We start from the raw sequence: 72,089 nt of genomic DNA on the forward strand, positions 1-72,089 counted from the left end.
CGAAAAACGAGCGAGTCCTCGATAGTATAGTGGTTAGTATCCCCGCCTGTCACGCGGGAGACCGGGTTTCAACTCCCCGTCCGGGAGAGCAGCACTTTTAAAAAAGAAATTGGCCACTGGCTCTCATTGTTATTACAATTTAAAATCACTTGCTGTTCCCTTTTATAACGTTAATTTCACCAAACGTTAAATCACCTGCTGCACTCAAAAGCCTTAATTTTTAAAGATGAATCCTTCAACATTTCAAGCTATTATTTATTGAGTATTAGAGATTATTTCTAGTTATAATTTCTGTCAATCACAAATCTTCCCACTCTGACCGAGTCCTCGATAGTAAAGCCGTTAGGTTCCCCAAATGTAACGCGGGAGACCAGGGTTCAATTCCCCGTCGCGGAGAAAAACTCTTTTTAAAAAAATGGCCACTGGCTCTTATTGTTATTACAATTTAAAAGGACTTGCTCTTGACTTCAATCACGTGATTTTCACCAATTGTGAAGTAACCGGCTGCTCTAACCAGCTTGAACTTTTGAAGATAAACCCCTCTTCATTTCAATCGGTAATATGCCGAGTATATGGGTTAATTTCTACTTTTTATAATATCAGTCAATCTAGAATCAGTCGAAAAACGAGCGAGTCCTCGATAGTATAGTGGTTAGTATCCCCGCCTGTGACGCGGGAGACCGGGTTTCAACTCCCCGTCCGGGAGAGCAGCACTTTTAAAAAAGAAATTGGCCACTGGCTCTCATTGTTATTACAATTTAAAATCACTTGCTGTTCCCTTTTATAACGTTAATTTCACCAAACGTTAAATCACCTGCTGCACTCAAAAGCCTTAACTTTTAAAGATGAATCCTTCAACATTTCAAGCTATTATTTATTGAGTATTAGAGATTATTTCTAGTTATAATTTCTGTCAATCACAAATCTTCCCACTCTGACCGAGTCCTCGATAGTAAAGCCGTTAGGTTCCCCAAATGTAACGCGGGAGACCAGGGTTCAATTCCCCGTCGCGGAGAAAAACTCTTTTTAAAAAAAATGGCCACTGGCTCTCATTGTTATTACAATTTAAAAGGACTTGCTCTTGACTTTAATCACATGATTTTCCCTAATCGTTAGGTAACCTGCTGCTCTAACCAGCTTGAACTTTTAAAGATAAACCCCTCTTCATTTCAATCAGTAATATGCCGAGAATATGGGTTCATTTCTACTTGTTATAATATCAATCAATCTAGAATCAGTTGCATTCTGAGCGAGTCCTTGATAGTATAGTGGTTAGTATCCCCGCCTGTCACGCGCGAGACCGGGGTTCAATTCCCCGTCGGGGAGAGCTACACTTTTAAAAATGTTTTGGCCACTGGCTCTCATTGTTATTACAATTTAAAATCACTTGCTGTTCCCTTTTATAACGTAATTTCACCAAACGTTAAATCACCTGCTGCACTCAAAAGCCTTACCTTTTAAAGATGAATCCTTCAACATTTCAAGCTATTATTTATTGAGTATTAGAGATGATTTCTAGTTATAATTTCTGTCAATCACAAATCTGCCCCACTCAGACCGAGTCCTCGATAGTAAAGTCGTTAGGTTCCCCACATGTAACGCGGGAGACCAGGGTTCAATTCCCTGTCGGGAGAGCAACTCTTTTTAAAAAAATGGCCACTGGCTCTCATTGTTATTACAATTTAAAAGGACTTGCCCTTGACTTTAATCACGTGATTTTCACCAATTATGAAGTAACCTGCTGCTCTAACCAGCTTGAACTTTTAAAGATAAACCCCTCTTCATTTCAATCGGTAATATGCCGAGTATATGGGTTCATTTCTACTTCTTATAATTTCAGTCAATCTACAATCTGCCTCATTCTGAGCGAGTCCTCGATAATATAGTGGTTAGTATCCCCGCCTGTCACGCGGCAGACCGGGGTTCAATTCCACGTCTGGGAAAGCAACTCTTTTTAAAAAGAAAATGGCCACTGGCTCTCATTGTTATTACAATTCAAAATTACTTGCTGTTCCCTTTTATCACGTTAATTTCACCAAACGTTGAGTCACCTGCTGCACTCAAAAGCCTGAACTTTTAAAGATGAATCCTTCTTCATTTCAAGCTATTATTTACTGAGAATATGAGTTTTTTTTTATAATTGCTGTCAATCACGAATTAGCCCCACTCTGACCGAGTCCTCGATGATAAAGTCGTTAGTTTCCCCACATGGAACGCGGGAGACCAGGGTTCAATTCCCCATCGGGGAGAGCTACACTTTTTAAAATGTTTTGGCCACAGGCTCTCATTGTTATTACAATTTCAAATCACTTGCTGTTCCCTTTTATAACGTTAATTTCACCAAACGTTGAATCACCTGCGGCACTCAAAAGCCTTAACTTTTAAAGATGAATCCTTCAACATTTCAAGCTATTATTTATTGAGTATTAGAGATTATTTCTAGTTATAATTTCTGTCAATCACAAATCTGCCCCACTCTGACCGAGTCCTCGATAGTAAAGCCGTTAGATTCCCCACATGTGAAGTATTTGAATGACGGCAGGAAACTCCTTGACGGGTAACACACTTTTTATTAAATCTTGACTTGTCACTATACAACGAGTGGTCTCTATTCCTCGGACGACACACACTTCACTCGACACGTGTAGTTACTATTCCTCCGGCTACACACACTTCACTTGACTCGTGTAGCTTCTATTCCTCCGGCTACACACACTTCACTTGACTCGTGTAGCTTCTATTCCTCCGGCTACACACACTTCACTTGACTCGTGTAGCTTCTATTCCTCCGGCTACACACACTTCACTTGACTCGTGTAGCTTCTATTCCTCCGGCTACACACACTTCACTTGACCCCGTAACGTCCGTGGAGCCTACAGGCCCACCCCAGCTTGGGCGTGGGCCACAACCTCTGAGTCCCACGAGCCGGCCCTCTCACGGACGTTCGGCCCCGGGTCCCAGGGTTCCGCCTCCTCATCCGTCTTCAGTTTTCGCTGGTACTCCCTCCCCGTGCGCCTGTGCGCATCCCCTTATATAGTCCCCGCTCACGGGAGACGGAGTGTATGTGGACCTCGACGTGAGCATCGCTCCTTAGTTGACCAATCACGACGCGCTGTTCCTACGATCTGTTTTCCCCAGCGCGTGTTACCACTACACAACCAATCACGCCGCGCTGCCACACGATCACTCCCTCTCAAGCGCGTCACCGGCACACAGCCAATCACTACCACATAACCCATGACCCCGCGCTGACCCCTGATCCTTCACCGTCAGCGCGCGTCACCAACACACACAGCCAATCACTACGCGCTGACACACGATCCCTACCCCAGCGCGTATCACCACTACATCACCCCCTCCCACATAGCTCGCAGCCAGCCCGGCTGCTAAACAACAACACAACACAACGTCAACACAAGAAAAACCCCACCCCCCAGTGTGCCCTGTAACGCAACAACAACAACACAACAACAACAACAACCTATGTACAAATCGACAACCAACACAATAAAAGTCAACAACAACACACACAACACCTAGATAAGAAGCTATGTACAGCCCGACGAACAACACAATAAAAGCGAATTCCAGAAAATGAACGCGTCCAGTGTCTCTGCGACTACATGCAGTGACGAGGCGCTCCGGCCGCCTCGACTCCTCAATCGGTAGATCATAACAAGTAGCGCGACCTAGCGCGAGTCCGCCTGGCCGATCCGTCGTATGGGACGGGACGCTGACGACCGTCCGGTGGCTCCGGCTGCTCTGGACGGCGCGGATCGGGCCTGGAAGGACCGGCCGCGCCGCGAAGATCCGGCCGCCGGTGGTCGGCAGCTGTCAGTTCCGAGACACCTGGGAGCGAATCAGGCGGAGACATGTGAGGATCAGGCAGAGACATTTCCCCCCTTGGGTCGTCGGTCACGTCACATGCTCGGCCCTCACGACACAAAGGGAGGCCATATGGAGGCGAGAACGGTTTCAGTCGGGAGGGGTGGACGTACCAACGGCGCTTTCCCCATTTTATTTGAACGCACTGGGGGCGTGCAACCCGCACGACCTCCATGGGTCCCCGCCATGGCTTCAACAATTTAGGCGACGTAGCCAAAGGTGCCTGAGGGCAATGCAGCCAGGCCCTATCACCTGGTTTCCAGTCGTGCACGGACACCTTCCGTGCACGCAACCGCTCGTTTGCAATTTGGCGAGCCCGCGAATTAAGCCGTGCGGCCTCCCTTGCCTCTGTCAGCTTATGGATATTAAATTTAATATGTTCTGCCAATTTCGAATTTGTTCGTGGTGCGGACAGGCCCAGCTGCGTTTCCATGGGCGGGTCGGCTTCCCGACCGTACATCAGATAGAATGGGGAAAATCCCGTTGCTGAATGGGGGGCCATTCTATACGCGGCGAGGACCCCCGGGACCTGCAGGTCCCAATCAACATGTGCCTCACACACCTGCTGGCACAGCATAGAAGTCAAAGTCCTGTGGAGTCTCTCCACCATCCCGTCCGTCTGTGGGTGGTACGGGGAGGTACGCACCTTCTTAGTACCCAATAGGTCGCACACCTCTTGCAGCAATTTACTTGAAAAATGTTTCCCTTGGTCGGTCAGCAAGCGTTCGGGAGCCCCCTTGTCCAGGACGTAGACCTGGACAAAGGCGTCCGTCACAGCCGCCGCCGACTGGTTGGCGAGTGGCCACGCCATAGGCCACCGGGTAAAATATTCGACACCCACCAACAGGTACTTATTACCCCTAGGCGTGACTGGAAAAGGCCCCAAAATATCGAGCGCAACGAGCTCGTTAGTGCACGAGACCTGAATAGATTGCAGCGGTGGATTAGATGCCACGGGCGGTGGTTTCTGTCTGGCGCAATCAACACATCCCTTTAGAATATTCACCACGTCACTCTCCATCCCCGGCCAATAATAGTCACGCTGAAGCAGAGCAAGCATTTTGTTTCCTCCCAAATGCAAGAGGCGTTCATGTGCGGCCAGGACAACTTTCCCCCTCACAGCGGAAGGCACCACAAGTGAGTGCCGCCGGGACAAACTATCCCATCTCATTAATAGGCCTTGCTTAAGTACCCAGGAGCCAGTTCGCTCCCGGCCCTCCTCGGGACCCCCCACCCTGCGGCGCAATGCTAGCAGGGAGCTGTCTTCCATTTGGAGACGGCCCCACTCAATCAGCGACAGTGAGAGTAGCGAGTCCTCTCCCTCAGGGGTAGCGGGAACATCCCCGATTGGTGCACCCGCGGTCGCAGCCAACGCCCCCATACCTTCCCCAACTGTCAGTTTACAGCACGCCGATCCCGATAAGCAGGCACATTTGTGACAAGGCGACAATCGCGACAGGGCATCGGCGTTTGTGTGGCGCAACCCCTTACGGTATGTAGTCGTGAACTGATAGTCCTGGAGGACTTCCAACCACCGTGACAATTGGCCCGAGGGTTGGGCGACCCTCAATGAATACTGAAGCGCCGCGTGGTCCGTCCGGACCGTAAAGTGACGGCCATAGAGATACGGTCTAAATTGTTGTACAAAAAAAACAATAGCAAGCAGCTCGCGACGGGTGACGCAGTAGCGCTGCTCCGCCGGTGACAATACCCTGCTACCATAGGCGACCACCCTTTCGACTCCCCCAACGACTTGCGAGAGCACCCCCCCAATGCCCGTGTTGCTAGCATCCGTGTCTAGCAAGAAGGGACTCGCAAAGTCAGGATAACGCAAGGGTGGGGCACCCACCAAGGCATCCCGGAGGGAGCAGAACGCGGCCTCCTCCTCCGGTCCCCATCGGAACTTGACTCCTTTTGCCGTTAGAGCGTGCAAGGGTTTTGCAATGGTGGCGAAATGCTCAACGAATCGGCGGTAATAAGAAGCAAAACCGATGAAACTGCGCACGTCCGAAACTGACGTGGGCGTCGGCCATGAACTGACACAGTCCGTCTTCGCGGGATCGGTAGAGATCCCCGAAGAGTCGACAATGTGGCCCAAGTATCTAACGGACTTACGAAGAAGGTGGCATTTGGCCGGTTTAAACTTTAAATTAGCCGATCGCATTCTCAAGAACACCCTTCTCAATCGCTGGAGGTGTTCCTCAAACGTCTTACTGAAAACAATGACATCGTCAAGGTAAATCAAGCACGTATCCCATTGCAAGCCCGACAAAACCAACTCCATAAGGCGCTGAAACGTCGCGGGAGCGGAGTGAAGTCCCATGGGTAACCGGTTAAACTGGAACAGGCCCCCTGGAGTCCGAAATGCTGTCTTAGGTTTAGACTCGTCGTCGAGTGGCAACTGCCAGAATCCCGATAATAAATCAAGAGTCGAAAAATATCGCGCACCAGACAATGCATCGAGGAACTCGTCCATTCTGGTGAGCGGTTACGCGTCAGCCACAGAGATTTTATTCAGGCAACGGAAATCTACGCAAAATCGCAAGGACCCGTCCTGCTTTTTAACCAGCACAATAGGTGCTCCCCAAGGACTGGAAGAAGGCGAAATAATGTCGGCTTCCAGCATATCGTTGACGGCCGACTGAACGTGTTCCTTCTCAGCAGGACTCAGTCGGAAGGGATTTTGCCTGACCGGTGCCGCATCGCCCGTTTCAATATGGTGGCGTAACAGGTTCGTGCACCCAATGTCATACTTATGCTTACTGAACACATCAGAAAACTCTATCAGCAACGCACGCAGCGCACCCAACTGTACCGTTGACAAATCGTTCGAGTCCGCGCACAGCGAATCGACCCATCCAAGGTCCTCCCTCACTGTAATGTTCCGCGTGGGGCTCAGATCAACCTGCGCAACCAGCCGCTCTTCCGCAGGGTAGTATCCCCGCCTGTCACGCGCGAGACCGGGGTTCAATTCCCCGTCGGGGAGAGCTACACTTTTAAAAATGCTTTGGCCACTGGCTCTCATTGTTATTACAATTTAAAATCACTTGCTGTTCCCTTTTATAACGTAATTTCACCAAACGTTAAATCACCTGCTGCACTCAAAAGCCTTACCTTTTAAAGATGAATCCTTCAACATTTCAAGCTATTATTTATTGAGTATTAGAGATGATTTCTAGTTATAATTTCTGTCAATCACAAATCTGCCCCACTCAGACCGAGTCCTCGATAGTAAAGTCGTTAGGTTCCCCACATGTAACGCGGGAGACCAGGGTTCAATTCCCTGTCGGGGAGAGCAACTCTTTTTTAAAAAAATGGCCACTGGCTCTCATTGTTATTACAATTTAAAAGGACTTGCTCTTGACTTTAATCACGTGATTTTCACCAATTGTGAAGTAACCTGCTGCTCTAACCAGCTTGAACTTTTAAAGATAAACCCCTCTTCATTTCAATCGGTAACATGCCGAGTATATGGGTTCATTTCTACTTTTTATAATATCAGTCAATCTAGAATCAGCCTCATTCTGAGCGAGTCCTCGATAGTATAGTGGTTAGTATCCCCGCCTGTCACGCGGCAGACCGGGGTTCAATTCCACGTCAGGGAAAGCAACTCTTTTTAAAAAGAAAATGGCCACTGGCTCTCATTGTTATTACAATTCAAAATTACTTGCTGTTCCCTTTTATCACGTTAATTTCACCAAACGTTGAGTCACCTGCTGCACTCAAAAGCCTGAACTTTTAAAGATGAATCCTTCTTCATTTCAAGCTGTTATTTACTGAGAATATGAGTTTTTTTTTATAATTGCTGTCAATCACGAATTAGCCCCACTCTGACCGAGTCCTCGATGATAAAGTCGTTAGTTTCCCCACATGGAACGCGGGAGACCAGGGTTCAATTCCCCATCGGGGAGAGCTACACTTTTTAAAATGTTTTGGCCACAGGCTCTCATTGTTATTACAATTTAAAATCACTTGCTGTTCCCTTTTATAACGTTAATTTCACCAAACGTTGAATCACCTGCGGCACTCAAAAGCCTTAACTTTTAAAGATGAATCCTTCAACATTTCAAGCTATTATTTATTGAGTATTAGAGATTATTTCTAGTTATAATTTCTGTCAATCACAAATCTGCCCCACTCTGACCGAGTCCTCGATAGTAAAGCCGTTAGATTCCCCACATGTGAAGTATTTTAATGACGGCAGGAAACTCCTTGACGGGTAACACACTTTTTATTAAATCTTGACTTGTCACTATACAACGAGTGGTCTCTATTCCTCGGACGACACACACTTCACTCGACACGTGTAGTTACTATTCCTCCGGCTACACACACTTCACTTGACTCGTGTAGCTTCTATTCCTCCGGCTACACACACTTCACTTGACTCGTGTAGCTTCTATTCCTCCGGCTACACACACTTCACTTGACTCGTGTAGCTTCTATTCCTCCGGCTACACACACTTCACTTGACTCGTGTAGCTTCTATTCCTCCGGCTACACACACTTCACTTGACCCGTAACGTCCGTGGAGCCTACAGGCCCACCCCAGCTTGGGCGTGGGCCACAACCTCTGAGTCCCACGAGCCGGCCCTCTCACGGACGTTCGGCCCCGGGTCCCAGGGTTCCGCCTCCTCATCCGTCTTCAGTTTTCGCTGGTACTCCCTCCCCGTGCGCCTGTGCGCATCCCCTTATATAGTCCCCGCTCACGGGAGACGGAGTGTATGTGGACCTCGACGTGAGCATCGCTCCTTAGTTGACCAATCACGACGTGCTGTTCCTACGATCTGTTTTCCCCAGCGCGTGTTACCACTACACAACCAATCACGCCGCGCTGCCACACGATCACTCCCTCTCAAGCGCGTCACCGGCACACAGCCAATCACTACCACATAACCCATGACCCCGCGCTGACCCCTGATCCTTCACCGTCAGCGCGCGTCACCAACACACACAGCCAATCACTACGCGCTGACACACGATCCCTACCCCAGCGCGTATCACCACTACATCACCCCCTCCCACATAGCTCGCAGCCAGCCCGGCTGCTAAACAACAACACAACACAACGTCAACACAAGAAAAACCCCACCCCCCAGTGTGCCCTGTAATGCAACAACAACAACACAACAACAACAACAACCTATGTACAAATCGACAACCAACACAATAAAAGTCAACAACAACACACACAACACCTAGATAAGAAGCTATGTACAGCCCGACGAACAACACAATAAAAGCGAATTCCAGAAAATGAACGCGTCCAGTGTCTCTGCGACTACATGCAGTGACGAGGCGCTCCGGCCGCCTCGACTCCTCAATCGGTAGATCATAACAAGTAGCGCGACCTAGCGCGAGTCCGCCTGGCCGGTCCGTCGTATGGGATGGGACGCTGACGACCGTCCGGTGGCTCCGGCTGCTCTGGACGGCGCGGATCGGGCCTGGAAGGACCGGCCGCGCCGCGAAGATCCGGCCGCCGGTGGTCGGCAGCTGTCAGTTCCGAGACACCTGGGAGCGAATCAGGCGGAGACATGTGAGGATCAGGCAGAGACATTTCCCCCCTTGGGTCGTCGGTCACGTCACATGCTCGGCCCTCACGACACAAAGGGAGGCCATATGGAGGCGAGAACGGTTTCAGTCGGGAGGGGTGGACGTACCAACGGCGCTTTCCCCATTTTATTTGAACGCACTGGGGGCGTGCAACCCGCACGACCTCCATGGGTCCCCGCCATGGCTTCAACAATTTAGGCGACGTAGCCAAAGGTGCCTGAGGGCAATGCAGCCAGGCCCTATCACCTGGTTTCCAGTCGTGCACGGACACCTTCCGTGCACGCAACCGCTCGTTTGCAATTTGGCGAGCCCGCGAATTAAGCCGTGCGGCCTCCCTTGCCTCTGTCAGCTTATGGATATTAAATTTAATATGTTCTGCCAATTTCGAATTTGTTCGTGGTGCGGACAGGCCCAGCTGCGTTTCCATGGGCGGGTCGGCTTCCCGACCGTACATCAGATAGAATGGGGAAAATCCCGTTGCTGAATGGGGGGCCATTCTATACGCGGCGAGGACCCCCGGGACCTGCAGGTCCCAATCAACATGTGCCTCACACACCTGCTGGCACAGCATAGAAGTCAAAGTCCTGTGGAGTCTCTCCACCATCCCGTCCGTCTGTGGGTGGTACGGGGAGGTACGCACCTTCTTAGTACCCAATAGGTCGCACACCTCTTGCAGCAATTTACTTGAAAAATGTTTCCCTTGGTCGGTCAGCAAGCGTTCGGGAGCCCCCTTGTCCAGGACGTAGACCTGGACAAAGGCGTCCGTCACAGCCGCCGCTGACTGGTTGGCGAGTGGCCACGCCATAGGCCACCGGGTAAAATATTCGACACCCACCAACAGGTACTTATTACCCCTAGGCGTGACTGGAAAAGGCCCCAAAATATCGAGCGCAACGAGCTCGTTAGTGCACGAGACCTGAATAGATTGCAGCGGTGGATTAGATGCCACGGGCGGTGGTTTCTGTCTGGCGCAATCAACACATCCCTTTAGAATATTCACCACGTCACTCTCCATCCCCGGCCAATAATAGTCACGCTGAAGCAGAGCAAGCGTTTTGTTTCCTCCCAAACGCAAGAGGCGTTCATGTGCGGCCAGGACAACTTTCCCCCTCACAGCGGAAGGCACCACAAGTGAGTGCCGCCGGCACAAACTATCCCATCTCATTAATAGGCCTTGCTTAGGTACCCAGGAGCCAGTTCGCTCCCGGCCCTCCTCGGGACCCCCCACCGTGCGGCGCAATGCTAGCAGGGAGCTGTCTTCCATTTGAAGACGGCCCCACTCAATCAGCGACAGTGAGAGTAGCGAGTCCTCTCCCTCAGGGGTAGCGGGAACATCCCCGATTGGTGCACCCGCGGTCGCAGCCAACGCCCCCATACCTTCCCCAACTGTCAGTTTACAGCACGCCGATCCCGATAAGCAGGCACATTTGTGACAAGGCGACAATCGCGACAGGGCATCGGCGTTTGTGTGGCGCAACCCCTTACGGTATGTAGTCGTGAACTGATAGTCCTGGAGGACTTCCAACCACCGTGACAATTGGCCCGAGGGTTGGGCGACCCTCAATGAATACTGAAGCGCCGCGTGGTCCGTCCGGACCGTAAAGTGACGGCCATAGAGATACGGTCTAAATTGTTGTACAAAAAAAACAATAGCAAGCAGCTCGCGACGGGTGACGCAGTAGCGCTGCTCCGCCGGTGACAATACCCTGCTACCATAGGCGACCACCCTTTCGACTCCCCCAACGACTTGCGAGAGCACCCCCCCAATGCCCGTGTTGCTAGCATCCGTGTCTAGCAAGAAGGGACTCGCAAAGTCAGGATAACGCAAGGGTGGGGCACCCACCAAGGCATCCCGGAGGGAGCAGAACGCGGCCTCCTCCTCCGGTCCCCATCGGAACTTGACTCCTTTTGCCGTTAGAGCGTGCAAGGGTTTTGCAATGGTGGCGAAATGCTCAACAAATCGGCGGTAATAAGAAGCAAAACCGATGAAACTGCGCACGTCCGAAACTGACGTGGGCGTCGGCCATGAACTGACACAGTCCGTCTTCGCGGGATCGGTAGAGATCCCCGAAGAGTCGACAATGTGGCCCAAGTATCTAACGGACTTACGAAGAAGGTGGCATTTGGCCGGTTTAAACTTTAAATTAGCCGATCACATTCTCAAGAACACCCTTCTCAATCGCTGGAGGTGTTCCTCAAACGTCTTACTGAAAACAATGACATCGTCCAGGTAAATCAAGCACGTATCCCATTGCAAGCCCGACAAAACCAACTCCATAAGGCGCTGAAACATCGCGGGAGCGGAGTGAAGTCCCATGGGTAACCGGTTAAACTGGAACAGGCCCCCTGGAGTCCGAAATGCTGTCTTAGGTTTAGACTCGTCGTCGAGTGGCAACTGCCAGAATCCCGATAATAAATCAAGAGTCGAAAAATATCGCGCACCAGACAATGCATCGAGGAACTCGTCCATTCTGGGGAGCGGATACGCGTCAGCCACAGAGATTTTATTCAGGCAACGGAAATCTACGCAAAATCGCAAGGACCCGTCCTGCTTTTTAACCAGCACAATAGGTGCTCCCCAAGGACTGGAAGAAGGCGAAATAATGTCGGCTTCCAGCATATCGTTGACGGCCGACTGAACGTGTTCCTTCTCAGCAGGACTCAGTCGGAAGGGATTTTGCCTGACCGGTGCCGCATCGCCCGTTTCAATATGGTGGCGTAACAGGTTCGTGCACCCAATGTCATACTTATGCTTACTGAACACATCAGAAAACTCTATCAGCAACGCACGCAGCGCACCCAACTGTACCGTTGACAAATCGTTCGAGTCCGCGCACAGCGAATCGACCCATCCAAGGTCCTCCCTCACTGTAATGTTCCGCGTGGGGCTCGGATCAACCTGCGCAACCAGCCGCTCGTCCGCAGGGACCCGTGCCGCGTGAGCTAGCACGGTGCCCTGCTGAATAACGGCCGGCCGCGACCCAGCATTTAAAACCATGACAAACGGGTCCTTGTCAGCCCGAACCAAAGTGTGAGCCACCGACAAATCGAGACCTCCGACAGCCCTATTTGAAGGACCCAAAAGCATGCTTTGTTCCGAGGTCTCCCCCACCCACGGTTTCCGCAACCGGAGGGGAATTAACATCTGTGAACCCGGGGGCACGTGCACGGTCTGTGTCGCCAACGCTTGTATCGTAGCGCACGCCATCCGAATTTCAGTAGGGTTCGTTAAAAATGAAATACGGCGACCCGATGGTAGTTCAATGCAACGCTGATCGATGAGAATTTTAATGGGCATTTTAGCCAAAAAATCTGTGCCCAATAGACAAGGAACCGCCAAGGAAGAAGAAACGAAAACGGGTCCCGACAATTTTATATCTCCAATGCAAATGGACGCCCTAATCTGACCGATAATGCCCAACGATCCCCCATTAGCGGCGTAAAATGGCACGTCCACTGGGAGCAGCGGTCGACATTGGACGGGGAGAATGTTGTAAATGAGGTCCGATATAATAGTCGCCGACGCCCCCGTGTCCACTAACACCCTGACCTCGACCCCATCAATGAATCCCGTAATGACGGATGATCCCGCCGAGGCAGCCACTATTCTGTGCCCCAACTCCGACCATTTAATGTCCCCCCGGTCCCGGCAGAACCCCCCTCGCCGAACCGAATCCCCGAACCCTAACCGGCTCTCCTCTGCCGCAACGCGATGGCCCATGTGTGTCGTGAATGTAGGCCGAGCATGTGAGGTGCCGCGACTTGCCGGGGTTAGTAGGGACGACATGGAGCTTGGTCGTCGTCCAGCCGAGGTCCCATGGCGCGCTGACGTGGAGCGCGGCAACCGGACGCCACGTGGCCCCGGAGGCCGCAGTTATAACACATGATGAGGGTCGTCGGAGATCTCGGTTGCTCCAGCTTGCGGGCCGATCGCAGAGGCGAATGACCCCCGACCTCCAGTCCCCTGGTCGTCCCGTGGTGAACGCCTCCTCTCGTGGGCTGACAACTTGGGGTTCGGTGACCACCGGGCCCGGAGCTGAGGCCACGGCAGCGTTGCAGACGACCGCCTGTTTACGTTGAAGGACCTCGTGCGCCTGTATACTTGTTGTGACCCGCAAGGAAGAAATATCGATCTCGTCGGCCGTGTTGATGGGGACCCCCAGGTCCTGGGCCAACTTGAGCAGTTGCTCCAAGACCAACGCGTCCTGGCCCTCCTCGTCCATACGAGGGAACGCGGCGTCGGCGAGAGCCAGCAACGCCGTCCGGTAGGCGAGCACGGTCTCCATGTCCGCCTTCCGCCTTGCGTAAAAATGATGGCGACACGCCGAGGGAGGTCCGTAGACCTTGGCCATGAGACCCAACGCGGCCTTAAGCGTGGAGCGGTCCGACCTCCGTGCTGACGTGAAGGCCGCGAGCGCGTTGTCGTCCAACATGGCAGGCAGTGCACGCAGCGCCGTAGCGTCGGACCAGGCGGACATTTCCTGATGCGCCAGAAATCTGCGCTGGAATTGGCCCCAGTCCCCGCCATCCGCCTTGAAGGCTGACAATGTTGGAAGGCGCTGTTGAAAGATGAAGTCGTCCTATGCCTCGTGGTTCCTCTCCGCCGCTCCGTCGGTGTGAGAGATGGCGGCCCCAATGGCGGGTGTCTGATGGCGGTCCGCAGCGCGCGTTGATGACGTAAGCGGGCGCGCTTGGAGAACCGCCGCCACGTGGTGCTCGCCGTTCCCGCCAAAAGATGGCCGCGCAGTAGAATAGGCGGGAAGCCCCCAGTCATTTTGGCGGGAATCCGCGGGGTGACCCTGTTGAATGTCCGCCGACGTCCCCACTCCTCCCGACGTGCTGATCTCCGCCAGGATGGACGCGGCGGCGAGCAGCAGCTCCGCCAGACGGGAGTGCGCCTCGCGGAGCACGGCTTCGGTCCCCAATCGCTCGTCCGGCGCCCTCGGCGGATCCTGCGGCGTCGGCATTTCTTCTTCCTCACCCCCCGATGCCAGCTGGCCCGAGTCGTCAAGGTTATCCTCGTGGTCAATCTCGTGAGTCCGACGGGTCTTCCTTGTATCCATGCTTGGAAGACTGTTTCACTTCTGACACCAGTTGAAGTATTTGAATGACGGCAGGAAACTCCTTGACGGGTAACACACTTTTTATTAAATCTTGACTTGTCACTATACAACGAGTGGTCTCTATTCCTCGGACGACACACACTTCACTCGACACGTGTAGTTACTATTCCTCCGGCTACACACACTTCACTTGACTCGTGTAGCTTCTATTCCTCCGGCTACACACACTTCACTTGACCCCGTAACGTCTGTGGAGCCTACAGGCCCACCCCAGGTTGGGCGTGGGCCACAACCTCTGAGTCCCACGAGCCGGCCCTCTCACGGACGTTCGGCCCCGGGTCCCAGGGTTCCGACTCCTCCTCCGTCTTCAGTCTTCGCTGGTACTCCGTCCCCGTGCGCCTGTGCGCATCCCCTTATATAGTCGCCGCTCATGGGAGACGGAGTGTATGCGGACCTCGACGTGAGCATCGCTCCTTAGTTGACCAATCACGACGCGCTGTTCCTACGATCCGTTTTCCCCAGCGCGTGTTACCACTACACAACCAATCACGCCGCGCTGCCACATGATCAGTCCCTCTCAAGCGCGTCACCGGCACACAGCCAATCACTACCACATAACCCATGACCCCGCGCTGACCCCTGATCCTTCACCGTCAGCGCGCGTCACCAACACACACAGCCAATCACTACGCGCTGACACACGATCCCTACCCCAGCACGTATCACCACTACACATGTAACGCGGGAGACCAGGGTTCAATTTCCCGTCGGGGAGAGCAACTCTTTTTTAAAAAATGGCCACTGGCTCTCATTGTTATTACAATTTAAAAGGACTTGCTCTTGACTTTAATCACGTGATTTTCACCAATCGTTAGGTAACCTGCTGCTCTAACCAGCTTGAACTTTTAAAGATAAACCCCTCTTCATTTCAATCAGTAATATGCCGAGAATATGGGTTCATTTCTACTTGTTATAATATCAGTCAATCTAGAATCAGTCGCATTCTGAGCGAGTCCTCGATAGTATAGTGGTTAGTATCCCTGCCTGTCACGCGGGAGACCGGGGTTCAATTCCCCGTCGGGGAGAGCAATACTTTTTAAAATGTTTTGGCGACTGGCTCTCATTGTTATTACAATTTAAAATCACTTGCTGTTCCCTTTTATCACGTTAATTTCACCAAACGTTAAGTCACCTGCTGCACTCAAAAGCCTGAACTTTTAAAGATGACTCCTTATTCATTTCAAACGATTATTTATTGAGTATTAGAGATTATTTCTAATTATAATTTCTGTCAATCACAAATCTGCCCCACTCTGACCGAGTCATCGATAGCAAAGCCGTTAGATTCCCCACATGTAACGCGGGAGACCAGGGTTCAATTCCCCGTCTGGAGAGCAACTCTTTTTAAAAAAAATGGCCACTGGCTCTCATTGTTATTACAATTTAAAATTACTTGCTGTACCCTTTTATCATGTTAATTACACCAAACGTTGAGTCACCTGCTGCACTCAAAAGCCTGAACTTTTAAAGATGACTCCTTCTTCATTTCAAACGATTATTTATTAAGTATTAGAGATTATTTCTAGTTATAATTTCTGTCAATCACAAATCTGCCCCACTCTGACCGAGTCCTCGATAGTAAAGTCGTTAGGTTCCCCACATGTAACGCGGGAGATCAGGGTTCAATTCCCCGTCTGGGGAGCAACTCTTTTTTTAAAAAATGGCCACTGGCTCTCATTGTTATTACAATTTAAAATTACTTGCTGTTCCCTTTTATCACGTTAATTTCACCACCTGCTGCACTCAAAAGCCTGAACTTTTAAAAATGAATCCTTCTTCATTTCAAGCTATTATCTACTGAGAATATGAGTTTGTTTTGTTATAATTGCTGTCAATCACGAATTAGCCCCACTCTGACCGAGTCCTCGATAGTAACGTCGTTAGTTTCCCCACATGGAACGCGGGAGACCAGGGTTCATTTCCCCGTCGGGAAGAACTATTCTTTTAAAAAATGTTTTGGCCTCTGGCTCTCCTTATTTTTATTACTATTTGAAAGGACTTGCTATTGATTTTAATCACGTGATTTTCCCTAATCGTTAGGTAACCTGCTGCTGTAACCAGCTTGAACTTTTAAAGATAAACCCCTCTTCATTTCAATCAGTAATATGCCGAGAATATGGGTTCATTTCTACTTGTTATAATATCAGTCAATCTAGAATCTGTCGCATTCTGAGCGAGTCCTCGATAGTATAGTGGTTAGTATCCCCGCCTGTCACGCGGGAGACCGGGGTTCAATTCCCCGTCGGGGAGAGCTACACTTTTTAAAATGTTTTGGCCACTGGCTCTCATTGTTATTACAATTTAAAATCACTTGCTGTTCCCTTTTCTAACGTTAATTTCACCAAACGTTAAATCACCTGCTGCACTCAAAAGCGTTTACATTTAAAGATGACTCCTTCAACATTTCAAGCTATTATTTATTGAGTATTAGAGATTATTTCTAGTTATAATTTCTGTCAATCACAAATCTGCCCCACTCAGACCGGGTCCTCGATAGTAAAGTCGTTAGGTTCCCCACATGTAACGCGGGAGACCAGGGTTCAATTCCCTGTCGGGGAGAGCAACTCTTTTTAAAAAAATGGCCACTGGCTCTCATTGTTATTACAATTTAAAATTACTTGCTGTTCCCTTTTATCACGTTATTTCACCACCTGCTGCACTCAAAAGCCTGAACTTTTAAAAATGAATCCTTCTTCATTTCAAGCTATTATCTACTGAGAATATGAGTTTGTTTTGTTATAATTGCTGTCAATCACGAATTAGCCCCACTCTGACCGAGTCCTCGATAGTAACGTCGTTAGTTTCCCCACATGGAACGCGGGAGACCAGGGTTCATTTCCCCGTCGGGAAGAACTATTCTTTTAAAAAATGTTTTGGCCTCTGGCTCTCCATATTGTTATTACTATTTGAAAGGACTTGCTCTTGATTTTAATCACGTGATTTTCCCTAATCGTTAGGTAACCTGCTGCTGTAACCAGCTTGAACTTTTAAAGATAAACCCCTCTTCATTTCAATCAGTAATATGCCGAGAATATGGGTTCATTTCTACTTGTTATAATATCAGTCAATCTAGAATCTGTCGAAATTCTGAGCGAGTCCTCGATAGTATAGTGGTTAGTATCCCCGCCTGTCACGCGGGAGACCGGGGTTCAATTCCACGTCTGGGAAAGCAACTCTTTTTAAAAATAAAATGGCCACTGGCTCTCATTGTTATTAAAATTAAAAATTACTTGCTGTTCCCTTTTATCACGTTAATTTCACCAAACGTTGAGTCACCTGCTGCACTCAAAAGCCTTAACTTTTAAAGATGAATCCTTCAACATTTCAAGCTATTATTTATTGAGTATTAGAGATTATTTCTAGTTATAATTTCTGTCAATCACAAATCTGCCTCACCCTGACCGAGTCCTCGATAGTAAAGCCGTTAGGTTCCCCACATGTAACGCGGGAGACCAGTGTTCAATTCCCCGTCGGGGAGAGTAACTCTTTTAAAAAAGAAAATGGCCACTGGCTCTCATTGTTATTACAATTTAAAAGGACTTGCCCTTGACTTTAATCACGTGATTTTCACCAATTATGAAGTAACCTGCTGCTCTAACCAGCTTGAACTTTTAAAGATAAACCCCTCTTCATTTCAATCGGTAATATGAAGAGTATATGGGTTCATTTCTAGTTGTCATAATATCAGTCAATCTAGAATCAGTCGCATTCTGAGCGAGTCCTCGATAGTATAGTGGTTAGTATCCCCGCCTGTCACTCGGGAGACCGGGGTTCAATTCCCCGTCGGGGAGAGCAACACTTTTTAAAATGTTTTGGCCACTGGCTCTCATTGTTATTTCAATTTAAAATCACTTGCTGTTCCCTTTTATCACGTTAATTTCACCAAACGTTGAGTCACCTGCTGCACTCAAAAGCCTGAACTTTTAAAGATGAATCCTTCTTCATTTCAAGCTATTATTTACTGAGGATATGAGGTTTTTTTTTATAATTGCTGTCAATCACGAATTAGCCCCACTCTGACCGAGTCCTCGATGATAAAGTCGTTAGTTTCCCCACATGGAACGCGGGAGACCAGGGTTCAATTCCCCGTCGGGGAGAGCTACACTTTTTAAAATGTTTTGGCCACTGGCTCTCATTGTTATTACAATTTAAAATCACTTGCTGTTCCCTTATAAACGTTAATTTCACCAAACGTTAAGTCACCTGCTGCACTCAAAAGCCTGAACATTTAAAGATGACTCCTTCTTCATTTCAAACGATTATTTATTAAGTATTAGAGATTATTCCTAGTTATAATTTCTGTCAATCACAAATGTGCCCCACTCTGACCGAGTCCTCGATAGTAAAGTCGTTAGGTTCCCCACATGTAACGCGGGAGACCAGGGTTCAATGTCCCGTCTGGGGAGCAACTCTTTTCTAAAAAATGACCACTGGCTCTCATTGTTTTTACAATTAAAAATTATTTGCTGTACCCTTTTATCACGTTAATTACACCAAACGTTGAGCCACCTGCTGCACTCAAAAGCCTGAACTTTTAAAGATGACTCCTTCTTCATTTCAAACGACTATTTATTAAGTATTAGAGATTATTTCTAGTTATAATTTCTGTCAATCACAAATCTGCCCCACTCTGACCGAGTCCTCGATAGTAACGTCGTTAGTTTCCCCACATGGAACGCGGAAGACCAGGGTTCAATTCCACGTCTGGGAGAACTACTATTTTAAAAATGTTTTGGCCTCTGGCTCTCCTTATTGTTATTACTATTTGAAAGGACTTGCTCTTGACTTTAATCACGTGATTTTTCCTAATCGTTAGGTAACCTGCTGCTCTAACCAGCTTGAACTTTTAAAGATAAAACCCTCTTCATTTCAATCAGTAATATGCCGAGAATATGGGTTCATTTCTACTTGTTATAATATCAGTCAATCTAGAATCAGTCGCATTCTGTGCGGGTCCTCGATAGTATAGAGGTTATTATCTCCGCCTGTCACGAGGGAGACCGGGGTTCAATTCCCCGTCTGGGAGAGCAACTCTTTTTAAAAAGAAAATGTAGACTGGCTCTCATTGTTATTACAATTTAAAATTACTTGCTGTTCCCTTTTATCACGTTAATTTCACCAAACGTTGAGTCACCTGCTGCACACAAAAGCCTGCACTTTTAAAGATGAATCCTTCTTCATTTCAAGCTATTATCTACTGAGAATATGAGTTTTTTTCTGTTATAATTGCTGTCAATCACGAATTAGCCCCACTCTGACCGAGTCCTCGATAGTAACGTCGTTAGTTTCCCCAAATGGAACGTGGGAAACCAGGGTTCAATTCCCCGTCGGGGAGAACTACTCTTTTAAAAATGTTTTGGCCTCTGGCTCTCCTTATTGTTATTACTATTTGAAAGGACTTGCTCTTGACATTAATCACGTGATTTTCCCTAATCGTTAGGTAACCTGCTTCTCTAACCAGCTTGAACTTTTAAAGATAACCCCTCTTCATTTCAATCGGTAATATGCCGAGTATATGGGTTCATTTCTACTTGTTATAATATCAGTCAATCTAGAATCAGTCGAATTTTGAGCGAGTCCTCGATAGTATAGTGGTTAGTATCCCCGCCTGTCACGCGGGAGACCGGGGTTCAATTCCCCGTTGGGGAGAGCTACGCTTTCAAAATGTTTTGGCCACTGGCTCTCATTGTTATTACAATTTAAAATCACTTGCTGTTTCCTTTTATAACGTTAATTTCACATAACGTTAAATCACCTGCTGCACTCAAAAGCCTGAACATTTAAAGATCACTCCTTCTTCATTTCAAACGATTATTTATTAAGTATTAGAGATTATTTCTAGTTATAATTTCTGTCAATCACAAATCTGCCCCACTCTGACCGAGTCCTCGGTAGTAAAGTCGTTAGGTTCCCCACATGTAACGCGGGAAACCAGGGTTCAATTCCCCGTCGGGGAGAGCAACTCTTTCAAAAAAATGGCCACTGGCTCTCATTGTTATTACAATTAAAAATGACTTGCTGTTCCCTTTTATCACGTTAATTTCACCAAACGTTGAGTCACCTGCTGCACTCAAAAGCCTGAACTTTTAAAGAGGACTCATTCTTCATTTCAAACGATTATTTATTAAGTATTAGAGATTATTTCTAGTTGTAACTTCTGTCAATCACAAATCTGCCCCACTGACCGAGTCCTCGATAATAAAGTCGATAGGTTCCCCACATGTAACGCGGGAGACCAGGGTTCAATTCCCCGTCGGGGAGAGTAACTCTTTTTAAGAAAATGGTCACTGGCTCTCATTGTTATTACAATTTAAAAGGACTTGCTCTTGACTTTAATCACGTGATTTTCACCAATTGTTAAGTAACCTGCTGCTCTAACCAGCTTGAACTTTTGAAGAGAAACCCCTCTTCATTTCAATCGGTAATATGCCGAGTATATGGGTTCATTTCTACTTCTTATAATTTCAGTCAATCTACAATCAGCCTCATTCTGAGCGAGTCCTCGATAGCATTGTGGTTAGTATCCCTGCCTGTCACGCGGGAGACGGGGTTCAATTTTCCGTCGGGGAGAGCAACTCTTTTTAAAAAGAAAATGGCCATTGACTCTCATTGTTATTACAATTTAAAATTACTTGCTGTTCCCTTTTATCACGTTAATTTCACCAAACGTTGAGTCACCTGCTGCACTCAAAGGCCTGAACTTTTAAAGATGAATCCTTCTTCATTTCAAGCTATTATTTACTGAGAATATGAGATTTTTTTTTTGTTATTATTGCTGTCAATCACGAATTAGCCCCACTCTGACCGAGTCCTCGATAGTAACGTCGTTAGTTTCCCCACATGGAACGCGGGAGACCAGGGTTCAATTCCCCATCGGGGAGAGCTACACTTTTTAAAATGTTTTGGCCACAGGCTCTCATTGTTATTACAATTTAAAATCACTTGCTGTTCCCTTTTATAACGTTAATTTCACCAAACGTTGAATCACCTGCGGCACTCAAAAGCCTTAACTTTTAAAGATGAATCCTTCAACATTTCAAGCTATTATTTATTGAGTATTAGTGATTATTTCTAGTTATAATTTCTGTCAATCACAAATGTGCCCCACTCTGACCGAGTCCTCGATAGTAAAGTCGTTAGGTTCCCCACATGTAACGCGGGAGACCAGGGTTCAATTCCCCGTCTGGGGAGCAACTCGTTTCTAAAAAATGACCACTGGCTCTCATTGTTATTACAATTTAAAATTACTTGCTGTACCCTTTTATCACGTTAATTACACCAAACGTTGAGCCACCTGCTGCACTCAAAAGCCTGAACTTTTAAAGATGACTCCTTCTTCATTTCAAACGACTATTTATTAAGTATTAGAGATTATTTCTAGTTATAATTTCTGTCAATCACAAATCTGCCCCACTCTGACCGAGTCCTCGATAGTAACGTCGTTAGTTTCCCCACATGGAACGCGGGAGACCAGGGTTCAATTCCACGTCTGGGAGAACTACTCTTTTAAAAATGTTTTGGCCTCTGGCTCTCCTTATTGTTATTACTATTTGAAAGGACTTGCTCTTGACTTTAATCACGTGATTTTTCCTAATCGTTAGGTAACCTGCTGCTCTAACCAGCTTGAACTTTTAAAGATAAAACCCTCTTCATTTCAATCAGTAATATGCCGAGAATATGGGTTCATTTCTACTTGTTATAATATCAGTCAATCTAGAATCAGTCGCATTCTGAGCGGGTCCTCGATAGTATAGAGGTTAGTATCCCCGCCTGTCACGAGGGAGACCGGGGTTCAATTCCCCGTCTGGGAGAGCAACTCTTTTGAAAAAGAAAATGTAGACTGGCTCTCATTGTTATTACAATTTAAAATTACTTGCTGTTCCCTTTTATCACGTTAATTTCACCAAACGTTAAGTCATCTGCTGCACACAAAAGCCTGAACTTTTAAAGATGAATCCTTCTTCATTTCAAGCTATTATCTACTGAGAATATGAGTTTTTTCTGTTATAATTGCTGTCAATCACGAATTAGCCCCACTCTGACCGAGTCCTCGATAGTAACGTCGTTAGTTTCCCCAAATGGAACGTGGGAAACCAGGGTTCAATTCCCCGTCGGGGAGAACTACTCTTTTAAAAATGTTTTGGCCTCTGGCTCTCCTTATTGTTATTACTATTTGAAAGGACTTGCTCTTGACATTAATCACGTGATTTTCCCTAATCGTTAGGTAACCTGCTTCTCTAACCAGCTTGAACTTTTAAAGATAACCCCTCTTCATTTCAATCGGTAATATGCCGAGTATATGGGTTCATTTATACTTGTTATAATATCAGTCAATCTAGAATCAGTCGAATTTTGAGCGAGTCCTCGATAGTATAGTGGAGACCGGGGTTCAATTCCCCGTTGGGGAGAGCTACGCTTTCAAAATGTTTTGGCCACTGGCTCTCATTGTTATTACAATTTAAAATCACTTGCTGTTTCCTTTTATAACGTTAATTTCACATAACGTTAAATCACCTGCTGCACTCAAAAGCCTGAACATTTAAAGATGACTCCTTCATTTCAAACGATTATTTATTAAGTATTAGAGATTATTTCTAGTTATAATTTCTGTCAATCACAAATCTGCCCCACTCTGACCGAGTCCTCGGTAGTAAAGTCGTTAGGTTCCCCACATGTAACGCGGGAGACCAGGGTTCAATTCCCCGTCGGGGAGAGCAACTCTTTTAAAAAAAAATGGCCACTGGCTCTCATTGTTATTACAATTAAAAATGACTTGCTGTTCCCTTTTATCACGTTAATTTCACCAAACGTTGAGTCACCTGCTGCACTCAAAAGCCTGAACTTTTAAAGAGGACTCCTTCTTCATTTCAAACGATTATTTATTAAGTATTAGAGATTATTTCTAGTTGTAACTTCTGTCAATCACAAATCTGCCCCACTGACCGAGTCCTCGATAATAAAGTCGATAGGTTCCCCACATGTAACGCGGGAGACCAGGGTTCAATTCCCCGTCGGGGAGAGTAACTCTTTTTAAGAAAATGGTCACTGGCTCTCATTGTTATTACAATTTAAAAGGACTTGCTCTTGACTTTAATCACGTGATTTTCACCAATTTTTAAGTAACCTGCTGCTCTAACCAGCTTGAACTTTTGAAGAGAAACCCCTCTTCATTTCAGTCGGTAATATGCCGAGTATATGGGTTCATTTCTACTTCTTATAATTTCAGTCAATCTACAATCAGCCTCATTCTGAGCGAGTCCTCGATAGCATTGTGGTTAGTATCCCTGCCTGTCACGCGGGAGACGGGGTTCAATTTTCCGTTGGGGAGAGCAACTCTTTTTAAAAAGAAAATGGCCATTGACTCTCATTGTTATTACAATTTAAAATTACTTGCTGTTCCCTTTTATCACGTTAATTTCACCAAACGTTGAGTCACCTGCTGCACTCAAAGGCCTGAACTTTTAAAGATGAATCCTTCTTCATTTCAAGCTATTATTTACTGAGAATATGAGATTTTTTTTTGTTATTATTGCTGTCAATCACGAATTAGCCCCACTCTGACCGAGTCCTCGATAGTAACGTCGTTAGTTTCCCCACATGGAACGCGGGAGACCAGGGTTCAATTCCCCATCGGGGAGAGCTACACTTTTTAAAATGTTTTGGCCACAGGCTCTCATTGTTATTACAATTTAAAATCACTTGCTGTTCCCTTTTATAACGTTAATTTCACCAAACGTTGAATCACCTGCGGCACTCAAAAGCCTTAACTTTTAAAGATGAATCCTTCAACATTTCAAGCTATTATTTATTGAGTATTAGAGATTATTTCTAGTTATAATTTCTGTCAATCACAAATCTGCCCCACTCTGACCGAGTCCTCGATAGTAAAGCCGTTAGATTTCCCACATGTGAAGTATTTGAATGACGGCAGGAAACTCCTTGACGGGTAACACACTTTTTATTAAATCTTGACTTGTCACGATACAACGAGTGGTCTCTATTCCTCGGACGACACACACTTCACTCGACACGTGTAGTTACTATTCCTCCGGCTACACACACTTCACTTGACTCGTGTAGCTTCTATTCCTCCGGCTACACACACTTCACTTGACTCGTGTAGCTTCTATTCCTCCGGCTACACACACTTCACTTGACTCGTGTAGCTTCTATTCCTCCGGCTACACACACTTCACTTGACCCCGTAACGTCCGTGGAGCCTACAGGCCCACCCCAGCTTGGGCGTGGGCCACAACCTCTGAGTCACACGAGCCGGCCCTCTCACGGACGTTCGGCCCCGGGTCCAAGGGTTCCGCCTCCTCCTCCGTCTTCAGTCTTCGCTGGTACTCCCTCCCCGTGCGCCTGTGCGCATCCCCTTATATAGTCCCCGCTCACGGGAGACGGAGTGTATGCGGACCTCGACGTGAGCATCGCTCCTTAGTTGACCAATCACGACGCGCTGTTCCTACGATCCGTTTTCCCCAGCGCGTGTTACCACTACACAACCAATCACGCCGCGCTGCCACACGATCACTCCCTCTCAAGAGCGTCACCGGCACACAGCCAATCACTACCACATAACCCATGACCCCGCGCTGACCCCTGATCCTTCACCGTCAGCGCGTGTCACCAACACACACAGCTAATCACTACGCGCTGACACACGATCCCTAAACCAGCGCGTATCACCACTACATCACCCCCTCCCATATAGCTCGCAGCCGGCCAGGCTGCTAAACAACAACACAACACAACGTCAACACAAGAAAAACCCCACCCCCCAGTGTGCCCTGTAACGCAACAACAACAACACAACAACAACAACAACCTATGTACAAATCGACAACCAACACAATAAAAGTCAACAACAACACACACAACACCTAGATAAGAAGCTATGTACAGCCCGACGAACAACACAATAAAAGCGAATTCCAGAAAATGAACGCGTCCAGTGTCTCTGCGACTACATGCAGTGACGAGGCGCTCCGGCCGCCTCGACTCCTCAATCGGTAGATCATAACAAGTAGCGCGACCTAGCGCGAGTCCGCCTGGTCGGTCCGTCGTATGGGACGGGACGCTGACGACCGTCCGGTGGCTCCGGCTGCTCTGGACGGCGTGGATCGGGCCTGGAAGGACCGGCCGCGCCGCGAAGATCCGGCCGCCGGTGGTCGGCAGCTGTCAGTTCCGAGACACCTGGGAGCGTATCAGGCGGAGACATGTGAGGATCAGGCAGAGACATTTCCCCCCTTGGATCGTCGGTCACGTCACATGCTCGGCCCTCACGACACAAAGGGAGGCCATATGGAGGCGAGAACGGTTTCAGTCGGGAGGGGTGGACGTACCAACGGCGCTTTCCCCATTTTATTTGAACGCACTGGCGGCGTGCAACCCGCACGACCTCCACGGGTCCCCGCCATGGCTTCAACAATTTAGGCGACGTAGCCAAAGGTGCCTGAGGGCAATGCAGCCAGGCCCTATCACCTGGTTTCCAGTCGTGCATGGACACCTTCCGTGCACGCAACCGCTCGTTTGCAATTTGGCGAGCCCGCGAATTAAGCCGTGCGGCCTCCCTTGCCTCTGTCAGCTTATGGATATTAAATTTAATATGTTCTGCCAATTTCGAATTTGTTCGTGGTGCGGACAGGCCCAGCTGCGTTTCCATGGGCGGGTCGGCTTCCCGACCGTACATCAGATAGAATGGGGAAAATCCCGTTGCTGAATGGGGGGCCATTCTATACGCGGCGAGGACCCCCGGGACCTGCAGGTCCCAATCAACATGTGCCTCACACACCTGCTGGCACAGCATAGAAGTCAAAGTCCTGTGGAGTCTCTCCACCATCCCGTCCGTCTGTGGGTGGTACGGGGAGGTACGCACCTTTTTAGTACCCAATAGGTCGCACACCTCTTGCAGCAATTTTCTTGAAAAAATTTTCCCTTGGTCGGTCAGCAAGCGTTCGGGAGCCCCCTTGTCCAGGACGTAGCCCTGGACAAAGGCGTCCGTCACAGCCGCCGCCGACTGGTTGGCGAGTGGCCACGCCATAGGCCACCGGGTAAAATATTCGACACCCACCAACAGGTACTTATTACCCCTAGGCGTGACTGGAAAAGGCCCCAAAATATCGAGCGCAACGAGCTCGTTAGTGCGCGAGACCTGAATAGATTGCAGCGGTGGATTAGATGCCACGGGCGGTGGTTTCCGTCTGGCGCAATCAACACATCCCTTTAGAATATTCACCACGTCACTCCCCATCCCCGGCCAATAATAGTCACGCTGAAGCAGAGCAAGCGTTTTGTTTACTCCCAAATGCAAGAGGCGTTCATGTGCGGCCAGGACAACTTTCCCCCTCACAGAGGAAGGCACCACAAGTGCGTGCCGCCGGGACAAACTATCCCATCTCATTAATAGGCCTTGCTTAAGTACCCAGGAGCCAGTTCGCTCCCGGCCCTCCTCGGGACCCCCCACCCTGCGGCGCAATGCTAGCAGGGAGCTGTCTTCCATTTGGAAACGGCCCCACTCAATCAGCGACAGTGAGAGTAGCGAGTCCTCTCCCTCAGGGGTAGCGGGAACATCCCCGATTGGTGCACCCGCGGTCGCAGCCAACGCCCCCATACCTTCCCCAACTGTCGGTTTACAGCGCGCCGATCCCGATAAGCACGCACATTTGTGACAAGGCGACAATCGCGACAGGGCATCCGCGTTTGTGTGGCGCAACCCCTTACGGTATGTAGTCGTGAACTGATAGTCCTGGAGGACTTCCAACCACCGTGACAATTGGCCCGAGGGTTGGGCGACCCTCAATGAATACTGAAGCGCCGCGTGGTCCGTCCGGACCGTAAAGTGACGGCCATAGAGATACGGTCTAAATTGTTTTACAAAAAAAACAATAGCAAGCAGCTCGCGATGGGTGACGCAGTAGCGCTGCTCCGCCGGTGACAATACCCTGCTACCATAGGCGACCACCCTTTCGACTCCCCCAACGACTTGCGAGAGCACCCCCCCAATGCCCGTGTTGCTAGCATCCGTGTCTAGCAAGAAGGGACTCGCAAAGTCAGGATAACGCAAGGGTGGGGCACCCACCAAGGCGTCCCGGAGGGAGCAGAACGCGGCCTCCTCCTCCGGTCCCCGTAGGAACTTGACTCCTTTTGCCGTTAGAGTGTGCAAGGGTTTTGCAATGGTGGCGAAATGCTCAACGAATCGGCGGTAATAAGAAGCAAAACCGGTGAAACTGCGCACGTCCGAAACTGACGTGGGGCGTCGGCCATGAACTGACACAGTCCGTCTTCGCGGGATCGGTAAAGATCCCCGAAGAGTCGACAATGTGGCCCAAGTATCTAACGGACTTACGAAGAAGGTGGCATTTGGCCGGTTTAAACTTTAAATTAGCCGATCGCATTCTCAAGAACACCCCTCTCAATCGCTGGAGGTGTTCCTCAAACGTCTTACTGAAAACAATGACATCGTCAAGGTAAATCAAGCACGTATCCCATTGCAAGCCCGACAAAACCAACTCCATAAGGCGCTGAAACGTCGCGGGAGCGGAGTGAAGTCCCATGGGTAACCGGTTAAACTGGAACAGGCCCCCTGGAGTCCGAAATGCTCTCTTAGGTTTAGACTCGTCGTCGAGTGGCAACTGCCAGAATCCCGATAATAAATCAAGAGTCGAAAAATATCGCGCACCAGACAATGCATCGAGGGACTCGTCCATTCTGGGGAGCGGATACGCGTCAGCCACTGAGATTTTATTCAGGCGACGGAAATCTACGCAAAATCGCAAGGACCCGTCCTGCTTTTTAACCAGCACAATAGGTGCTCCCCAAGGACTGGAAGAAGGCGAAATAATGTCGGCTTCCAGCATATCGTTGACGGCCAACTGAACGTGTTCCTTCTCAGCAGGACTCAGTCGGAAGGGATTTTGCCTGACCGGTGCCGCATCGCCCGTTTCAATATGGTGGCGTAACAGGTTCGTGCACCCAATGTCATACTTATGCTTACTGAACACATCAGAAAACTCTATCAGCAACGCACGCAGCGCACCCAACTGTACCGTTGACAAATCGTTCGAGTCCGCGCACAGCGAATCGACCCATCCAAGGTCCTCCCTCGCTGTAATGTTCCACGTGGGGCTCGGATCAACCTGCGCAACCAGCCGCTCTTCCGCAGGGACCCGTGCCGCGTGAGCTAGCACGGTGCCCTGCTGAATAACGGCCGGCCGCGATCCAGCGTTTAAAACCATCACAAACGGGTCCTTGTCAGCCCGAACCAAAGTGTGATCCACCGACAAATCGAGACTCCCGACAGCCCTATTTGAAGGACCCAAAAGCATGCCTTGTTCCGAGGTCTCCCCCACCCACGGTTTCCGCAACCGGAGGGGAATTAACATCTGTGAACCCGGGGGCACGTGCACGGTCTGTGTCGCCAACGCTTGTATCGTAGCGCACGCCGTCCGAATTTCAGTAGGGTTCGTCAAAAATGAAATACGGCGACCCGATGGTAGGTCAATGCAATGCTGATCGATGAGAATTTTAATGGGCATTTTAGCCAAAAAATCTGTGCCCAATAGACAAGGAACCGCCAAGGAAGAAGAAACGAAAACGGGTCCCAACAATTTTATATCTCCAATGCAAATGGACGCCCTAATCTGACCGATAATGCCAAACGATCCCCCATTAGCGGCGTAAAATGGCACGTCCACTGGGAGCAGTGGTCGACATTGGACGGGGAGAATGTTGTAAATGAGGTCCGATATAATAGTCGCCGACGCCCCCGTGTCCACTAACACCCTGACCTCGACCCCATCAATGAATCCCGTAACGACGGATGATCCCGCCGAGGCAGCCACTATTCTGTGCCCCAACTCCGACCATTTAATGTCCCCCCGGTCCCGGCCGAACCCCCCTCGCCGAACCGAATCCCCGAACCCTAACCGGCTCTCCTCCGCCGCAACGCGACGGCCCATGTGTGTCGTGCATGTAGGCCGAGCATGTGAGGTGCCGCGACTTGCCGGGGTTAGTAGGGACGACTTGGGGCCTTGGTCGTCGTCCAGCCGAGGTCCCATGGCGCGCTGACGTGGAGCGCGGCAACCGGACGCCACGTGGCCCCGGAGGCCGCAGTTATAACACGTGATGAGGGTCGTCGGAGATCTCGGTTGCTCCAGCTTGCGGGCCGATCGCAGAGGCGAATGACCCCCGACCTCCAGTCCCCCGGTCGTCCCGTGGTGAACGCCTCCTCTCGTGGGCTGACAACTTGGGGTTCGGTGACCACCGGGCCCGGAGCTGAGGCCACGGCAGCGTTGCAGACGACCCCCTGTTTACGTTGAAGGACCTCGTGCACCTGTATACTTGTTGCGACCCGCAAGGAAGAAATATCGATCTCGTCGGCCGTGTTGATGGGGACCCCCAGGTCCTGCGCCAACTTGAGCAGTTGCTCCAAGACCATCGCGTCCTGGCCCTCCTCGTCCATATGAGGGAACGCGGCGTCGGCGAGAGCCAGCAACGCCGTCCGGTAGGCGAGCACGGTCTCCATGTCCGCCTTCCGCCTTGCGTATAAATGATGGCGACACGCCGAGGGAGGTCCGTAGACCTTGGCCATGAGACCCAACGCGGCCTTAAGCGTGGAGCGGTCCGACCTCCGTGCTGACGTGAAGGCCACGAGCGCGTTGTCGTCCAACATGGCAGGCAGTGCCCGCAGCGCCGTAGCGTCGGACCAGGCGGACATTTCCTGATGCGCCAGAAATCTGCGCTGGAATTGGCCCCAGTCCCCGCCATCCGCCTTGAAGGCTGACAATGTTGGAAGGCGCTGTTGAAAGATGAAGTCGTCCTCTGCCTCGTGGTTCCTCTCCGCCGCTCCGTCGGTGTGCGAGATGGCGGCCCCAATGGCGGGTGTCTGATGGCGGTCCACAGCGCGCATTGATGACGTAAGCGGGCGCGCTTGGAGAACCGCCGCCACGTGGTGCTCGCCGTTCCCACCAAAAGATGGCCGCGCAGTAGAAAGGGCGGGAATCCCCCAGTCATTTTGGCGGGAATCCGCGGGGCGACCCTGTTGAATGTCCGCCGACGTCCCTGCTCCTCCCGACGTGCTGATCTCCGCCAGGATGGACGCGGCGGCGAGCAGCAGCTCCGCCAGACGGGAGTGCGCCTCGCGGAGCACGGCTTCGGTCCCCAATCGCTCGTCCGGCGCCCTCGGCGGATCCTGCGGCGTCGGAATTTCTTCTTCCTCACCCCCCGATGCCAGCTGGCCCGAGTCGTCAAGGTTATCCTCGTGGTCAATCTCGTGAGTCCGACGGGTCTTCCTTGTATCCATGCTTGGAAGACTGTTTCACTTCTGACGCCAGTTGAAGTATTAGAATGACGGCAGGAAACTCCTTGACGGGTAACACACTTTTTATTAAATCTTGACTTGTCACTATACAACGAGTGGTCTCTATTCCTCGGACGACACACACTTCACTCGACACGTGTAGTTACTATTCCTCCGGCTACACACACTTCACTTGACTCGTGTAGCTTCTATTCCTCCGGCTACACACACTTCACTTGACTCGTGTAGCTTCTATTCCTCCGGCTACACACACTTCACTTGACTCGTGTAGCTTCTATTCCTCCGGCTACACACACTTCACTTGACTCGTGTAGCTTCTATTCCTCCGGCTACACACACTTCACTTGACCCCGTAACGTCCGTGGAGCCTACAGGCCCACCCCAGCTTGGGCGTGGGCCACAACCTCTGAGTCCCACGAGCCGGCCCTCTCATGGACGTTCGGCCCCGGGTCCCAGGGTTCTGCCTCCTCCTCCGTCTTCAGTCTTCGCTGGTACTCCCTCCCCGTGCGCCTGTGCGCATCCCCTTATATAGTCCCCGCTCATGGGAGACGGAGTGTATGCGGACCTCGACGTGAGCATCGCTCCTTAGTTGACCAATCACGACGCGCTGTTCCTACGATCCGTTTTCCCCAGCGCGTGTTACCACTACACAACCAATCACGCCGCGCTGCCACACGATCACTCCCTCTCAAGCGCGTCACCGGCACACAGCCAATCACTACCACATAACCCATGACCCCGCGCTGACCCCTGATCCTTCACCGTCAGCGCGCGTCACCAACACACACAGCCAATCACTACGCGCTGACACACGATCCCTACCCCAGCGCGTATCACCACTACACATGTAACGCGGGAGACCAGGGTTCAATTTCCCGTCGGGGAGAGCAACTCTTTTTTAAAAAATGGCCACTGGCTCTCATTGTTATTACAATTTAAAAGGACTTGCTCTTGACTTTAATCACGTGATTTTCACCAATCGTTAGGTAACCTGCTGCTCTAACCAGCTTGAACTTTTAAAGATAAACCCCTCTTCATTTCAATCAGTAAAATGCCGAGAATATGGGTTCATTTCTACTTGTTATAATATCAGTCAATCTAGAATCAGTCGCATTCTGAGCGAGTCCTCGATAGTATAGTGGTTAGTATCCCCGCCTGTCACGCGGGAGACCGGGGTTCAATTCCCCGTCGGGGAGAGCAATACTTTTTAAAATGTTTTGGCGACTGGCTCTCATTGTTATTACAATTTAAAATCACTTGCTGTTCCCTTTTATAACGTTAATTTCACCAAACGTTAAATCACCTGCTGCACTCAAAAGCCTTAACTTTTAAAGATGAATCCTTCAACATTTCAAGCTATTATTTATTGAGTATTAGAGATTATTTCTAGATATAATTTCTGTCAATCACAAATCTGCCCCACTCTGACCGAGTCCTCGATAGTAACGTCGTTAGTTTCCCCACATGGAACGCGGGAAACCAGGGTTCAATTCCCCGTCGGGGAGAAAAAATCTTTTTAAATAAATGGCACTGGCTCTCATTGTTATTACAATTTATAAGGACTTGTTCTTGACTTCAATAACGTGATTTTCACCAATTGTGAAGTAACCTGCTGCTCTAACCAGCTTGAACTTTTAAAGATAAACCCCTCTTCATTTCAATCAGTAATATGCCGAGTATATGGGTTCATTTCTACTTGTTATAATTTCAGTCAATCTACAATCAGCCTCAATCTGAGCGAGTCCTCGATAGTATAGTGGTTAGTATCCCCGCCTGTCACGCGGGAGACCGGGGTTCAATTCCCCGTCGGGGAGAGCAACTCATTTTAAAAAGAAAATGGCCACTGGCTCTCATTGCTATTACAATTTAAAATTACTTTCTGTAACCTTTTATCACGTTAATTACACCAAACGTTGAGTCACCTGCTGCACTCAAAAGCCTGAACTTTTAAAGATGAATCCTTCTTCATTTCAAGCTATTATCTGCTGAGAATATGAGTTTTTATTTGTTATAATTGCTGTCAATCACGAATTAGCCATACTCTGACCGAGTCCTCGATAGTAACGTCGTTAGTTTCCCCACATGGAACGCGGGAGACCAGGGTTCAATTCCCCGTTGGGGAGAACTACTCTTTTAAAAAATGTTTTGGCCTCTGGCTCTCCTTACTGTTATTACTATTTGAAAGGACTTGCTCTTGACTTTAATCACGTGATTTTCCCTAATCGTTAGGTAACCTGCTGCTCTAACCAGCTTGAACTTTTAAAGATAAACCCCTCTTCATTTAAATTGGTAATATGCCGAGTATATGGGTTCATTTCTACTTGTTATAATATCAGTCAATCTAGAATCAGTCGCATTCTGAGCGAGTCCTCGATAGTACAGTGGTTAGTATCCCCGCCTGTCACGCGGGAGACCGGGATTCAATTCCCCGTCGGGGAGAGCTACGCTTTTAAATTATTTTGGCCACTGGCTCTCATTGTTATTACAATTTAAAATTACTTGCTGTCCCCTTTCATCACGTTAATTTCACCAAACGTTGAGTCACCTGCTGCACTCAAAAGCCTGAACTTTTAAAGATGACTCCTTCTTCATTTCAAACGATTATTTATTAAGTATTAGAGATTATTTCTAGTTATAATTTCATTTCTGTCAATCACAAATCTGCCCCACTCTGACCGTGTCCTCGATAAAGTCGTTAGGTTCCCCACATGTAACGATAGAGACCAGGGTTCAATTCCCCGTCGGGGAGAGCAACTCTATTTTAAAAAATGGCCACTGGCTCTCATTGTTATTACAATTTAAAAGGACTTGCTCTTGACTTCAATCACGTGATTTTCACCAATTGTGAAGTAACCTGCTGCTCTAACCAGCTTGAACTTTTAAAGATAAACCCCTCTTCATTTCAATCGGTAATATGCCGAGTATATGGGTTCATTTCTACTTGTTATAATTTCAGTCAATCTGTAATAAGAGACTTGACCACGATCTCTGGCTCAGTGTCCTTTATTCGGTCCGTACTGTATTCCCACACGGCTGTCTCTCTCATTCGCTCAGTTCTCACAGTGCTGCTCCGATGTCACTCCAGTCACCATCAGCAGCCCCGCTGCTGTTCTTTGTCGCTCTTGCAGCCCCACGGTAGCTCCGCTGCTGTAATCTCACACAGCCCCTTTGGCTGTTCTTGCTGCAGCTCCACTCTCCTCTCTGCTACTCCGCAGCTCTATCAGCCTCGTGCTGTCTCGCCTCCTCGTCGCTCCTGCGACTCTTGGCAGCCACACCGCTGCCTCTCACACACAGCCTTACTGCCTATTTCTATCTGCAGCTTTACACCTCCCAGTAGCTCCCTACTGTTCCCGGGGTTGGCTCCCGCTCCGACGGTGCCCCCTCGGCTCGTACGCCCGCGTGGCCCCACACCTTTCCATTCACACCCCGACTGCCTTCTCTTTCCGGTTTACCCGCTTAAGGACCCCAACCTTTTACCCACGTCACCTGGCTCCGCCTCCTCGTGACGTCACATCCGGAAGGTCGCTTACGCCCGCATTACACCACCCTCCCCCGTAGAAAAAACCCAGCCGACCTCGGCTGAACAATACCAAAGCGTAATGCGGTGAACCGACCTTCCCCCTTAAAGGACACTAAGCATGCAATATAACAACAAGAACAACAACACAAGTAACAACGACGAACGTACGAAAGCATGCGATAAATACGACGGCAAGAACAAGAACAATAACAACATACAATCAACGAAACGTAAGCGATTTGGAACGAGTGCGGGTCGCCGGCCCGTCCCGGACGGTCGGCGGCCCACTTGTAGAACGGGGACGCGATGGAACACGAGGAATGACAGGGGGTAATTCCCCTGCTGCGATTGGAAGTCCACCGACGTCTCGTGTCCCTGACGAATCAGTCCTGGTCGTGTTCCGCGAATGCGCCTGCAGCGGGGTCGGAAGGGTTGCAGGGCTCGAAGGTCCCGCAGCCCTGGCAGGCGCCCTCCGAACAGGCCCACTCCTCCCCCGCGGCGTCACGGTCGGCCTGTCTGGAACAGGTACGACAGGCGGTCTAGCAAGATCAATGGACGCAGGCGGGGAACAGTCAGAGTCAGCAGCAACCGACCCCGGCAAGGCAACATTGGGAGATGACGCATCACGTAGGGGAGCAACATATGGTTTCAACCGCGACGTATGAACAAACCAACGGCGAGACCCAATCTGAACGCGCGCCGACTGTGGATTGGGAACCTCAATGAGGCGCACAGGACCATGCCAAGGTTTGTGCAATTTAGGAGAGGTCCCCGGCCGCACCTGCGGACAATGGAGCCAGGCCAGGTCTCCAACCTTCCAGGGGCACTCCCCCTCAGACCGCCGAGCATACCGCTCGTTCCGAGCCTGGGCTTTGGCCGTAGCCACGCGGGCGTTTTCCCGCGCCTCCGTAACCCGGCGAACCGTGTCCTGAATGTATTCAGGGAGTGGTTTACGAGGTCCCTTCACCCCAGTACCCAATTGCACATCCACCGGAGGCACGTTTTCCCGACCATACATAAGGTAAAACGGCAAATACCCTGTAGCCGCATGGGGCGTCATCCTGTACGCCGAAAGCACTCTGGGGATGTGCAGATCCCAATCTGATTGCTGTTCACTCACAGTATGGCAAAGCATGGCAGACAATGTCCTGTTCAGCCGCTCAACCATACCATCCGTCTGCGGATGGTATGGGGATGTCCGTATTTTCTTAGTCCCAAGGCCCGCGCACACTTCAGCCAATAATTTAGAAGAGAAATTTCGGCCCTGGTCCGTGAGGAGTCTCTCAGGCGCCCCCTTGTCCATAATGTACCCAAACAAAAAGGCGTCGGTGATGGCCGCGGCCGACTGATTGGGCAACGGCCAGGCCATCGGCCAACGGGAGAGATACTCAACCCCTACCAGCAAATATTTATTTCCCCTCGCCGATGGTGGGAAGGGTCCCAATATGTCCAGTGCCACCAATTCATTGACTCGAGACACCTGAATCGACTGGAGAGGCGGCACGTAAGGATGTTTAGGCGGCTTACGCCGGGCGCATTCAGGGCACGCGCGCACGTGCCCTACGACATCTGTCGCCATGCCGTGCCAAAAATAATGACGTTGTAACGTCAACAAAGTTTTCTGCACCCCTAAATGTAATAGTGTGTCACAATGGAGAGTTCTAATCAACTCAAATCGCAAGGACGTTGGTACCACCACACGCCAGCTTTCCTGGAACCTTTCTCGCCACATAAGCAGACCATCTCGGAGAGCGGTTCGCGGCCCCACAGCCGAACTCGGACTCCCATTGTCCCTCATAGACCGCTTCCGCATGGACAACAACGACTCGTCCATCATCTGTTCCCGAATCCAGACAGACCGCGGCAGATTCAAAACCCCGTCAGCCGGTCCCGGTTCCATCGGAGTATCCGACTTCTCGACGGCCAACGTAAGCGGCTGAGGGGGGTTTAGAATCGGCGAACACCTATGCGTCCCCGACGCACATTTACAAGGGGCGCGCCCTGGTAATCTGGAAAGTGCGTCAGCGTTCGCATGGCGCACTCCCTTCCGATGTTGAATTTGGAAGGAAAATTCCTGCAGCGTGTCCAACCAACGTGCCCACTGTCCCGATGGCTGGTCCATTTTAAGTGCATATTGCAAGGCCGCATGATCCGTACGCACAATAAAAGAACGACCGTAAAGGTACGGTCGAAATTGCCGTAGGAAAAAAACAACCGCCAAAAGTTCTCTACGAGTGACACAGTAGCGTGTTTCCGCAGGCGACAAAACTCGGCTACCATACGCCACGACGCGCTCTACGCCCCCTTTAGACTGTGATAATACCGCCCCAATACCTGTGTCACTCGCGTCCGTATCAAGAATGAAAGGGCGATCAAAATCGGGATAATCCAATGTCGGGGCCGTAGCCAATAGATCACGCAGACTCCGAAAGGCCGCCTCTTCCGGCTCTCCCCAAACAAATTTCCGTCCTTTACCCGTAAGGAGATGCAAGGGCCTCGCAATCGTCGCAAACCCCGGCACAAATCTTCGGTAATACGAGGCAAATCCCAAAAACCGCCGAACATCCCCCACGGAGGCCGGGGTCGGCCAATCCCGGACGCACGCCGTCTTCTCCGGATCCGTGGACACCCCCTCTGCACTCACAATGTGCCCCAAATAACGGACGGACCGTTGCAGTAGGTGGCATTTCTTTGGTTTGAATTTCAAATTGGCAGAGCGCATCCTCGTGAACACTGTCTCCAGCCGCGTTAAATGTTCCTCAAATGTGCGGCTGAACACAATAATATCGTCCAAATATATAAGACACGTCTCCCACTGCAACCCCGTCAAAACGAGCTCCATCAACCTTTGAAATGTAGCAGGGGCCGCATTCAATCCCATCGGGAGGCAGTTGAATTGAAATAACCCCTGCGGCGTACGGAATGCGGTTTTCTCCCGTGAGGACTCGTCAAGGGGAAGCTGCCAAAATCCCGAAGAGAGGTCCAGTGTGGAAAAGAACTTAGCCCCCGACAATGCGTCAAGGGAGTCGTCCATACGCGGCAGGGGGTACGCATCTGCCACCGATATCTTATTCAATTTCCGGAAATCAACACAAAATCGCAAGTTGCCATCCTTTTTCTTAACCAAGACCACAGGAGCGCCCCATGGGCTGTTAGATGGCGATATAATGTCCGCAGCCAACATGTCTTCCACCACCCCCCGAACGTGTTCTCGCTCCGCTGGACTCATCCGATGCGAATTTAATCGAATAGGGGCAGCGTCGCCCGTCTCAATGTGATGGGAAAGCAACGATGTGCGTCCCAAATCCAAATCATCGGAGCTGAACACATCCGAATACGTCAGCAACAATTTACGCAGCGCATCACGTTGCCCCACGGACAGGGAAGAATTTTCGTCACATAAGGTAGCGATCCAACGATTATCCGAACCCCTTGGCTCGGAAACACCAGCGACCACTCCCCGGCGATGCGGACAATCGTGCGTCGCAAACGCCGTAGTGGCATGTGCCACAACCGTACCGGCCGGAACATGGATGTTTTCCACCCCCGCATTAAGCACCTGTAAAAACGGTAATTGATCCGGCCGGACGATGGTCTGTGCCCCAACTAACGCCAACCCTGTTGTTATCGTGGCGGATGGCGACAACAAGACCCCTACTGCTCCTAGCCGATTGGGCAGGGGCTTCCGATACCGCAAGGGTATAAGCATCTGTGAACCAGGTGGGATGTCCACGGATGCGACGGACAGCGCCTGCACCTGTACGGCTGAAGCAGGTCGCCCCCAGGGCGACGGCAGAAACGAGATTCGACGGCCCCCCGGCAATTCAATACAATTCTCATTGATTTTAATCAAAATGGGCATCTTAGCCAAAAAATCCGTGCCTAGTAAGCAAGGAACCGCCAAAGATCTCGATATTAACACAACGCCCGAAGCCGACACATCCCCAATAGATATCTTAGCATCCACCTGGCCCACGATACCCATACTACCCCCGTTCGCAGCGACGCACGACCCATAGACCGGGCGCACAGCCCCCGGCGGAATGCCCAACAGATGGAAAATGACATCCGATATAATAGTCGCAGACGCTCCCGAGTCGACCAAAATGCGCACGTCCACACCTTGTATAGACCCCGGTACAGTGGACGAACCCGTAGCGGCCGCGACAACTCTCCGTGCCAATTTGCGCCACTGCGTAACTGAACGACAAGGCCCCGTCGATGGCCTTTCTTTAACAACAACAATAGGATCGCGCAACAAAGGTGGTGGGTGAGGTGTAAAGCCTTGCCGGGTGTCTGGTGCGTGCCGACATGCCTGTTTCGGAGGTTCCTTGGTCGGCTTATCCGGTGTTGTGGCCTCCTGCTGTGGCGGACCCGGGAAGCGGGCCCAGCAATCCTTGGCGTAATGGCCCCTACGGCCGCAGCGGAAGCAATCGGCATCGTTGCGCCGAAGCGCAGGTCTTGCATCCCGACGGCCCCTTTCCGATGGCGTAGCGCGCGGCCCCGGCCTTCCGCGTCCCGACCATGGAGAGGAGGCGGCCGTCAGCTCCCGAGGACCCCGCTCATCCGGCACATAGATCGCCCTTGTGGGGTCCCACCCCATCGCGCCTCCTTCCTTGACGGGCCCACCCGTCCATGCCGCCACTTGCTTCCAGCGACGGAGATTAAACTGCGCATCCAGACACTTTGCTGCCGCCCGGGACGTGAGCTTCTCATGCCCACACACAGGCATGGGGATCCCCAGATCCCGAGACAGCTCCAGCATTTTTCCCAATATGAGAGGCTCGAGCAGATCCTGTGGCGTCTCAGGATATGCTGCCATGGCCAGCTCCAACACCGCACCCCTGAAGGCCACGGGCGATTCTTCGGGTGCCCGTTGTCGTTGAGCGAATCGCCGATGCGCGTCGTCAGGTGGCTCATAGGCGTCGGCCATTTCCTCAAAAACTCCACATAAAGTCTTCTTCTTATCGGCCGTTATGGAACGGAAAAATAGAACAGATTCGTCGTCCAGTAGAGTCGGCAACACTTCCAAAGCCTCCGCATCGGTCCATCTTGCTGAACGAACCGCCGCTAAAAATCGGCAGGCGAAAGCGCTCCAATCGCCCCCGATGGAGAATTCCTTAACTGTAGTAAGGTGGCGACTCCGACTCCTCTTTACGCCGTCTTCCAATGATGGTTGTTCTGGAGGCAAATTCAAAATGGCGTCGGCCCGCGGCGTGGCCAAGATGGCGGTTTGGCGCCACGGAGCGCGCAAGATGGCGTCTTCTTGCCGCGTGGCCAATGGCGGCGGCAGGGCAGGCAACGTGGCGGCCCGTGGAGCACCTTCTCCTTCCGCCAACGTCCTTGGCGCAACGAGGTGACATAGATGCGCCATGACGTCCTTGAGTGTCTCCAGTTGTTCTGCCACCTGTTGCCATCTTTGATCAGCGTCCGATGTTGTTGACGGACCCGCCATCGCGCCGACATCTTCCACGCCCGTCCCCGTGCTCGCCTCAGCAGGGCTCTCCTCCACCACCCCAGCAGAATCCGTGGTCGGAGGGAATTCGTCGTCGTCAGACGAAGAAGCCGATGCTGGCGCCGGAGGAATTTTCTTCCTTACTTGCTTAGACATGACGTTTCACTTCTGACACCAGTGTAATAAGAGACTTGACCACGATCTCTGGCTCAGTGTCCTTTATTCGGTCCGTACTGTATTCCCACACGGCTGTCTCTCTCATTCGCTCAGTTCTCACAGTGCTGCTCCGATGTCACTCCAGTCACCATCAGCAGCCCCGCTGCTGTTCTTTGTCGCTCTTGCAGCCCCACGGTAGCTCCGCTGCTGTAATCTCACACAGCCCCTTTGGCTGTTCTTGCTGCAGCTCCACTCTCCTCTCTGCTACTCCGCAGCTCTATCAGCCTCGTGCTGTCTCGCCTCCTCGTCGCTCCTGCGACTCTTGGCAGCCACACCGCTGCCTCTCACACACAGCCTTACTGCCTATTTCTATCTGCAGCTTTACACCTCCCAGTAGCTCCCTACTGTTCCCGGGGTTGGCTCCCGCTCCGACGGTGCCCCCTCGGCTCGTACACCCGCGTGGCCCCACACCTTTCCATTCACACCCCGACTGCCTTCTCTTTCCGGTTTACCCGCTTAAGGACCCCAACCTTTTACCCACGTCACCTGGCTCCGCCTCCTCGTGACGTCACATCCGGAAGGTCGCTTACGCCCGCATTACAAATCTACAATCAGCCTCATTCTGAGCCAGTCCTCGATAGTATAGTGGTTAGTATCCCCGCCTGTCACGCGGGAGACCGGAGTTCAATTTCCTGTCGGGGAGAACTACTCTTCTAAAAAAATGTTTTGGCCTCTGGCTCTCCTTATTGTTATTACTATTTGAAAGGACTTGCTCTTGACTTTATTCACGTGATTTTCCCTAATCTGTAGGTAACCTGCTGCTCTAACCAGCTTGAACTTTTAAAGATAAACCCCTCTTCATTTCAATCAGTAATATGCCGAGAAAATTGGTTCATTTCTACTTGTTATAATATCAGTCAATCTAGAATCAGTCGCATTCTGAGCGAGTCCTCGATAGTATAGTGGTAATTATCCCCGCTTGTCACGCTGGAGACCCGGGTTCAATTCCCCGTCGGGGAGAGCTACACTTTTTAAAATGTTTTGGCCACTGGCTCTCATTGTTATTACAATTTACAATCACTTGCTGTTCTCTTTTATAACGTTAATTTCACCAAACGTTAAGTCACCTGCTGCACTCAAAAGCCTGAACTTTTAAAGATGACTCCTTCTTCATTTCAAACGATTATTTATTAAGTATTAGAGATAATTTTTAGTTATAATTTCTGTCAATCACAAATCTGCCCACTCTGACCGAGTCCTCGATATAAAGTCGTTAGGTTCCCCACATGTAACGCGGGAGACCAGGGTTCAATTCCCCGCCGGGGAGAGCAACTCTTTTTTTAAAAAATGGCCACTGGCTCTCATTGTTATTACAATTTAAAAGGACTTGCTCTTGACTTTAATCACGTGATTTTCACCAATTGTTAAGTAACCTGCTGCTCTAACCAGCTTGAACTTTTAAAGAAAAACCCCTCTTCATTTCAATTGGTAATATGCCGAGTATATGGGTTCATTTCTACTTGTTATAATTTCAGTCAATCTACAATCAGCCTCATTCTGAGCGAGTCCTCGATAGTATAGTGGTTAGTATCCCCGCCTGTCACGCGTGAGACCGGGGTTCAATTCCCCGTCGGGGAGAGCTTATACTTTTTAAAATGTTTTGGCGACTGGCTCTCATTGTTATTACAATTTAAAATCACTTGCTGTTCCCTTTTATAACGTTAATTTCACCAAACGTTAAATCACCTGCTGCACTCAAAAGCCTTAACTTTTAAAGATGAATCCTTCAACATTTCAAGCTATTATTTATTGAGTATTAGAGATTATTTCTACTTATAATTTCTGTCAATCACAAATCTGCCCCACTCTGACCGAGTCCTCGATAGTAACGTCGTTAGTTTCCCCACATGGAACGCGGGAGACCAGGGTTCAATTCCCCGTCGGGGAGAACTACTCTTTTAAAAATGTTTTGGCCTCTGGCTCTCCTTATTGTTATTACTATTTGAAAGGACTTGCTCTTGACTTTAATCACGTGATTTTCCCTAATCGTTAGGTAACCTGCTGCTTTAACCAGCTTGAACTTTTAAAGATAAACCACTTTTCATTTCAATCAGTAATATGCCGAGAATATGGGTTCATTTCTATTTGTTATAACATCAGTCAATCTAGAATCAGGCGCATTCTGAGCGAGTTCTCGATAGTATAGTGGTTAGTATCCCCGCCTGTCACGCGGGAGACCGGGGTTCAATTCCCCGTCGGGGAGAGCTACACTTTTTAAAATGTTTTGGCCACTGGCCTTCATTGTTATTACAATTTAAAATCACTTGCTGTTCCCTTTTATAACGTTAATTTCACCAAACGTTAAATCACCTGCTGCACTCAAAAGCCTTAACTTTTAAAGATGAATCCTTCAACATTTCAAGCTATTATTTATTGAGTATTAGAGATTATTTCTAGTTATAATTTTTGTCAATCACAAATCTGCCCCACTCTGACCGAGTCCTCGATAGTAAAGCCGTTAGGTTCCCCACATATAACGCGGGAGACCATAGTTCAATTCCCCGTCGGGGAGAGCAACTCTTTTTAAAAAAATGGCCACTGGCTCTCATTGTTATTACAATTTAAAAGGACTTGCTCTTGACTTTAATCACGTGATTTTCACCAAACGTTGAATCACCTGCGGCACTCAAAAGCCTTAACTTTTAAAGATGAATCCTTCAACATTTCAAGCTATTATTTATTGAGTATTAGAGATTATTTCTAGTTATAATTTCTGTCAATCACAAATCTGCCCCACTCTGACCGAGTCCTCGATAGTAAAGCCGTTAGATTTCCCACATGTCAAGTATTTGAATGACGGCAGGAAACTCCTTGACGGGTAACACACTTTTTATTAAATCTTGACTTGTCACTATACAACGAGTGGTCTCTATTCCTCGGACGACACACACTTCACTCGACACGTGTAGTTACTATTCCTCCGGCTACACACACTTCACTTGACTCGTGTAGCTTCTATTCCTCCGGCTACACACACTTCACTTGACTCGTGTAGCTTCTATTCCTCCGGCTACACACACTTCACTTGACTCGTGTAGCTTCTATTCCTCCGGCTACACACACTTCACTTGACTCGTGTAGCTTCTATTCCTCCGGCTACACACACTTCACTTGACCCCGTAACGTCCGTGGAGCCTACAGGCCCACCCCAGCTTGGGCGTGGGCCACAACCTCTGAGTCCCACGAGCCGGCCCTCTCACGGACGTTCGGCCCGGGTCCCAGGGTTCTGCCTCCTCCTCCGTCTTCAGTCTTCGCTGGTACTCCCTCCCCGTGCGCCTGTGCGCATCCCCTTATATAGTCCCCGCTCATGGGAGACGGAGTGTATGCGGACCTCGACGTGAGCATCGCTCCTTAGTTGACCAATCACGACGCGCTGTTCCTACGATCCGTTTTCCCCAGCGCGTGTTACCACTACACAACCAATCACGCCGCGCTGCCACACAATCACTCCCTCTCTAGCGCGTCACCGGCACACAGCCAATCACTACCACATAACCCATGACCCCACGCTGACCCCTGATCCTTCACCGTCAGCGCGCGTCACCAACACACACAGCCAATCACTACGCGCTGACACACGATCCCTACCCCAGCGCGTATCACCACTACACATGTAACGCGGGAGACAAGGGTTCAATTTCCCGTCGGGGAGAGCAACTCTTTTTTAAAAAATGGCCACTGGCTCTCATTGTTATTACAATTTAAAAGGACTTGCTCTTGACTTTAATCACGTGATTTTCACCAATCGTTAGGTAACCTGCTGCTCTAACCAGCTTGAACTTTTAAAGATAAACCCCACTTCATTTCAATCAGTAAAATTCCGAGAATATGGGTTCATTTCTACTTGTTATAATATCAGTAAATCTAGAATCAGTCGCATTCTGAGCGAGTCTTCGATAGTATAGTGGTTAGTATCCCCGCCTGTCACGCGGGAGACCGGGGTTCAATTCCCCGTCGGGGAGAGCAATACTTTTTAAAATGTTTTGGCGACTGGCTCTCATTGTTATTACAATTTAAAATCACTTGCTGTTCCCTTTTATAACGTTAATTTCACCAAACGTTAAATCACCTGCTGCACTCAAAAGCCTTAACTTTTAAAGATGAATCCTTCAACATTTCAAGCTATTATTTATTGAGTATTAGAGATTATTTCTAGATATAATTTCTGTCAATCACAAATCTGCCCCACTCTGACCGAGTCCTCGATAGAAACGTCGTTAGTTTCCCCACATGGAACGCGGGAAACCAGGGTTCAATTCCCCGTCGGGGAGAAAAAATCTTTTTAAATAAATGGCACTGGCTCTCATTGTTATTACAATTTATAAGGACTTGCTCTTGACTTTAATCACGTGATTTTCACCAATTGTTAAGTAACCTGCTGCTCTAACCAGCTTGAACTTTTAAAGATAAACCCCTCTTCATTTCAATCGGTAATATGCCGAGTATATGGGTTCATTTCTACTTGTTATAATTTCAGTCAATCTACAATCAGCCTCATTTTGAGCGAGTCCTCGATAGTATAGTGGTGAGTATCCCCGCCTGTCACGCGGGAGACCGGGGTTCAATTCCCCGTCGGGGAGAGCAATACTTTTTAAAATGTTTTGGCGACTGGCTCTCATTGTTATTACAATTTAAAATCACTTGCTGTTCCCTTTTATCACGTTAATTTCACCAAACGTTAAGTCACCTGCTGCACTCAAAAGCCTTAACTTTTAAAGATTAATCCTTCAACATTTCAAGATATTATTTATTGAGTATTAGAGATTATTTCTAGTTATAATTTCTGTCAATCACAAATCTGCCCCACTCTGACCGAGTCCTCGATAGTAACGTCGTTAGTTTCCCCACATGGAACGCGGGAGACCAGGGTTCAATTCCCCGTCGGGGAGAACTACTCTTTTAAAAATGTTTTGGCCTCTGGCTCTCCTTATTGTTATTACTATTTGAAAGGACTTGCTCTTGACTTTAATCACGTGATTTTCCCTAATCGTTAGGTAACCTGCTGCTCTAACCAGCTTGAACTTTTAAAGATAAATCCCTCTTCATTTCAATCAGTAATATGCCGAGAATATGGGTTCATTTCTATTTGTTATAATATCAGTCAATCTAGAATCACTCGCATTCTGAGCGAGTCCTCGATAGTATAGTGGTTAGTATCCCCGCCTGTCACGCGGGAGACCGGGGTTCAATTCCCCGTCGGGGAGAGCTACGCTTTCAAAATGTTTTGGCCACTGGCTCTCATTGTTATTACAATAAAAAATGACTTGCTGTTCCCTTTTATCACGTTAATTTCACCAAACGTTGAGTCACCTGCTGCACTCAAAAGCCTGAACTTTTAAAGAGGACTCCTTCTTCATTTCAAACGATTATTTATTAAGTATTAGAGATTATTTCTAGTTGTAACTTCTGTCAATCACAAATCTGCCCCACTGACCGAGTCCTCGATAATAAAGTCGATAGGTTCCCCACATGTAACGCGGGAGACCAGGGTTCAATTCCCCGTCGGGGAGAGTAACTCTTTTTAAGAAAATGGTCACTGGGTCTCATTGTTATTACAATTTAAAAGGACTTGCTCTTGACTTTAATCACGTGATTTTCACCAATTGTTAAGTAACCTGCAGCTCTAACCAGCTTGAACTTTTGAAGAGAAACCCCTCTTCATTTCAATCGGTAATATGCCGAGTATATGGGTTCATTTATACTTCTTATAATTTCAGTCAATCTACAATCAGCCTCATTCTGAGCGAGTCCTCGATAGCATTGTGGTTAGTATCCCTGCCTGTCACGCGGGAGACCGGGGTTCAATTTTCCGTCGGGGAGAGCAACTCTTTTTAAAAAGAAAATGGCCATTGACTCTCATTGTTATTACAATTTAAAATTACTTGCTGTTCCCTTTTATCATGTTAATTTCACCAAACGTTGAGTCACCTGCTGCACTCAAAGGCCTGAACTTTTAAAGATGAATCCTTCTTCATTTCAAGCTATTATTTACTGAGAATATGAGATTTTTTTTGTTATTATTGCTGTCAATCACGAATTAGCCCCACTCTGACCGAGTCCTCGATAGTAACGTCGTTAGTTTCCCCACATGGAACGCGGGAGACCAGGGTTCAATTCCCCATCGGGGAGAGCTACACTTTTTAAAATGTTTTGGCCACAGGCTCTCATTGTTATTACAATTTCAAATCACTTGCTGTTCCCTTTTATAACGTTAATTTCACCAAACGTTGAATCACCTGCGGCACTCAAAAGCCTTAACTTTTAAAGATGAATCCTTCAACATTTCAAGCTATTATTTATTGAGTATTAGAGATTATTTCTAGTTATAATTTCTGTCAATCACAAATCTGCCCCACTCTGACCGAGTCCTCGATAGTAAAGCCGTTAGATTTCCCACATGTGAAGTATTTGAATGACGGCAGGAAACTCCTTGACGGGTAACACACTTTTTATTAAATCTTGACTTGTCACTATACAACGAGTGGTCTCTATTCCTCGGACGACACACACTTCACTCGACACGTGTAGTTACTATTCCTCCGGCTACACACACTTCACTTGACTCGTGTAGCTTCTATTCCTCCGGCTACACACACTTCACTTGACTCGTGTAGCTTCTATTCCTCCGGCTACACACACTTCACTTGACTCGTGTAGCTTCTATTCCTCCGGCTACACACACTTCACTTGACTCGTGTAGCTTCTATTCCTCCGGCTACACACACTTCACTTGACCCCGTAACGTCCGTGGAGCCTACAGGCCCACCCCAGCTTGGTCGTGGGCCACAACCTCTGAGTCCCACGAGCCGGCCCTCTCACGGACGTTCGGCCCCGGGTCCCAGGGTTCCGCCTCCTCCTCCGTCTTCAGTCTTCGCTGGTACTCCCTCCCCGTGCGCCTGTGCGCATCCCCTTATATAGTCCCCGCTCATGGGAGACGGAGTGTATGCGGACCTCGACGTGAGCATCGCTCCTTAGTTGACCAATCACGACGCGCTGTTCCTACGATCCGTTTTCCCCAGCGCGTGTTACCACTACACAACCAATCACGCCGCGCTGCCACACGATCACTCCCTCTCAAGCGCGTCACCGGCACACAGCCAATCACTACCACATAACCTATGACCCCACGCTGACCCCTGATCCTTCACCGTCAGCGCGCGTCACCAACACACACAGCCAATCACTACGCGCTGACACACGATCCCTACCCCAGCGCGTATCACCACTACACATGTAACGCGGGAGACCAGGGTTCAATTTCCCGTCGGGGAGAGCAACTCTTTTTTAAAAAATGGCCACTGGCTCTCATTGTTATTACAATTTAAAAGGACTTGCTCTTGACTTCAATCACGTGATTTTCACCAATTGTGAAGTAACCTGCTGCTCTAACCAGCTTGAACTTTTAAAGATAAACCCCTCTTCATTTAAATCGGTAATATGCCGAGTATATGGGTTCATTTCTACTTGTCATAATATCAGTCAATCTAGAATCAGTCGCATTCTGAGCGAGTCCTCGATAGTATTGTGGTTAGTATCCCCGCCTGTCACGCGGGAGACCGGGGTTCAATTTCCCGTCGAGGAGAGCAACACTTTTTAAAATCTTTTGGCCACTTGCTCTCATTGTTATTACAATTTAAAATTACTTGCTGACCCCTTTTATCACGTTAATTTCACCAAACGTTGAGTCACCTGCTGCACTCAAAAGCCTGAACTTTTAAAGATGAATCCTTCTTCATTTCAAGCTATTATTTACTGAGAATATGAGATTTTTTTGTTATAATTGCTGTCAATCACGAATTAGCCCCACTCTGACCGAGTCCTCGATAGTAACGTCGTTAGTTTCCCCACATGGAACGCGGGAGACCAGGGTTCAATTCCCCGTAGGGGAGAACTACTCTTTTAAAAAATGTTTTGGCCTCTGGCTCTCCTTATTGTTATTACTATTTGAAAGGACTTGCTCTTGACTTTAATCACGTGATTTTCCCTAATCGTTAGGTAACCTGCTGCTCTAACTAGCTTGAACTTTTAAAGATAAACCCCTCTTCATTTCAATCGGTAATATGCCGAGAATATGGGTTCATTTCTACTTGTTATAATATCAGTCAATCTAGAATCAGTCGCATTCTGAGCGAGTCCTCGATAGTATAGTGGTTAGTATCCCCGCCTGTCACGCGGGAGACCGGGGTTCAATTCCCCGTCGGGGAGAGCTACACTTTTTAAAATGTTTTGGCCACTGGCTCTCATTGTTATTACAATTTACAATCACTTGCTGTTCTCTTTTATAACGTTAATTTCACCAAACGTTAAGTCACCTGCTGCACTCAAAAGCCTGAACTTTTAAAGATGACTCCTTCTTCATTTCAAACGATTATTTATTAAGTATTAGAGATTATTTTTAGTTATAATTTCTGTCAATCACAAATCTGCCCCACTCTGACCGAGTCCTCGATAGTAAAGTCGTTAGGTTCCCCACATGTAACGCGGGAGACCAGGGTTCAATTCCCAGCCGGGGAGAGCAACTCTTTTTTAAAAAATGGCCACTGGCTCTCATTGTTATTACAATTTAAAAGGACTTGCTCTTGACTTTAATCACGTGATTTTCACCAATTGTTAAGTAACCTGCTGCTCTAACCAGCTTGAACTTTTAAAGAAAAACCCCTCTTCATTTCAATCGGTAATATGCCGAGTATATGGGTTCATTTCTACTTGTTATAATTTCAGTCAATCTACAATCAGCCTCAGTCTGAGCGAGTCCTCGATAGTATAGTGGTGAGTATCCCCGCCTGTCACGCGGGAGACCGGGGTTCAATTCCCCGTCGGGGAGAGCAATACTTTTTAAAATGTTTTGGCGACTGGCTCTCATTGTTATTACAATTTAAAATCACTTGCTGTTCCCTTTTATAACGTTAATTTCACCAAACGTTAAATCACCTGCTGCACTCAAAAGCCTTAACTTTTAAAGATGAATCCTTCAACATTTCAAGCTATTATTTATTGAGTATTAGAGATTATTTCTAGTTATAATTTCTGTCAATCACAAATCTGCCCCACTCTGACCGAGTCCTCGATAGTAACGTCGTTAGTTTCCCCACATGGAACGCGGGAGACCAGGGTTCAATTCCCCGTCGGGGAGAACTACTCTTTTAAAAATGTTTTGGCCTCTGGCTCTCCTTATTGTTATTACTATTTGAAAGGACTTGCTCTTGACTTTAATCACGTGATTTTCCCTAATCGTTAGGTAACCTGCTGCTCTAACCAGCTTGAACGTTTAAAGATAAACCACTCTTCATTTCAATCAGTAATATGCCGAGAATATGGGTTCATTTCTATTTGTTATAACATCAGTCAATCTAGAATCAGGCGCATTCTGAGCGAGTTCTCGATAGTATAGTGGTTAGTATCCCCGCCTGTCACGCGGGAGACCGGGGTTCAATTCCCAGTCGGGGAGAGCTACACTTTTTAAAATGTTTTGGCCACTGGCTCTCATTGTTATTACAATTTAAAATCACTTGCTGTTCCCTTTTATAACGTTAATTTCACCAAACGTTAAATCACCTGCTGCACTCAAAAGCCTTAACTTTTAAAGATGAATCCTTCAACATTTCAAGCTATTATTTATTGAGTATTAGAGATTATTTCTAGTTATAATTTTTGTCAATCACAAATCTGCCCCACTCTGACCGAGTCCTCGATAGTAAAGCCGTTAGGTTACCCACATATAACGCGGGAGACCAGGGTTCAATTCCCCGTCGGGGAGAGCAACTCTTTTTAAAAAAATGGCCACTGGCTCTCATTGTTATTACAATTTACAAGGACTTGCTCTTGACTTTAATTACGTGATTTTCACCAATTGTTAAGTAACCTGCTGCTCTAACCAGCTTGAACTTTTAAAGATAACCCCCTCTTCATTTCAATCAGTAATATGCCGAGAATATGGGTTCATTTCTATGTGTTATAATATCAGTCAATCTAGAATCAGTCGCATTCTGAGCGAGTCCTCGATAGTATAGTGGTTAGTATCCCCGCCTGTCACGCGGGAGACCGGGGTTCAATTCCCCGTCGGGGAGAGCTACACTTTTTAAAATGTTTTGGCCACTGGCTCTCATTGTTATTACAATTTAAATCACTTGCTGTTCCCTTTTATAACGTTAATTTCACCAAACGTTAAATCACCTGCTGCACTCAAAAGCCTTAGCTTTTAAAGATGAATCCTTCAACATTTCAAGCTATTATTTATTGAGTATTAGAGATTATTTCTAGTTATAATTTCTGTCAATCACAAATCTGCCCCACTCTGACCGAGTCCTCGATAGTAAAGCCGTTAGGTTCCCCACATGTAACGCGGGAGATCAGGGTTCAATTCCCCGTCGGGGAGAAAAACTCTTTTAAAAAAAATGGCCACTGGCTCTCATTGTTATTACAATTTAAAATGACTTGCTCTTGACTTCAATAACGTGATTTTCACCAATTGTGAAGTAACCTGCTGAACTTTTAAAGATAAACCCCTCTTCATTTCAATCAGTAATATGCCGAGTATAGGGGTTCATTTCTACTTCTTATAATTTCAGTCAATCTACAATCAGCCTCATTCTGAGCGAGTCCACGATAATATAGTGGTTAGTATCCCCGCCTGTCACGCGAGTGACCGGGGTTCAATTCCCCGTCGGGGAGAAAAACTCTTTTTAAAAAGAAAATGGCCACTGGCTCTCATTGTTATTACAATTTAAAATTACTTTCTGTATCCTTTTATCACGTTAATTACACCAAACGTTGAGTCACCTGCTGCACTCAAAAGCCTGAACTTTTAAAGATGAATCCTTCTTCATTTTAAGCTATTATCTGAGGAGAATATGAGTTTTTTTTGTTATAATTGCTGTCAATCACGAATTAGCCATACTCTGACCGAGTCCTCGATAGTAACGTCGTTAGTTTCCCCACATGGAACGCGGGAGACCAGGGTTCAATTCCCCGTCGGGGAGAACTACTCTTTTAAAAAATGTTTTGGCCTCTGGCTCTCCTTACTGTTATTACTATTTGAAAGGACTTGCTCTTGACTTTAATCACGTGATTTTCCCTAACCGTTAGGTAACCTGCTGTTCTAACCAGCTTGAACTTTTAAAGATAAACCCCTCTTCATTTCAATCAGTAATATGCCAAGAATATGGGTTCATTTCTATTTATTGTAATATCAGTCAATCTTGAATCAATCGCATTCTGAGCGAGTCCTCGATAGTGTAGTGGTTAGTATCCCCGCCTGTCACGCGGGAGACCAGGGTTCAATTCCCTGTCGGGGAGAAAAACTCTTTTTAAAAAAATGGCCACTGGCTCTCATTGTTATTGTAGGGGTGTTATGGAGGAGCTGTATGTATGGGATCACACGGGAAACTAGTGTAGGGGTGTTAGAGAGAGAGCCGTTATGCATGGCAGCTTATGGGAAACAACACAGTGGGTGGAGCTACGTGAGTGCACGGGGGGGGGTGCTCTCAACGACGTACGAGGCCCCACCCCTCAGCGGGGGTGGAGTATAAAGGGGGATGTGTCAGAGGGCTCGGGGCAGAATGTTTAAGTAAACTCTTGAAGACCGAAGACTGCCTAGCTAGAGCCCTGGACTCCCCTGGGACGCCGCCCTTGTCAGGACCGAGCGTGGTCCCGTGAACCAGAGCCAGGACTCTGGGACTCCGGGTACCGTAGCCCGACTGACCAGTGTCGGGCCAGACAGCCTCCCCTAGCCCAGGATTAGGAGGCAGGCTAGGGGTAGCTAGCCGTGTGTTCCCAGCTATCCGGGTGAGGGGGCCGATACCCCCTCCAGTACTGTATGTCCCCAGTGACTGTTGTGAAATAAATACGTGTGCCTCTACTCCGGTGTCCACGCGTCCTCAACGGTACTACATCTGGTGACAGAAGTGAACAACTACGAACATGGACACGCGCCGAACAGCTCGGGCCGGGGTGCAGGAGGCGGAGGACACCGCGGGAAGTGCGGTGCCAGAGACGGCTGATGGGGGCAACGAGCAGCCGGGGCCGAATGCATCCTTACCGGGGCATCGGGAGGAAGGGGAGTCGCCATCCGACGGACTTCGGCTGGCGCACGTGAGGCTGGCGGAGCTGCTGTATGCTGCTGCCGCCACACTCGAGAGCATCACTCGGCTGGGGGCTGCTGGTCCGCCGCGGGGCGAGGACGGCCGACGACCGTTGCGCCTTCCCGCCATTTCTACTGACTACAACTTCGAATCTCCCGCCATCGCCGCAGCAGCTGCCGAGGGCGTGGCCAGCCTCAACCTGGGGTCCGACATCGGCCTCGCAGGGGCTGCCGCGTCACCACCAACGGACGGAGCGTCACCATCAGCGCGACAGGCGATTCCATGTGTCGTTCGTGCCGACGCTCAGCCGAGTTGCGGGGACAGCAAAGCGCGGGCCTCCACGGCGATCGCTGCGCTACACCAAAGGCTGCCTCCGCTGAAAGAGTTTGTAGCTGAGGAGGGCAACTCTTGGGGGTTCCAGTGGCGCTTCCTCGCGCACCAAGAAATGGCGGGGTGGTCGGACGCCGAAGCCCTCTGCGCGCTGCCGGCGCTCCTCGACGGCGACGCCCTCGCCGCTCTTACGTCGGCACCGAGGGACAAGCGCTCCACTCTTCAGATGGCGCTGCAGTTGCTGGCTGGGGTCTACGGACCTTCGGCGGAATGCAGACAGTGATTTTACGATCGCCAGCGGGGTGCAAAAGAGTCGCCCCTCGCCTACCGTACGAGCCTTCTGGCGTTGGCAAAGACGGCCTTCCCTCGTATGGATGACCAAGGCGTGGACGCGATGGTCACTGAGAAAATTCTTCTGCTGGCGGACGACCTGGACATCGCCATTGTCGCACAGGAGGACACGGAGATGGGTTCCCTCCAGGCGGCGCGGCTCCTCCACGCTAACCTCCTGTCACAGCGACGGAAGGCCAGCAGGGCAGCGGCCGGGCGTACGGTCGCTGCCGTCACCCCCCCGACGGAGGAGGTCTACGCCGCCGACTTCCGACAGCAGCAGAGGGTGGGAGTATGGGCGGGCCGGGATGGGTAGGGCCGCTCCGACCGTCCGTCATCACCGCCTGCGCTCCCGCGCTGCTATAACTGCGGCATCCGGGGCCACGTCGCCTCGGGGTGCCGCTCTCCTCGACAGCGGGGGACGACGCCTCGCCGGGACGCCGGCCCTCCTCCTCCTTCCAAGCTCCATCAACATGACCCGGCGAGTCGCGGCACCCCACATGTTTGGCCAAAGCACACACCCGTTACACACAAGCACACCGCAACGAACGGGGGGCCAACATTGCGCACCGTCGGGCCAACACGCACCACTATGGGGACCCAAATCGAACCCAGGCAGTGGTCCGTGTTGGCCCATCGCGTTGTGGCTGCGTCGTCGGGGTCGTCGGCCGTAGTAGGGCACATTGACGGGGGCGAAGTGCGTATCCTCGTCGATACAGGAGCGTCGGCGACTATCATTTCGGAACTCATATACAACATTCTCCCTGTCCAGAGTCGTCCTTTGCTACCAGTTAATGTCCCATTCTACGCTGCTAACGGGGGCTCATTGGGTATCATGGGTCAGATTCGCGCACAAATTTCGATCGGTGATATTAAATTGTCCGGCCCGATTTTTGTTTCCTCCTCGCTGGCGGTTCCGTGCCTGCTGGGGACGGACTTCTTGGGCAAAATGCCAATTCGGATTTTGATTGATCAAGGTTGCATTGAGCTCCCGTCGGGACGACGGATGGCGTTTTTGCCTTCCCCTACTGCGGCTCGGTCGGCGTTCGCGACGGTACCGGCGTTTGTCGTTCAAACGGTTCGCGTGCCGCCGGGCGCACAAATGTTGGTGCCCCTAAAACTTTGCAGGCCCTTCGCTAAGGGTGTTGGGGACCAGGGTGTCCTGCTGGGGCCATCTAGGGCCGGGGTTAGCGGGCCGCATTTAATTCCCGCCCAGACCATCGTAAGGGGGGACGGGGACCCTTTCATCACGGTCCTCAATGTGGGGTCGCAGGCCGTGGTAATTCCTCAAGGGACCGTGCTTGCTCACGCAACGCCGGTGCCCTGCGAGGAACCTGTCACCAATCACGTTGGCACTGCCACTCTGCCGCTTCCACATTCGGACACCGATGAAGGGTGGCTTGAGGCGCTTTGTGCGGGATCGACGGACCTGTCGGATGTAGAGCGTCAAAAACTTAGGACACTCCTGCGCGAATTTGCCGACGTGTTTAGTCAGAACAAATTCGATTTAGGCTGTACCCATTTGCTGCGTCACCATATTGATACGGGTGACAGCGCGCCCATACGCCAAAATCCCTTCCGGCTGAGTCCCGCCGAAAAGAACCATGTCAAATCGGCTGTTGATGACATGTTAGCCGCCGACATCATTTCTCCCTCTACCAGCCCATGGAGAGCGCCGATCGTTCTGGTTAAGAAACAGGATGGATCGTTGCGGTTTTGCGTCGATTTTCGCCGCCTCAACAAAATTTCCGTTGCTGACGCATACCCGCTTCCCCGTATTGACGAATCGCTGGACGCCTTGGCGGGGGCGCGATTCTTCTCCACATTGGATTTGCTTTCGGGATTCTGGCAGCTTCCTCTGGACGATGAATCTAAGCCTAAAACTGCATTCCGTACACCACATGGTCTCTTCCAATTTAACCGGTTGCCGATGGGATTACACTCGGCGCCGGCGACTTTCCAGCGATTGATGGAATTGGTTTTGGCTGGATTGCAGTGGGATTCGTGTTTAATCTATTTGGATGACGTTATCGTCTTTAGCAGAACATTTGACGAGCATCTCCAGAGGTTGCGGGCCGTTTTCCTCAAAATGCGGGCTGCTAATTTGAAATTTAGACCCCAAAAGTGTCATTTATTGCGCGAATCGGTACGTTATTTGGGGCACATCGTTGGACGCTCGGGTATTGCTACCGATCCCGCCAAAACGCAGTGCGTCAGCTCCTGGCCGACTCCCACCTCGGTGGGAGAGGTCAGGAGCTTCGTTGGTTTCGCGTCATATTACCGACGCTTTGTCGCGGACTTTGCCACCATTGCTAAGCCCCTGCACGCTTTGACGTCAAAGGGGGTCCGCTTCCATTGGGGACAGGAGGAGGAGGCTGTGTTCCGCTCCCTTCGGGACGCTCTGGTTAATGCCCCTCCCCTGGTTTATCCCGATTTTTCAAAACCCTTTGTGCTCGATACCGACGTGAGCAACACAGGTATTGGGGGCGTGCTTTCCCAGGTGGTTGAGGGCGTGGAACGGGTGGTCGCGTACGGTAGTCGAGTGTTGTCTCCAGCGGAGCAACGATATTGTGTCACCCGTCGGGAACTGCTGGCAATTGTCTATTTCATCCAGCAGTACCGGCCATATCTGTACAGGCAGCGTTTCACCGTCCGTACAGACCATGCGGTGCTACAGTACGTCCTGCGAGTCCAACAACCATCGGGACAATTGTCTCGATGGCTGGAGGTTCTCCAGGATTTTGATTTTGAGACCACGTACCGTAAGGGCGTTTGCCACACCAACGCGGACGCTCTGTCGCGCATGCTAACCACCCCCGAATGCGCATGCCTCCTGGGGTCGGGTCGGTGCAGGCATCCTGGTGAAATGCCTGTTCCGGTCTTGGCGGCTGCTGACGACGCAGCGTCAATGACGAATTCCATCGCACAGCAGGGATCTGATTCCCTGTTGGGGTTGCCTGCCACGGAATGGGGGCGTTTGCAGATGGAAGATACCTCCCTCCTTGCGTTGCGCCGCCTCGTCGGGGACCGGGGGTGGGGGAGGGGTGATGCCGACGCATGGGAAATGCTCGGTGGGTTGTTAATGCATTGGGACGGGAAATCCCATCGACACCGGCTGGTGGTCCCTTCGGGGTTACGGGTAGGGTGGTGTGGGCCGCTCACGAGCGCCTCCTCCACCTGGGAACCCAAAAGACCCTGGCCTTGCTCCAACTTGATTTTTTTTGGCCGGGCATGACAAGGGATGTCGGGGATCTGTTAGGGTCGTGCCCTAGGTGTGCGCAGCGGAAACCACCAGCGAGGGAGTCGAACCCGCCCCTGCAGTCTATCAGGGTCTCCCGAGTGAACGAACTTGTCGCGCTGGATATTCTGGGACCGTTCCCCGCCACCCCCAGGGGAAATAGATATTTGTTAACCGGGGTGGAGTACTTCACACGCTGGCCTATGGCCTGGCCCCTGGCCAACCCGTCGGCAGCAGCCATCGTGGAGGCCTTTGTCCAGGGATATGTCCTTGACAAAGGTGCTCCCGAGCGGCTGCTGACCGACCAGGGTAAAAAAATTTCTGGCAAATTGCTCCAACAGGTCTGTGAGATCCTGGGCACGAAAAAGATTCGTACCTCTCCATATCACCCACAAACCGACGGGATGGTCGAGCGGTTGCATCGTACCATCACGTCGATGTTGTCACAGCAGGTTTCGGACTCACAGACAGATTGGGACTTGAAAATTCAGGGGGTCCTGGCAGCATACAGATTGGCCCCATGCTGCGACGGGATTTTCCCCCTTCTTCCTCATGTATGGCCGCGAACCTGACCCACCTGTTCGGGCCCAGCTGCAGATCCCAGCGCCACAGGGAAAAACTCAATTGGCCGAACATGTTAAATTTAACCTGCAAAAATTGACAGAGGCACGGGATGCTGCCATGCAGAATTCTGACATGCGGCAGAGGGCTAATGAGCGCCTCAGACTGGGTCGCGCGCATGTGCTACAGTGGAAGCCGGGGGACAGGGCATGGCTGCACTGTCCCCAGTACCACTCGCGACCTCCTCAAAACTGGTGCGGCCGTGGCGGGGCCCCGTCGAGGTGGTTGAGGTCCTGAGACCTCAGTGCGTACGCATTAAATGGGGGAAGCGCCGGTGGTTTGTACACCCCTCCAGGCTCAAACCCTTCGTTGCGGTGCGAGGTCCCACTACACACGCGCGTGGCCGAACATGTGGGGGGGCGACCGACTCAAAGAGTTCGTCTCCGCTGCTCTCGCCTGACGTGTTGCCGGCTGTCCCGCCCCCAGGTGCACCGGGAGTGACGGGCTCACGCCCGCCGACCCCCACGGGGGATGCCGAGGGTCTTGCGACGTCAACAACAGACTCACTCGGAGATGAACACTTGCCACCCGACGGCCTGCCGGCCGGGGTTATCCCGTGTGACGGGCCTGCGGCGAGGACGCGCGCAAAAATGTGCAGACTCTTGTGATGCACGGAGTGAAAATGGGAAAAAAAAAAAGAAAAAAAAGAAGAAGGAAAATTTTTTTAAAATATTTTTTTTTTCCTGTGTACGTTCACATGTTATGCTCACTGTGTGCGGCGTCGGTGGTGTGTTCCTGGCACATTGCATTGTACGAATGTTGTGTTCGCTGTGTGTTGTGTGTGTGCTGGGGGGTTTCCTGGAAAAAAATGTATATACGTTGGTTGTACGGATTTCGTATTTATTCGGGGGTGGGGTGCGTCGGGTTATTTTCCCTTCCTGTTGTTCTTCTCGTTGCGTGATTGTTGTAAAAATGAGGCACACGCTGGGGGATCGAGGGGTGAATAAACTTTTATTGTCAAGGTTGCAGCCGGGACGGCTGCGAGCTGTACAGGGGGGGGTGATGTAGGGGTGTTACGGAGGAGCTGTATGTATGGGATCACACGGGAAACTAGTGTAGGGGTGTTAGAGAGAGAGCCATTATGCATGGCAGCTTATGGGAAACAAACACAGTGGGCGGGGCTACGTGAGTGCACGGGGGGGGGTGCTCTCAACGACGTCCGCACCAGGCAGCCCGGGGCCCCACCCCTCAGCGGGGGTGGAGTATAAAGGGGGATGTGTCAGAGGGCTCGGGGCAGAATGTTTAAGTAAACTCTTGAAGACCGAAGACTGGCTAGCTAGAGCCCTGGACTCCCCTGGGACGCCGCCCTTGTCAGGGCCGCGCAGGACCGAGCCAGCGGCGTGGTCCCGTGAACCAGAGCCAGGACTCTGGGACTCCGGGTACCGTAGCCCGACTGACCAGTGTCGGGCCAGACAGCCTCCCCTAGCCCAGTATTTGGGAGGCAGGCTAGGGGTAGCTAGCCGTGTGTTCCCAGCTATCCGGGTGAGGGGGCCGATACCCCCTCCAGTACTGTATGTCCCCAGTGACTGTTGTGAAATAAATACGTGTGCCTCTACTCCGGTGTCCACGCGTCCTCAACGGTACTACATTATTACAATTTAAAAGGACTTGTTCTTGACTTCAATAACGTGATTTTCACCAATTGTGAAGTAACCTGCTGCTCTAACCAGCTTGAACTTTTAAAGATAAACCCCTCTTCATTTCAATCGGTAATATGCCGAGTATATGGGTTCATTTCTACTTCTTATAATTTCAGTCAATCTACAATCAGCCTCATTCTGAGCGAGTCCGCGATAGTATAGTGGTTAGTATCCCCGCCTGTCACGCGGGAGACCGGGGTTCAATTCCCCGTTGGGGAGAAAAACTCTTTTTAAAAAGAAAATGGCCACTGGCTCTCATTGCTATTACAATTTAAAATTACTTTTTGTACCCTTTTATCACGTTAATTACACCAAACGTTGAGTCACCTGCTGCACTCAAAAGCCTGAACTTTTAAAGATAAATCGTTCTTCATTTCAAGCTATTATCTGCTGAGAATATGAGTTTTTTTTGTTATAATTGCTGTCAATCACAAATCTGCCCCACTCTGACCGAGTCCTCGATAGTAACGTCGTTAGTTTCCCCACATGGAACGCGGGAGACCAGGGTTCAATTCCCCGTTAAAACACTTTTTACAAAAATTGCCACTGGCTCTCATTGTTATTACAATTTAAAAGGACTTGTTCTTGACTTCAATAACGTGATTTTCACCAATTGTGAAGTAACCTGCTGCTCTAACCAGCTTGAACTTTTAAAGATAAACCCCTCTTCATTTCAATCTGTAATATGCCGAGTATATGGGTTCATTTCTACTTCTTATAATTTCAGTCAATCTACAATCAGCCTCATTCTGAGCGAGTCCTCGATAGTATAGTGGTTAGTATCCCCGCCTGTCACGCGGGAGACCGGGGTTCAATTCCCCGTCGGGGAGAACAACTCTTTTTAAAAAGAAAATGGCCACTGGCTCTCATTGTTATTACAATTAAAAATTACTTTCTGTACCCTTTTATCACGTTAATTACACCAAACGTTGAGTCACCTGCTGCATTCAAAAGCCTGAACTTTTAAAGATGAATCCTTCTTCATTTTAAGCTATTATCTGCTGAGAATATGAGTTTTTTTTTGTTATAATTGTTGTCAATCACGAATTAGCCCCACTCTGACCGAGTCCTCGATAGTAACGTCGTTAGTTTCCCCACATGGAACGCGGGAGACCAGGGTTCAATTCCCCGTCGGGGAGAACTACTCTTTTAAAAAATGTTTTGGCCTCTGGCTCTCCTTACTGTTATTACTATTTGAAAGGACTTGCTCTTGACTTTAATCACGTGATTTTCCCTAATCGTTAGGTAACCTGCTGTTCTAACCAGCTTGAACTTTTGAAGATAAACCCCTCTTCATTTCAATCAGTAATATGCCGAGTATATGGGTTCATTTCTATTTGTTGTAATATCAGTCAATCTTGACTCAATCGCATTCTGAGCGAGTCCTCGATAGTGTAGTGGTTAGTATCCCCGCCTGTCACGCGGGAGACCGGGGTTCAATTCCCCGTCGGGGAGAGCTACACTTTTTAAAATGTTTTGGCCACTGGCTCTCATTGTTATTACAATTTAAAATCACTTGCTGTTCCCTTTTATAAAGTTAATTTCACCAAACGTTAAATCACCTGCTGCACTCAAAAGCCTTAACTTTTAAAGATGAATCCTTCAACATTTCAAGCTTTTATTTATTGAGTATTAGAGATTATTTCTAGTTATAATTTCTGTCAATCACAAATCTGCCCCACTCTGACCGAGTCCTCGATAGTAACGTCGTTAGTTTCCCCACATGGAACGCGGGAGACCAGGGTTCAATTCCCCGTCGGGGAGAAAAACTCTTTTTACAAAAATTGCCACTGGCTCTCATTGTTATTACAATTTAAAAGGACTTGTTCTTGACTTCAATAACGTGATTTTCACCAATTGTGAAGTAACCTGCTGCTCTAACCAGCTTGAACTTTTAAAGATAAACCCCTCTTCATTTCAATCTGTAATATACCGAGTATATGGGTTCATTTCTACTTCTTATAATTTCAGTCAATCTACAATCAGCCTCATTCTGAGCGAGTCCTCGATAGTATAGTGGTTAGTATCCCTGCCTGTCACGCGGGAGACCGGGGTTCAATTCCCCGTTGGGGAGAAAAACTCTTTTTAAAAAGAAAATGTGGCCAGATGACGAAAGTCGTCTGGCCACAGATGACTCTCCTACGTACAAACTAGCCCGTTTTCTATCAGATACTCTGCTCCCCTTCACAGGCAAGACATCTTCGGCAGTACTCAACTCAACCCAATTAGTCTCTATGGTTAAGGACATGGTACTATCTCCTGATGACATTCTCGTCAGCTTTGATGTAGTATCTTTGTTTACCAAAGTCCCAGTACCGGACACCCTAACAATAATTGAGGACTTAGTCCAACATGGATTGAATTCTGATGTACCTGCGTTGGTTAGGCATTGCCTCACCAACACCTATTTTACCTGGAATGGCACCTTCTACAAACAGAATGAGGGTACCCCTATGGGCTCCCCCTTGTCACCAGTTATAGCCAACATGTTCATGGAAAAGTTTGAATCAGACGCCATCCAGACATCCACCCTGCGTCCTTCCTTGTGGAAGAGGTATGTGGACGACACTTTCGTCATCTGGCCACATGGCCTCCCAGCACTGAACCACTTCTTGGACCACATCAATTCTAGACACCCATCCATCAGATTCACCATGGAAGTGGAGAAAGACGGTAAACTACCATTCTTGGATATTCTGTTTGAGAGGAGGCCTGACGGATCTTTGGGACATTCTGTCTACAGGAAAGCCACACACACAGATTCCTACTTGAACCCGGATTCCCACCACCACCCATCTCAAAAGAATTATCTCATCAAAACGCTATACCACAGAGCCCATGGCATTTCTGACCAACACCACCTGACCGGTGAATTAAGACATGTACATCGGGCCCTCAGGATGAACGGATACTCTGACCGTACTATCCGCCAAGCTGTCTCTCCCACCACACAGAAACAGCCACATGAAACTCCGACCAAAACTATCACGTTACCATACATAGCAGGCGTGACTAAAAAGATCTCCAACATTCTAAACAAACATAAGATCCAAGTCAGATTCAGTACAGTGCATAACATCCGTGATCTGATTCCATCTGTGAAGGATGTCGTTCCTGACTTACAGTATCCTGGAGTCTACAAACTGAGTTGCATTTGTGGTGATTGCTACATTGGAGAAACGAAACGTCATGTTGCTGATCGTGTCCACGAGCACAAGTCAGATCTGAAACACGGCAGAACTGATTCTTCGGCCGTTGCCGATCATTGCTACAACTCGGTGGGCTCTCATGAAATTGTCTTTTCCGAGACCAAGGTTCTCTGCAAACCTCCTGCCTACCATCAAAGATTTGTACACGAAACCATACAAATATACAAACACAGACATAATTTCAACCGTGATGATGGGTACAAACTTAGTAATCATTGGAAAGATGTTATTAACCACGCAAAAAAAACTTAATTACACTTTTTTAGGACAATCTTATCTGACAGGCACTATTTTACTTTACTTTACCGAGTGTTAACATCCCCAGTTTTAACAGTAATCTCTTCATTGTTCAGCCAGCATTGGTATAAACATGGGCATTTTCGTTCTTTTCTATCATGTGTATCAGGCCTCCCCCTCCCCCTCCCCCCTCCCCCCTCTTTACCCAAAACGTTTGACGTGTGCAGCAGTTTGTCGCTTGCGCACAATCGCTTCCACGCCGACGCCCACCCTTTTGGCCCCGCCTCCCCCTCCCTCCCGATACGTTCCATTCATTGGCTACCACATTCTGATGATCTCCCCCCCCCCCTCTCCTCCCCCCTCAACTCGCTTTTAAGGGATTACATCTTGAATCATTGCCTCACTTGATGCAGCTAATCTGGCTGTGACGGTCCCACCTGATGACGGAGACTTGTGTTGCCTCCGAAACGTCGTGATCTTTGTTTTATTTTATTTTTATTAATTTTGATGTTTTACCTACGTGACTTTACCGAAAAAACCTGAGAATATGAATCGTTGCAGTCACGAAAGCTTCAAATCTAGAGTCCTCGATAGTATAGTGGTTAGTATCCCCACCTGTCACGCGGGAGACCGGGGTTCAATTCCCCGTCGGGGAGAGCAACTCTTTTTAAAAAGAAAATGGCCACTGGCTCTCATTGCTATTACAATTTAAAAATACTTTCTGTACCCTTTTATCACGTTAATTACACCAAACGTTGAGTCACCTGCTGCACTCAAAAGCCTGAACTTTTAAAGTTTTTTTTGTTATAATTGCTGTCAATCACGAATTAGCCCCACTCTGACCGAGTCCTCGATAGTTACGTCGTTAGTTTCCCCACATGGAACGCGGCAGACCAGGGTTCAATTCCCCGTCGGGGAGAGCTACACTTTTAAAAATGTTTTGGCCTCTGGCTCTCTTTATTGTTATTACTATTTGAAAGGACTTGCTCTTGACTTTAATCACGTGATTTTCCCTAATCGTTAGGTAACCTGCTGCTCTAACCAGCTTGAACTTTTAAAGATAAACCCCTCTTCATTTCAATCGGTAATATGCCGAGTATAGGGGTTCATTTCTACTTCTTATAATTTCAGCCAATCTACAATCAGCCTCATTCTGAGCGAGTCCTCGATAGTATAGTGGTTAGTATCCCCACCTGTCACGCGGGAGACCGGGGTTCAATTCCCCGTCGGGGATAGCTACACTTTTCAAAATGTTTTGGCCACTGGCTCTCATTGTTATTACTATTTAAAATGACTTGCTGTTCACTTTATCACGTGATTTTCACCAAACCTTGAGTCACCTGCTGCACTTAAAAGCCTGAACTTTTAAAGATGAATTCTTCTTCATTTCAAACGATTATTTATTGAGTATTAGAGTTTATTTCTAGTTATAATTTCTGTCAATCACAAATCTGCCCCACTCTGACCGAGTTTCCGATAGTAAAGTCGTTAGATTTCGATTTAATGGTTACTCCGACTACACAATCCGCAAGGCCATCACTCCAACCATCAAGAAGGATCCTGTTGAGGAGCCTTTCAAGACCATCGCCTTACCTTACATTGCTGGGGTCACAAAAAAGATCTCCAAAATCCTGATTAAACACAAGATCCAGGTCCGATTCAACACAGTACATAAAATCCGTGATCTGGTACCGTCTGTAAAAGACGTGGTTCCAGACATACAGTACCCTGGCGTCTACAAACTAAGTTGCCTCTGTGGTAGCAGTTACATTGGACAAACCAAACGACATGTCTCGGACCGCATCCGTGAACATAAAGCTGACCTGAAACACGGTAGGACAAACACCTCAGCCGTGGCAGATCACTGTTACAACTCAGTGGGCTCACATGACATTGACTTCTCCAAGACAGAGGTTCTCTGCAAGCCACCTGGCTATCATGAGAGATTCGTTCATGAGGCGATCCACATATACAAACACAGAGACAATTTTAACCGAGAAGATGGATTCTGGCTTAGCAATCATTGGAAGGACGTAATAAACCATTTTGATACACATTAGGGTAGGTAGAATAATACATAGTGTTTGTTGAAATGTGGTTTATTGCAATACAGTATATAATTTAATGTTGGGTTTATCTATGGCAGTATATAGTACGGTATATGCTCGGTTGATGTAAGAGAATAAAGTTTAGATGGAAGCATATTATATAACTTTTACGACGTAGTATTGTAATGTATTACTTGCCGTTAGTAACTCAGCTTATTGTAGAGTATAGTAAGTATACTGATGGTGCTATTGTTGTGTATTAGCCTTCTTCCAAAATTGATATTAATAATATTTGATGATATTTTTATATATTATCTTTTTACTTGTTTTTATATAATGAATGAAAACACACCAAAGCACAGCAGACTGCAAAACACCAGGTGTCACTAAGTAATGGACTGGAGGAGGGCTAGGATGGCAGAATTTGCAACCTTGCTTCAAGGAAGGAGGGGGCCTGATGAACGGGCATATGTCACCCGTGCAGGCGGCAGAGACAGTGGGAGAGTCAGCCAGACATAATTAAGGCAAAAAGCCAACCATCCTGCATGGTTTCAAAGAATTAAATTATTAAATCCAGGGTGAGTGGTCAAATGAAGTGGGTCAGCCAGGCTGTGTGCACAGGGGAGGGAACTGATTTAAACAACCCTGCGCGGCTGAACGTGAGGGGGCCTTTGACCTGAAATTAAGAATAACACTCCCAGAGCAGAAGGTTGGATGGCCACAGTGGGACGAATAAGAGCGTTGTATATCAAGGATGCAGACTCAGCTGAATAACAAGGCTGCGGAGGTCACCAGAAGTTCGCGTTCGCCTAGTTAAGACGAAAAGCTCAATTATTCTGTATTGCTATTAAAGTAACGTTAAAGTCGGAATTTAACAACAGGGTAGGCTAAAGTTATTGATATTCACACCCACTCCAATTAAACCAGGCCACAAGTTACGCCTACTGAGCCATCACCATCATTAAGTCAATATGAAATGTTATTTCCATACTTTAATATACAACTCGACCCAAAGCATATGACAATCAGAACCTTCCTAAGTCAAAATTGAATCGCACCCAGACAGGAGCGAATAGTCGATATAAGGTTGAAGAGGGTATGAACAATAAGAGCGCGGCGAACTGCAAACGTAAGCAAAAGCCGGGAACGACACCAACCCAGCGATCCACCAGCCCAGCAACAGCGAGTCGGGCTTCGACAGGCCATAAAAGTAGAAATAATAACTCCCGGGGTCAGGGGACATCAGAAGAAGCAAGCAGACAAAAACCAGAACTGACTCCAAGGTTCAACCGCCCTCACCTACAAGGAGTGACGGAAATTAATGAGGCCTTGAGTTAACGGCGTCAGCTGGACAGCGACGGCGAGCAGAGATGGGGTGGGGCAAAGACTGCGGGGCTGTGGAGTGTAACTTCATGTCAGTAAAGCCCTGACAGGCAAGTTAAGTTAGAGACATCACAATGCCTAATGTCGTGCATGGCATCGATGTTAACGCTATTCACCGTAAACTATATTCCGCTTGTATAACCATGCAGACACCAAGGAGTACGAATTCCTAGGATCAAGAAACTTACCCCTTAACCTAAGATAGCGGAAATAAATTAATAATAATAAGCGTATGCATGAAAGACAAAAGTAAAGCTTGTGAAAAGCCAGGATAACGGGATGAATCACCACCAGGTCGAAAATAAATACATAATAAAAAGCGATGTTAAACCCAGGGTCGGAGAGAAAGGGAGATCCCGGCCGTCTTTGTATCTCCGCAATGCGGGATAGGAGTGTATACGCTCGGAGAAACACCTCCACTGGAGTCAAGCACCACGATGGGAAACGACACACCTGAGGTTACATACAGAATCATAACTGGGAAATGGTAAGGGACAAATGTTAATTTAAAACTTTTAACCATGTCTCTGTGTGCTGTGAGGATCGGAGGGAGTGTGCCCCTCCCTCCAGGTTGTGCAACACGGCCTATGAGACGATTTGTAACGTCTGTGTTTTGGGTTCATGAAGAAGGCCAGACAAGAGATAATATTGCACTCAGACAGAGAGACGACTTCGAGGCAATTTGTAACATCTGATTGTTTGCTCGTGGGTTTTATGGAGGGAGTGTGACAACGGAATATACCGTGGGTGATGCACACCAGGACATACGGACGTACGGACACACACATGGACACACCTACCTACGGACAGATCCTGACACAGTAAATCAAAAGAAACCCCGCCTTGTGGGCAGGGTCTAAAGGGATTTTTCGGCATAAAAGAAAGGACTCTGAGCATTGGAAACCAGTTCGACCAGGAGTGTCAACTCATCAGCCGAGTCGACCAGCGGGTCGGCTCCGGAGCGAGCTCGACCGGGAGGGTCGGCTCGACTCATCACGAGTTCGACCAGGAGTGTCAACTCATCAGCCGAGTCGACCAGCGGGTCGGCTCCGGAGCGAGCTCGACCGGGAGGGTCGGCTTGACTCATCACGAGTTCGACCAGGAGTGTCAACTCATCAGGAGCTCGACCGAGAGGGTCGGCTCAGGAGTGCGACCGAGAGGGTCGACTCAGGAGCGAGTCGACCACGGGAGGTGGACTCAGGAGTGCGGCCAGCGGGTCGACTCAAGGGCGAGCTGCGACCAACGGGTCGGCTCGACTCTTCAGCTTCTGGGACTCAGCCGAGTTCAGCCGGCTTTCGGGGCTCGACTCAAGCGGCTCCCCATCTCCTCTGCAGGCGGGCAAGACCCGCTTGACAGCTCAACTCGGCCTGCGTGGGCCAACCTCTGCCGAGTCGGAGGTCTCTGCTGCCGCCGGAGTAGCAAGAGCGTCGCGGATCGGCGACGAGGCTTCGTGCTCAACACTGCACGCTGCGAGCGAGCTGTGAGCGCCATCTACCGACCGGGTTCCGAACTGCGACAGCGTATCAACAGTTCACCACGGCGACAGAGGAGCGACTAATACGTATGACGCGCACCGCCCCCTCACCACACGACCACCAGGCGTCTGTTTGACATAAAGAACCGACTCCGAACATTGACTATTCAAGACCACTCTTACCACTCAAACACACTCGAACCCATAAGCCATCCGTGGCTGTGAAGAAACACTCGAGACCGAGTGATGGCCATCCGTCGTTTATAAGAGTATTCGTCATTTTTTTTCTTTAATATTTAGTGGGCTGTACTCTTAATCGCATAAATTCCCAACAGATCCATCAATACAAATTGATTCTTGGCACCTCCTTCCGCCGAGCCACGCTCACGTGGGGAGTGGTGGCCCACCAGATCCTTATCAGGTGATCTGGTCCCCAATTAGTAAACTGGATAAGATAACGATCTTCGGTAAAGGAGCACCGTCGCAGGCCCTTACTCCGATCCATTCTGTTGTCAGATAACCTGCCGATGTATCTGTTGAGATTGGTGCCTTTAAGAATAATAACTGTTTTTGATTGTGTTTTTATCGCCGTATAATCTTTCAAGTATCTTTCAGTCATAATCGCCGCACGTACTCGCATCCTCTACAGAATATTCAACTGTCCCGTGACCCAAGGTGCTAACAACGTGATAAGGGTTGCGGATGATCAATAAGGAGGGCGGTACTGCGTGAACAATATTGAGTAATCATTCATTAACGTTAAGGTTTTTCTTAGCATAGTATTTGCATGTTTTAACGACTCTCTCTCACTAACAACCATCGCGTTATGCGGGATCCATGTGCCGTTGTCAAGTGAAATCAGACAATCATTGATGATACTGTATTGATGCCGTGTTGACGTTCCGGGATTGAGAGTTCGCATACTATATCATAGTTGAGGTTGAATTAGTAATAAATTGATTAATACAGAAGTGGTTGTGTGATTCTTTCCTGAAGTCTATGCATAAGATCTGCCTCTGCGTTGAGATCTGAACTTGGTGACCTTAATAAACACACATACATACTCAGTAAATGTTAAAGCGATAACGGGGTGAACCGGGGACCTAAAGATAAGCGAGAATGAGACGAACCTAGACAACGATGCCGAGTTAATCTAAGTTAATCTTGCATACTTACACCACACCTGCATAACTGCATACGATTAATTGCCTTATTCCGATCGATAACCCACCCTCGTCACCGAGGCGGGGTCTGGTTATCATAACGACTTGCATTATCATAATTACACCCACTCGCATAATTAATACGATTACCTCTCGGATTGGCATAATTAAATGTGCATAATTACATAATTAACATATTTCCGGATAATTACACATTTGGCCAAATTTCATTTAATTATTATTATATTCACTGAATATTCATAACCCACATTTACAACATAATAATTTCACCCACGCACGCATACAACACATCAAAATTTTCCATACCAACATATACAACATAATGGGGGCTCGGGTCCGGGATTTCTCGCAGACAGTTTGTGCATGAATTCAGGAACGAATCACTGTTGTGTTAATCAAAGTGTTGTGAACTAACGTTGCCTTGTGATTGTAAACGGGGATATGCAAACGAAACGCGCTCTGAAGGGAAATACCAGAGTAGCAGAGTATAACAAAGACAGCTGGGCTGAGATTAATTGCTCGAGTTGAACTGACGGCATCCTGTGATACAATTGATTATATGTGCTCTGAAGGGGAATTCTAGAGTAACTCACGCCGCACATGAGATGCTAGAATTAAGATAAACTCTTAAGTCTATTAACCACACTACATAATAGAGATGGCACAGGATCCACAACATTCTGAGTTTGACACACCAACGCATAACACTGATACAGAGTGGACCTCTGAGGAGGAGATGGAATCTATGGAAAAACAATATCGGGAATTTGTGTTAAAACGTACTGGACGGACTGCTAGCCAGCAGACGGAGCAGAGAGATATATGGGAGGGGTGCCATACAGAAGATGTTAAAGCCCATAGAAGGAAACTACTTAAGGACGTGATGAAATGTGGCAAAGCCAAACGTGACGTAAAAATTGCAGAAATAGCGAGGGTAGACTCGTACCTCCTCGCACAGACAGACAGAGAAAGATTATGGAATGAGGAAAAATTTGAAAGGGAAAGACAAGAGAAACTGTCCTTAATGGTGCAGGTAGAGCGTCTGCACGTCCTCATGAGAGAGAAAGAATCCGCACTAAATGCACCAGTGAAACACCCAGACGTTGATACACAGAACACATACGGGAGTAACAATTTACCACACTCCGAGCCACGTGGACGTAGCCCAGGGCCAGATCCCACAATGAGTATGGCTACTGTGCAAAGCAATTTTGATGAAGTAACACCCTCGCAAATCGAGGAGAGAAAAGAGGAAATAATAATACAAACGGGAAAACATGAGGCCGACCACCCCAACGTTAGAGAGAGAGACAAATAATTAACCCTAAGTCATCAGGATACACTGTAATGATAGGGCGGAAAAGGGCGGAGCTGGTGCAAGACGGGAAACATGACCTAAACAGCACACCAGGCAGACGCACGCTACGCAAGTATGACCGACATGATGCAGATGACAGACACAGCTCACCAGAGAGACGCACCTCACGTAAACATGACAGACACAATTCACCAGAGAGACACACCTCACGCAAACATGACCGACATGATGCAGATGACAGACACAGCTCACCAGAGAGACGCACCTCACGTAAACATTATCAACACGACACGGGTAACAGAGAGAGCTCACCAGAGAGACGCACCTCACGTAAACATTATCAACACGACATGGGTAACAGAGAGAGCTCACCAGAGAGACGCACCTCACGTAAACATTATCAACACGACACGGGTAACAGAGAGAGCTCACCAGAGGGACGCATGACACGTAAAAATCACCCACGCAAAACCACCCGCACCACAGATGACAGAGACAGGAATCCCGATAACCATGAAGCACGAGACAAACATAAATACAACACCTCACCTAGCAGGCACCACACACGTAGTAGGCAGCATGAAGGTCAAGGACAAAAACACTCACCACATAGACACCGCTCAAGGAGATCACGACACAGACACGGGAAACATGACAACAGTGATAGTGGAGACAAGGGTAGCTCAAGTGAGCACTCCTCAGGAACCGACACCACTGATGACGAACAACACACTTTTAACAGTAAGACACTAAAACTAATGGACAAAGCACTCGTGAGAATTCCCTATTTCGATCCACATAACAAGAACAGGGATATACACACTCACATAGCTACTGTAGAACAGGAGGCTAAGATCCGGGGTCTGGGTAAATCAGCAGAAAAGGCATGTTTATTATCAAGGAGCCTACATGAACCCGCCAGACCATGGGTAGACTCCCTGCCAAATAGGGTGAAGAGTGACTTTAAACAATTGAGCCGAGCAGTAGTTAAGAGATTTGGGGAATACTTCACACTATCCGAAGGATTGAACGCGGCAAAGTTGATGACCCAGCGTGTAGACGAAGACCCACGAGATTATCTCCTACGCCTTAAGAAAGCATATTACGCAGGGGACGTGGACAATGCCCAGGGAGATAAGACAGTCTTAAAAGTGATGTTCTTCCAATCATTGAGACCTGAAATAGTGAGAATAGTAGGAATGATGTTGGACCCCGAGACTGCCTCCCTACGCCAGATTGAAAGCAAGGCCCACACGGCCTGGGTGAACGGACGGAAAACCACTAGTATAGCCAAAACCCACATCGTCACCAGAGATAAAGAATGCCTCGATCTGGAGGGAAGCGAATCTCCAAGGAATAATACTAGCGCCACACGGGGTGGACATGAATTCCCCCAGGAGAGGGCGCCTAACCCAATAGAATCAACACCCGTCCACAACACGCTGAATAACGTTCCACGTGGGGGGGGGGACGAGTCAAGGGGAACCTGGCACCCACAGCCGCCACCACCATGGAATGCAGGAGAGGGCGGAGGCTGGAATTATGGAGGAGGAAGAGCGAGTGACGGGCCATACCTACCCCGCGGAGGCCGACGCCCACCAAACCAGTCACCATATCGTCCCCCACTGCCGCCTCCACTAGCAATAGAGCATAGACCACCGTTAGCTAACAGGAATCGATATGCTCACCACATTAGGATGGAAAAAGAGCTCCTAGGGAATATGAAGACTCCCATGCAAATAGCGAAAGGAAGAATACCAACTATACCCACACAGGAGGAGGACACACCCAGAGCAAAGGTAGCCCAAGTGAACGTAGGGGAGACGAGAAGCCCCGAAGCAATCACCGAAGTGGTACCAGAGGGAAAAGGGTATCATCTGGGGGAATTGATTCCCGTAGGACCAGTCGGACGAGTCCACGTGGAAGTAATACTGCAAGATACCCTGACCAGCCAGGGCCTTTGTGATACTGGAGCAGAAATATCCATGATATCCAGAGAATTATTTGACGAACTCCAGACTGCCCTCCAGAGGAAGAATGAAACACTACAGATGATGCCAAGTAACCTTACCTACTCAGGATGTGAAGGGACCCACATGCGACCATTGGGCAAAGTTATGACGAAGTTGACGTTCAACAAAATCAACATCAACCATCCCCTATATGTCGTACGGAGCCCCGGAAAAGAGTTGATCATTGGGATAGAACTACTGAATCGCCTGAAACCCATTATGAACCTTGAATCCCGACAAATTTGGGCACAATCAATGCCGGAGCAACAAAGGGACTCAGAAGATGAAGACGTTATGAGAGACTCCACGGGAATCCAAGTGATAACACAAGAGCTCAACGACCTATCAACGACAACCAGGAACGAAGACGAGCTCCCAGCAGGAGTTCGGATCACTCAGCTAATGACTAACAGACTGAGAGAAGACCGAAAGGAAGCCGACTTAGAGTCAGTATCACCAAATGACCGTCCCCTCATGGAGTATATACCGCCCCCTGGAGGCCAAACCGACGAACTGCAAACTGATGAAGGAGTCTCCATAATAAAAGAACAAATCGAACAACAAATTGAAGCAGCAGACGCCCTCGAGAACGACACTCAACGAAATGAGCTTCGTCAACTGCTCCACAAATACCACTTCCTGTTCTCAGAAGACCCCTATGATTGCGGCAAAACCGACCTACACGTGGTATCTATTCCCACACTGGAAGGAGCGCCAGCGGTATATGTGAAACAATACAAGATTCCACTGGCTGCCTACGAATCAATCCAAGAAACCTTGGAGAACCTACTCAAGAAGAATATAATTCGAGAATGCAACTCAACCTACAACTCACCGATTTGGCCTGTATTGAAACCCACAGGCAAGTGGCGACTCACCATCGACTATAGGCAACTCAACAAAACGGTTCC

General features: G+C 49.0%; 9 non-coding genes across 9 annotated transcripts; all 9 read left to right on the forward strand.

Moving 5' to 3' along the window:
• Nucleotides 1–16,740: 16,740 nt before the first annotated feature.
• Nucleotides 16,741–16,812, forward strand: TRNAD-GUC (transfer RNA aspartic acid (anticodon GUC)). The gene has a single exon. It is a non-coding gene; the product is annotated as a tRNA-Asp (tRNA).
• A 15,195-nt stretch (nucleotides 16,813–32,007) lies between these two features.
• Nucleotides 32,008–32,079, forward strand: TRNAD-GUC (transfer RNA aspartic acid (anticodon GUC)). The gene has a single exon. It is a non-coding gene; the product is annotated as a tRNA-Asp (tRNA).
• A 546-nt stretch (nucleotides 32,080–32,625) lies between these two features.
• TRNAD-GUC (transfer RNA aspartic acid (anticodon GUC)) lies at nucleotides 32,626–32,697 on the forward strand. The gene has a single exon. It is a non-coding gene; the product is annotated as a tRNA-Asp (tRNA).
• Nucleotides 32,698–44,582: 11,885 nt separating this feature from the next.
• TRNAD-GUC (transfer RNA aspartic acid (anticodon GUC)) lies at nucleotides 44,583–44,654 on the forward strand. The gene has a single exon. It is a non-coding gene; the product is annotated as a tRNA-Asp (tRNA).
• A 552-nt stretch (nucleotides 44,655–45,206) lies between these two features.
• TRNAD-GUC (transfer RNA aspartic acid (anticodon GUC)) lies at nucleotides 45,207–45,278 on the forward strand. Its single transcript has one exon. It is a non-coding gene; the product is annotated as a tRNA-Asp (tRNA).
• Nucleotides 45,279–48,207: 2,929 nt separating this feature from the next.
• Nucleotides 48,208–48,279, forward strand: TRNAD-GUC (transfer RNA aspartic acid (anticodon GUC)). The gene has a single exon. It is a non-coding gene; the product is annotated as a tRNA-Asp (tRNA).
• A 547-nt stretch (nucleotides 48,280–48,826) lies between these two features.
• On the forward strand, nucleotides 48,827–48,898 carry TRNAD-GUC (transfer RNA aspartic acid (anticodon GUC)). The gene has a single exon. It is a non-coding gene; the product is annotated as a tRNA-Asp (tRNA).
• Nucleotides 48,899–50,069: 1,171 nt separating this feature from the next.
• Nucleotides 50,070–50,141, forward strand: TRNAD-GUC (transfer RNA aspartic acid (anticodon GUC)). The gene has a single exon. It is a non-coding gene; the product is annotated as a tRNA-Asp (tRNA).
• An 8,930-nt stretch (nucleotides 50,142–59,071) lies between these two features.
• On the forward strand, nucleotides 59,072–59,143 carry TRNAD-GUC (transfer RNA aspartic acid (anticodon GUC)). The gene has a single exon. It is a non-coding gene; the product is annotated as a tRNA-Asp (tRNA).
• The last annotated feature ends 12,946 nt before the right edge of the window (nucleotides 59,144–72,089 follow it).

The sequence above is a fragment of the Lampetra planeri genome, chromosome 66 (assembly GCF_965212315.1).
Source record: "Lampetra planeri chromosome 66, kcLamPlan1.2.h2, whole genome shotgun sequence".
In the NCBI taxonomy this organism is placed as follows: Eukaryota; Metazoa; Chordata; class Hyperoartia; order Petromyzontiformes; family Petromyzontidae; genus Lampetra; species Lampetra planeri.